Source organism: Ranitomeya variabilis, chromosome 7, assembly GCF_051348905.1.
Source record: "Ranitomeya variabilis isolate aRanVar5 chromosome 7, aRanVar5.hap1, whole genome shotgun sequence".
Classification (NCBI taxonomy): Eukaryota; Metazoa; Chordata; class Amphibia; order Anura; family Dendrobatidae; genus Ranitomeya; species Ranitomeya variabilis.
The window spans coordinates 186,898,765-186,970,853 of NC_135238.1; the positions used below are offsets into that span (position 1 = coordinate 186,898,765).

Genomic DNA, 72,089 nt, shown 5'->3' on the forward strand with positions numbered 1-72,089 from the left:
TTTCTTGCAGAAAATGTCCGGTTTTGGTCAGGAAATTTCTGCAAGAAATCCTGACGTGTGCACATAGCCTCACAGCCAAAGATGTTGGATACTTGACCAGGATCGATGGTGGTCTCACGGCTGAGCTATATGTGTATTTTGATCTGACGTTTAGATCGGACTCGGACATCACTAAGATGACAGTTCTGTTCGATTTTTACACAGACCCATAGACTTGCATTGACAATTTTGTTCTGACGTTTGGATCAGTATGGAACATATCTCCATGATTTTGTATGGACTACAAACAATCCCGGACATGTGAACTGCCCCATTCACTATTTTAGGCACAAGTGTTATCTGTGAAAAGCACGGATAGCACATCCCACCCTATTTCCTTATAGATTGTAGCTTGCGAGCAGGACCCTCACTCCTCCTGTACCTGCTGATCTGTGTCACTTTGTGATATATTTATTGTCTGTTCATGTCCCTGCTTAATTGTAAAGTGGTCAGAAAATGTTGGCGCTATAGAAATAAAAATATCATCATCACTAGTATAAGAAAATATAACGTGTGAATGAGCCGTTGATAATTATCAATTGTATTAATTAATTTAGTTCCAAGTTTATTAAGCTAATTTATAGATGAATGGGAAAGTGTCTAATATTTCTAGGGAAGACCACAAATGTATTACATAGGGCAAAAATGTGACGGGTTTGGCAGAGGTTTTAGGACAGTTAGGCCGGCGTCACACTAGCGAGTTTTACGGACGTATGAGCGCAAGAAAATACGTCCGTAAAATACGCATTACACACGGCCCAATGATTCTCTATGGCCCAGCTCCTATCAGCCGTATTTTACGGATCTGTATTATACGGCCGTAGAAAATCGCAGCATGCTGCGTTTGTCACCGTATTGCGCAAAAAAATCGCCAATGAAAGTCTATGGGGGCGAGAAAAATATGGATTACTCACGAACCAGCAGTGTGACTTGCAAGAAATACGCAGCGGTGTTATAGAGAAAAGCCGGCAATTCAATTGCCGGCTTTTGCTATCTCCTTCCCAAACCCGACAGGAAATGAGACATGGTTTACATACAGTAAACCATCTCATATCCCTTTTTTTTTTGCATATTCCACACTAATAATGTTAGTAGTGTGTATGTGCAAAATTTGGGCCCTCTAGCTATTAAATTAAAGGGTTAAATCACGGAAAAAATTGGCGTGGGCTCCCGCACAATTTTCTCCACCAGAGTGGTAAAGCCAGTGACTGAGGGCAGATATTAATAGCCTGGAGAGGGTCCAAGGTTATTGGCCCCCCCCCCTGGCTAAAAACATCTGCCCCCAGCCACCCCAGAAAAGGCACATCTGGAAGATGCGCCTATTCTGGCACTTGGCCACTCTCTTCCCACTCCCGTGTAGCGGTGGGATATGGGGTAATGAAGGGTTAATGTCACCTTGCTATTGTAAGGTGACATTAAGCCAGATTAATAACGGAGAGGCGTCAATTATGACACCTATCCATTATTAATCCAATAGTATGAAATGGTTAAGAAAACACACATTATTACAAAGTATTTTAATGAAATAAAGACAGATGTTGTTGTAATATTTTATTAGACTCTTAATCCACCTGAAGACCCTTGTCACCTGAAACAAAGTAAAAAAAAAACAAACAACAATATTCCATACCTTCTGTCGTTCTGTCCCACGTTGCAAATCCATCTGAAAGGGTTAACTAATTTTACAAGCAGAAGCCTGTTAATGCAGCCGCACCTGCCTGTAAAAACCAGGGGAATGAATGGAAAGCAGGGTGACCTGTAGTTACCTTGAGTTGCGGTGATGCGCCCCCTGCTGGATGTCCTCATGAACTGGAGCCTGTGAAAAGTTCCCACGCTCGAGTTCATATGAGGACATCCAGCAGAGGGCTAGGTAGTAGGTAGGGATGTGAACGCTGTGTTCTGGGATGGGTGGGCGCAGAGGAGTCTGCGGGATGTGCCGTGGTGCTGTGCCTGGATTTGCCATTGTGCCGCGTCGGGATGTGCCGTGATGCTTGGATGTGCCGTGATGCTTGGATGTGCTGTGGTGCCGGCATGTGCCGGTGCCTGCGCCGGGATGTGTCGGCGCCGAGATGTGCCGTGGTGCCGGCATCTGCCGGTGCCTGCGCCGGCATGTGTCGGCGCCGGGATGTGCTGTGGGGCTACGCCGGGCGGTGCGGTGGGTCCGCTGGCCGTGCTGGGGTCTGCTGCAGGCGTCATTGCTGTGTGTGTCTCTGTGTGCAGGCGTCGTCCGATGGGACTACAAGTCCTATCGGACGATGCCTGCTACAGTGACAGTGAGTGACACATTAGCCAATGATGGGACAGTAGTAGTCCCATCATCCAGCTAATGTGTTGAATGTAAAAAAAACCAACACACACACACACACACACACGTACATACATACAGACATACAGTACATACAACATGCAGACACAGTACATACAGACATACAACATACACCATGTGACATGCAACATGTGGCGACATGAGAGGGAATGCGACATATGACATGCAAAATGTTACATGCAACATGCGACGACATGCAACATGCCACATGCAACATGCAACAACATGTGACGGCATGTGACATGCAACGACATGTGACATGCGTCAACATGCAACATGTGACAACATGCGACATGTGACATGAGATGACATGCGAAATGCAACATGTGGCAGCATGCGACATATGACAACATGTGACATGCAACATGCGACGACATGCAGCATTCGACGACATGCAGCATTCGACGACATGCAACATGCGACGACATGCGACGACATGCGACATGTGACATGCGGCGACATGCAACATTCGACAACATACGACGACATGCAATGACATGCAACATGTGACATGCGACGACATGCAACATGCGACAACATGCAACATGCGACGGCATGCAACAACATGCAACATGTGACATGCGACGAAATGCGACATACAACATGCGAGGGTATGCGACATGTGACAACATGTGACATGCGACAACATGCAACATGAGACATGTGATATGCGACATGCACCATGCGACAACATGCAACATGCGAGAACATGCAACATGTGACGACATGCAACATGTGACATGAAACATGCAACATGCGACGACATGCAACATACGACATGCAACATGCCACATACAGTACATACATACAGTACATACATACAACATACATACAGACGTACAGTACATAAAACATAGAGTACATACTCACTATCACTTGTCACTTTGTTCCTCGAAGCCAGTGTTACCTGTAAAAAATATTAAAATAATAAACAAACACTATACTCCCTGATCCGCAGAAATCCAATTAAAACGAGTGTCCCTCGCCGATCTTCCGTGGAGAGCAGGAGCATCAGCTGATGCGACCGCTCTCCAGGGGCTCCAGGAGTACAATGATGGAAGGTATCCTTCCACAATGTTTTCCCCACAATGTATTCCTACGCCCCTGTGAGAAAATAGTCCCTAGTCTCACTTTTGGCATTGCTGTGTGAGAAAGTTCCCACGCAGCTTTTTGCCATAAAGTGAGACCAGTGAACTATAGTAACCTCTCAGTGATGCACTGCAGGAGCCATTGTCTCCTGTCAGTGTGTCACATAGGGTCCTATAGAGCAGTGACATCACCCGATGTCACTGTTCTATAGGGGAGATCGTCATGGGACACTCGTTATTAATTGGACTACGGTGGACAGGTAGTATACGGTTTATTATTTTACATTTTTTGCAGGCGCCGAAGTATGGTAAGTATGCTTAAATGAAGAATATTAACCCCTTTCTGCCAGCTGACGGAATAGTACGTTAGCTGGCAGATCCCCTGCTTTAAGGTGGGCTCCGGCGGTGAGCCCACCTTAAAGCCGCAATATGTCAGCTGTTTTGTACAGCTGACATGTGTGCACAATGAGCGCGAGCGGAATCGCGATCCGCCCGCCCCCATTAACTAGTTAAATGCCGCCGTCAAGCGCTGACAGCGGCATTTAACTAGCGCTCCCGGCTGCACGGCCGGAAGTGCTCACACCGCTGACCCCCGTCACATGATCAAGGGTCAGCGGTGCATTGCCATAACAACCAGAGGTCTCCTTGAGACCTCTATGGTTGTTGATGGCCGATTGCTTTGAGCGCCACCCTGTGGTCGGCGCTCAAAGTACACCACCATTTCTACTACATAGAGGTGATCTGTACTTCACCTCTATGTAGCAGAGCCGATCGTGTAGTGCATGCTTTTAGCCTCCTATGGAGGCTATTGAAGCATGCCAAAATAAAAATAAAAAAGTGTTTAAAAATATAAAAAATATATAAAAGTTTAAATCACCCCCCTTTCACCCCAATCAAAATAAAACAATTAAAAAAAAATCAAACCTACACATATTTGGTATCACCGCGTTCAGAATCGCCCGATCTATCAATAAAAACAAAGGATTAACCTGACCACTAAATGGCGTAGCGAGAAAAAAAATCAAAACGCCAAAATTACGGTTTTTTGGTCGCCGCGACATTGCATTAAAGTGCAATAACGGGCGATCAAAGAACGTATCTACACCAAAATGGTATCATTAAAAATGACAGCTTGGCATGCAAAAAAGAAGCGCTCACCTGACCCCAGATCACGAAAATTGGAGACGCTACGGGTATCGGAAAATCGCACACTTTTTTTTTTTTTTTGCAAACTTTGGAATTTTTATCCACCACTTAGATAAAACATAAACTAGACATGTTAGGTGTCTATGAACTCGTAATGACCTGGAGAATCATAATGGCAGGTTAGTTTTAGCATTTAGTGAACCTAGCAAAAAAGCCAAACGAAAAACAAGTCTGAGATTGCACTTTTTTTTTGCAATTTCATCACACTTGGAATTTTTTTCCCATTTTCTGTTACATGGCATGGTAAAACCAATGGTATCGTTCAAAAGTACATCTCGTCCCGCAAAAAATAAGCCCTCATATGGCCATATTGACTGAAAAATAAAAAAGTTATGGTTCTGGGAATTAGGGGAGCGAAAAACAAAAACGAAAAAACGGAAAAAGCTCTGGGGGTGAAGGGGTTAAAATACTTTTTTCCTAATGTGTGTGTGTTTTATTAATCCTTTAATACTATTGGATTAATAACAGATAGGCGTCTTATTGACGCCTCTCCGTTATTAACCCGGCTTAATGTCACCTTACAATAGCAAGGTGACATTAACCCCTTATTACCCCATATCCCACCGCTACACCGGAGTGGGAAGATAGGGGCTAAGTGCCGGAATTGGCGCATCTTACAGATGCGCCATTTCTGGGGCGGCTGCGGACTGGTATTTGTAGCTGGGGGGAGGGCCAATATCCATGGCCCCTCTCTAGGCTATGAATATCAGCCCGCAGCTGTCTGCGTAGCCTTTCTGGCTATGAAATATAGGGGGACCCCACGTCATTTTTTTGGGGGGTCCCCCTATTTTAATAGCCAGTAAAGGCTACGCAGACAGCTGCGGGCTGATATTCATAGCAGGCTACAAATATTGGCCCTCGGCTGTCGGCTTTCCCCCTCTGGCGCAGAAAATTTCGCGGGAGCCCACGCCATATTTTTTTTTCTTCGTTTTTTTTTAACTGAAACATATTGTTCATTAACCCCTTTCTGCCAGCTGACGGAATAGTACATCAGCTGGCATTATCCCCACGCTTTGAGGTGGGCTTCGGCGGTGAGCAACATGTCAGTTGTTTTCATTACAACAAAAAAAATTATGTTTTTTTGGTCGCTGCGACATTGCATCAAAATGCAATAATGGGCAATCAAAAGAACGTATCTGCACAAAAGTGGTATCATTAAAAACGTCAGCTCAGCGAGCAAAAAATTAGCCCTCACCCGACCCAATATCTCAGAAAATATAGACGCTACGGGTATCGGAAAACGGCGCAATTATTTTATTTCTTTTTAGCAAAGTTTTGAATTTTTTTTTACCACTTAGATAAAAAATAATCTACACGTGTTTGGTGTCTATGAACTCGTAATGACCTGGAAAATCATAATGGCAGGTCAATTTTATGCTGTGTGCACACGTTGCAGATTTGGGTGCAGAATTTTCTGCACAAAATCTGCATCTCCTTTCTGAAAACGCAGCTGCGTTTTTTATGCATTTTTTTCACGTTTTTTTCATATTTTTTGCGTGGTTTTCATGCGGGTTTTTTGTGTGGTTTTGATGCAGTTCTTGGTGCGGTTTTTGCGTGGTTTTGATTCAGTTTTTGCTGCAGTATTTGGTGCGGTTTTTTGCGTGGTTTTGATTCAGGTTTTTGATGCTTTTTTATGCAGTTTTTGGTGAAGTTTTGATGCAGTTTTTGATTCAGTTTTGATGCAGTTTTTGGTGCGGTTATGATGCAGTTTTTGGTGCGGTTTTGATGCAGTTTTTGGTGCGGTTTTGATGCTGTTTTTGGTGCGGTTTTGATTCAGTTTTTGGTGCAGTTTTGATGCAGTATTTGGTGTGGTTTTGATGCAGTATTTGGTGCTGTTTTGATGCAGTTTTTGGTGCAGTTATGATGCAGTATTTGGTGCGGTTTTGATGCTGTTGTTTGTTATGACCCCAATGGCGAGGGTCTCAGAGGAACGTGGAAGTCTGCAGAGTACAAAAATCCAGCTCATAGGGCAGTGGAAACTGGGTTGACCATATATCTACTCCTAACGCCAACACTAGAAGTAGCCGGGGATCATTCCTACGTTGATTCTAGATGACACGCGCCAGCCGGAGAATCTAGCTACCCCTAGTAGAGGAAAACAAAGACCTTTCTTGCCTCCAGAGAAGGGGACCCCAAAGCTGGATAGAAGCCCCCCACAAATAATGACGGTGAGGTAAGAGGAAATGACAAACACAGAAATGAATCAGGTTTAGCACAGAGAGGCCCGCTTACTGATAGCAGAATAAAGAAAGGTAACTTATATGGTCAACAAAAACCCTATCAAAATCCACACTGGAAATTCAAGAACCCCCGAACCGTCTAACGGTCCGGGGGGAGAACACCAGCCCCCTAGAGCTTTCAGCAAAGGTCAGGATATAGATATGGAACAAGCTGGACAAAAAATACAAAACCAAAACAAATAGCAAAAAGCAAAAGGCAGACTTAGCTGATATAACTGGAACCAGGATCAGTAGACAAGAGCACAGCAGACTAGCTCTGATAACTACGTTGCCAGGCATTGAACTGAAGGTCCAGGGAGCTTATATAGCAACACCCCTAACTAACGACCCAGGTGCGGATAAAAGGAATGACAGAAAAACCAGAGTCAAAAAACTAGTAACCACTAGAGGGAGCAAAAAGCAAATTCACAACAGTACCCCCCCCTTAGTGAGGGGTCACCGAACCCTCACCACGACCACCAGGGCGATCAGGATGAGCGGCATGAAAGGCACGAACTAAATCGGCCGCATGAACATCAGAGGCGACCACCCAGGAATTATCCTCCTGACCATAGCCCTTCCACTTGACCAGGTACTGAAGCCTCCGCCTGGAGAGGCGAGAATCCAAGATCTTCTCCACCACGTACTCCAACTCGCCCTCAACCAACACCGGAGCAGGAGGCTCAGCAGAAGGAACTACAGGCACAATGTACCGCCGCAACAAGGACCTATGAAATACATTGTGAATAGCAAACGACACAGGAAGATCCAGACGAAAAGATACAGGATTAAGGATTTCCAATATCATGTAAGGCCCAATAAAACGAGGTTTAAATTTGGGAGAGGAGACCTTCATAGGAACAAAGCGGGAAGAAAGCCATACCAAATCCCCAACGCGTAGTCGGGGACCCACACCGCGGCGGCGGTTGGCAAAGCGCTGAGCCTTCTCCTGTGACAACTTCAAGTTGTCCACCACATGATTCCAGATCTGCTGCAACCTATCCACCACAGAATCCACCCCAGGACAGTCAGAAGGCTCCACATGACCCGAAGAAAAGCGAGGATGGAAACCAGAGTTGCAGAAAAAAGGCGAAACCAAGGTGGCGGAACTAGCCCGATTATTAAGGGCAAACTCAGCCAACGGCAAGAATGTCACCCAATCGTCCTGATCAGCAGAGACAAAACACCTCAAATAAGCCTCCAAAGTCTGATTGGTTCGCTCCGTCTGTCCATTAGTCTGAGGATGGAAAGCAGACGAAAACGACAAATCAATGCCCATCCTACTACAAAAGGATCGCCAGAACCTGGAAACGAACTGGGATCCTCTGTCTGACACAATATTCTCAGGGATGCCGTGCAAACGAACCACGTTCTGGAAAAACACAGGAACCAGATCGGAAGAGGAAGGCAGCTTAGGCAAAGGAACCAAATGGACCATCTTGGAGAAGCGATCACATATCACCCAGATAACGGACATGCCCTGAGATAGCGGAAGATCAGAAATGAAATCCATGGAGATATGTGTCCAAGGTCTCTTCGGGACAGGCAAGGGCAAGAGCAAACCGCTGGCACGAGAACAGCAAGGCTTAGCTCGAGCACAAGTCCCACAGGACTGCACAAATGACCGCACATCCCTTGACAAGGAAGGCCACCAAAAGGACCTGGCCACCAGATCTCTGGTGCCAAAAATTTCCGGGTGACCTGCCAACACCGAGGAATGAACCTCGGAAATGACTTTGCTGGTCCACTTATCCGGGACAAACAGTCTGTCAGGTGGACAAGACTCAGGCCTATCAGCCTGAAATCTCTGCAACACACGTCGCAGATCCGGAGAAATAGCTGACAAGATAACTCCATCTTTAAGAATACCAACAGGATCAGCGACTCCAGGAGCATCAGGCACAAAGCTCCTAGAAAGAGCATCGGCCTTCACATTCTTTGAACCTGGTAAATACGAGACAACAAAATCAAAGCGGGAGAAAAACAATGACCAGCGGGCCTGTCTCGGATTAAGGCGTTTAGCAGACTCGAGATACATCAGATTTTTGTGATCAGTCAAGACCACCACACGATGCTTAGCACCCTCGAGCCAATGACGCCACTCCTCAAATGCCCATTTCATGGCCAACAACTCCCGATTGCCCACATCATAATTTCGCTCGGCAGGCGAAAACTTCCTAGAGAAAAAGGCACAAGGTTTCATAACAGAGCAACCAGGGCCTCTCTGCGACAAAACGGCCCCTGCCCCAATCTCCGAAGCATCCACCTCAACCTGAAAGGGAAGTGAGACGTCAGGCTGGCACAAAACAGGCGCCGAAGTAAACCGGCGTTTCAACTCCTGGAAAGCCTCCACGGCAGCAGGAGCCCAGTTAGCTACATCGGAGCCCTTCTTGGTCATATCCGTCAAAGGTTTCACAATGCTAGAAAAATTAGCAATAAAACGACGGTAGAAGTTAGCGAAGCCCAAGAACTTCTGAAGACTCTTAACTGACGAGGGCTGAGTCCAATCAAGAATAGCTCGGACCTTGACTGGGTCCATCTCCACAGCAGAAGGGGAAAAAATGAACCCCAAAAAGGGAACCTTCTGTACACCAAAGAGACACTTTGAGCCCTTGACAAACAAAGAATTTTCACGCAAAATTTTAAAGACCAACCTGACCTGCTCCACATGCGAATCCCAATTATCAGAAAAAACCAAAATATCATCCAGATAAACAATCAAAAATTTATCCAGATACTTCCGGAAAATGTCATGCATAAAGGACTGAAAAACTGAAGGTGCATTGGAGAGCCCAAAAGGCATCACCAAGTACTCAAAATGACCTTCGGGCGTATTGAATGCGGTTTTCCATTCATCACCTTGCTTAATGCGCACAAGGTTGTACGCACCACGAAGGTCTATCTTGGTGAACCACTTGGCACCCTTAATCCGGGCAAACAAGTCAGACAACAGCGGTAAAGGATACTGAAATTTGACAGTGATCTTATTTAAAAGCCGATAATCAATACAAGGTCTCAAAGATCCGTCCTTTTTTGCCACAAAAAAGAATCCCGCACCAAGAGGGGAAGAAGACGGACGAATATGTCCTTTCTCCAGAGACTCCTTGATATATGAACGCATAGCGGTATGTTCAGGTACCGACAGATTAAACAGTCTTCCCTTAGGAAATTTACTGCCTGGGATCAAATCTATAGCACAGTCACAGTCCCTATGAGGAGGCAGTGCACTGGACTCAGACTCACTGAAGACATCCTGATAATCAGACAAATACTCCGGAACTTCCGAAGGCGTAGAAGAAGCAATAGACACAGGCAGGGAATCCCCATGAATACCACGACAGCCCCAACTTGAGACTGACATAGCCTTCCAGTCCAGGACTGGATTATGGGTCTGTAACCATGGCAGCCCTAAAACAACCAAATCATGCATTTTATGTAAAACCAGGAAACGTATCACCTCGCGGTGTTCAGGAGTCATGCACATGGTAACCTGTGTCCAATACTGCGGTTTATTTGCTGCCAATGGCGTAGCATCAATACCCCTAAGAGGAATAGGATTTTCTAATGGTTCAAGAGTAAAACCACAGCGCTTAGCAAATGAGAGATCCATGAGACTCAGGGCAGCACCTGAATCTACAAACGCCATGACAGGATAAGATGACAGTGAGCAAATCAAAGTTACAGACAGAATAAATTTAGGTTGCAAATTACCAACGGTGACAGGACTAACAACCTTAGCTATACGTTTAGAGCATGCTGAGATAACATGTGTAGAATCACCACAGTAGTAGCACAAGCCATTCCGGCGTCTATGAATTTTCCGCTCATTTCTAGTCAGGATTCTATCACATTGCATTAAATCAGGTGTCTGTTCAGACAACACCATGAGGGAATTTGCGGTTTTTCTATCACATTGCACCGAATTAGGTGTCTGTTCAGACAACACCATGAGGGAATTTGCGGTTTTGCGCTCCCGCAACCGCCGGTCAATTTGAATAGCCAGTGCCATAGTATCATTCAGACCTGTGGGAATGGGAAAACCCACCATAACATTCTTAATGGCTTCAGAAAGGCCATTTCTAAAATTAGCGGCCAGTGCACACTCGTTCCAATGTGTCAGCACGGACCATTTCCGAAATTTTTGGCAATACACTTCAGCCTCGTCCTGCCCCTGAGACATAGCCAGCAAGGCCTTTTCTGCCTGAATCTCAAGATTGGGTTCCTCATAAAGTAAACCGAGCGCCAGAAAAAACGCATCAAGATCAGCCAATGCCGGATCTCCTGGCGCCAGCGAAAAAGCCCAATCCTGAGGGTCGCCCCGTAAGAACAAAATAACAATTTTTACTTGCTGAGCAGAATCTCCAGATGAACAGGGTCTCAGGGACAAAAACAATTTACAATTATTCACGAAATTCCTAAACTTAAACCTGTCTCCGGAAAACAGTTCAGGAATCGGTATTTTAGGTTCTGACCTAGGATTTCTGATAACATAGTCTTGTATGCCCTGCACACGAGTAGCCAGCTGGTCCACACTTGTAATCAAGGTCTGGACATTCATGTCTGCAGCAAGCATAGCCACTCTGAGGTAAAGGGGAAGAAGAGAAAAAAAAAAACTCAGAATCTTCTTTCTTATAATCCCTCTTCTGCAATGCATTAAACATTTAATACTGGCCTGGCAAACTGTTATGACCCCAATGGCGAGGGTCTCAGAGGAACGTGGAAGTCTGCAGAGTACAAAAATCCAGCTCATAGGGCAGTGGAAACTGGGTTGACCATATATCTACTCCTAACGCCAACACTAGAAGTAGCCGGGGATCATTCCTACGTTGATTCTAGATGACACGCGCCAGCCGGAGAATCTAGCTACCCCTAGTAGAGGAAAACAAAGACCTTTCTTGCCTCCAGAGAAGGGGACCCCAAAGCTGGATAGAAGCCCCCCACAAATAATGACGGTGAGGTAAGAGGAAATGACAAACACAGAAATGAATCAGGTTTAGCACAGAGAGGCCCGCTTACTGATAGCAGAATAAAGAAAGGTAACTTATATGGTCAACAAAAACCCTATCAAAATCCACACTGGAAATTCAAGAACCCCCGAACCGTCTAACGGTCCGGGGGGAGAACACCAGCCCCCTAGAGCTTTCAGCAAAGGTCAGGATATAGATATGGAACAAGCTGGACAAAAAATACAAAACCAAAACAAATAGCAAAAAGCAAAAGGCAGACTTAGCTGATATAACTGGAACCAGGATCAGTAGACAAGAGCACAGCAGACTAGCTCTGATAACTACGTTGCCAGGCATTGAACTGAAGGTCCAGGGAGCTTATATAGCAACACCCCTAACTAACGACCCAGGTGCGGATAAAAGGAATGACAGAAAAACCAGAGTCAAAAAACTAGTAACCACTAGAGGGAGCAAAAAGCAAATTCACAACAGTTGTTGGTGCGGTTTTGATGCTGTTTTTGGTGCCGTTTTGCTGCAGTTTTTGATACAGTTCTTGGTGAGGGTTTGATGCATTTTTGATGCAATATTTGGAGCAGTTTTGATGCAGTTTTTGGTGCGGTTTTTGCGCGGTTTTGATTCAGTTTTTGCTGCAGTATTTGGTGCTTTTTTGCGTGGTTTTGATTCAGGTTTTTGATGCTTTTTTATGCAGTTTTTGGCGAACTTTTGATGCAGTATTTGGTGCGGTTTTGATGCAGTATTTGGTGTGGTTTTGATGCAGTTTTTGGTGCGGTTTTGAAGCAGTTTTTTGTGCATTTAGGCCATGTGCCCACGCTGCGGATTCCGCTGCAGAATTTTCTGCAGCGGATTTGATAAATCCGCAGTGCAAAACCGCTGTGGTTATTACTGCGGATTTATCGCGGTTTCTATAGCGGTTTCCGCTGCGGATTTACACCTGCAGTTTTCTATTGGAGCAGGTTTAAACCCGCAGCGCAATCCGCACAAAGAAATGACATGCTGCGGAATATAAACCGATGCGTTTCCGCTCGTTTTTTCCGCAGCATGTACACTGCGGAATTCATTTCCCATAGGTTTATATTGTACTGTAAACTCATGGGAAACCGCTGCGGACCCGCAGCTGCGGAAACGCTGCGGTTCCGCAGCAAAATCCGCAGCGTGTGCACATACCCTTATGATGCCGTTTTTGGTGCGGTTTTGATGCAGTTTTTGGTGCGGTTTTGATGCGGTTTTGATGCAGTTTTTGGTGCGGTTTTGATGCTGTTGTTGGTGGGGTTTTGATACAGTTTTTGGTGCAGTTTTGATGCTGTTGTTGGTGCGGTTTTGATGCAGTTTTTGCTGCAGTTTTGATGCAGTTTTTTGTGGAGTTTTTTCGCGCTTTTGATGCATTTTTTAATTTTTTTTGGTGCGGTTTTTGCGTGTTTTTTGTGCGTTTTTGTATGCATTTTTGAAAGCTAAATAAAGATGTATTATTGAACAAAAAAAAGATTTGTGATGTCATTATTGTCCAACCTCCTCTTTTACATTTGTCCAACCCACACTCAATTACACACAGATAGATAGACATATAGATGATAGATGAAATGGATAGACAGAGCTACATATAGATAGATCTATAGATGCATACATCTATCTATTCCTATATCTATCTATAGATATATCTGGATAGATATATCTATTGATAGATGTATGGATAGTGTAGGGTGCGTGTCCACTGTCCAGATTACATCCAAATTAGCTGCAAATTGGATGCTGCGTACTTGTAGTCCCATCAGATGATGCCTGCACACACCCCAAAAGACCCCCCGCACAGCCCCGCACACACCCGAACAGTCCCGCACACACCCGAACAGTCCCGCAGACCCCGTCCGCACACACATACACGCACACCATCACCGCCCACACACTTCCCTCCTCCCGAACTGCAGCGTTTCTCGGACCCACATCCGCATCTAAACTGCAGCTCTTTTTTACATCTGCGGTTTTGCTGCAGATGTGCCCGACTCAATGAAAGTCTATGGGTACAGAAACGCTGCAGTTTGGCAAAAAAAGAAGTGATATGCTGCTGAAAAAAAAAAGCTGCGTTTCGGTGTGTCTTTTTCCGCAGCATTTGCACAACAAGTCTGCTGCTCCCATAGACTTACATTGGTTGAGCACTACACTGCGGATTTGATGCAACTCTGGGCAGCAAAAAACCCTGCGGATCTGCAATCAAATCCGCAACGTGTGCACAGCCTTAGCATTTAGTGAACCTAGCAAAAAAGCCAAGCAAAAAACAAGTGTGGGATTGCACTTTTTTTGCAATTTCATCGCACTTTGACTTTTTTTTCACATTTTCTGTTACACGACATGGTAAAACCAATGGTGTCGTTCAAAAGTAGAACTTGTCCCGCAAAAGATAAGCCCTCACATGGCCATATTGATGGAAACATTATGGCTCTGGAAAGAGAGGGAGAGATAAACGAAAAAAGCTCCAGGGGTGAAGGGGGTTTAGAAACATGGATATAGACATATCTATGGAAATAGACATAGATATATAGATATATCTGTATGTATCTATCTATCCATCCTATATCTCTGTATCTATCTATCTATCTATCTATCTATCTATCTATCTATAATAATAATTTTTATTTATATAGCGCCAACATATTCCGCAGCGCTTTACAACTTATAGAGGGGACTTGTACAGACAATAGACATTACAGCATAACAGAAATCACAGTTCAAAACAGATACCAGGAGGAATGAGGGCCCTGCTCGCAAGCTTACAAACTATGAGGAAAAGGGGAGACACGAGAGGTGGATGGTAACAATTGCTTTAGTTGTTCGGACCAGCCATAGTGTAAGGCTCGGGTGTTCATGTAAAGCTGCATGAACCAGTTAACTGCCTAAGTATGTAGCAGTACAGACACAGAGGGCTATTAACTGCATAAAGTGTATGAGAACATGATGAGAGGAACCTGATAATGTTTATTTGTATTTATTTATTTATTTTTTTATTTTTTTTAGGCCACACAGGGATAGTTAGGTTAATGCGTTGAGGCGGTAGGCCAGTCTGAACAAATGCGTTTTTAGGGCACGCTTAAAACTGTGGGGATTGGGGATTAATCGTATTAACCTGGGTAGTGCATTCCAAAGAATTGGCGCAGCATGTGTAAAGTCTTGGAGACGGGAATGGGAGGTTCTGATTATTGAGGATGCTAACCTGAGGTCATTAGCGGAGCGGAGGGCACGGGTAGGGTGGTAGACTGAGACCAGAGAGGAGATGTAGGGTGGTGCTGAGCCATGGAGTGCTTTGTGGATGAGGGTAGTAGTTTTGTACTGGATTCTGGAGTGGATGGGTAGCCAGTGTAATGACTGGCACAAGGTAGAGGCATCGGTGTAATGGTTGGTGAGGCATATGATCCTGGCAGCAGCATTCAGGACAGATTGGAGCGGGGAGAGTTTGGTAAGAGGGAGGCCGATTAGTAGAGAGTTACAATAGTCCAGACGAGAATGAATAAGTGAGACAGTAAGAGTTTTTGCAGAGTCGAAAGTAAAAAAAGGGCGAATTCTAGAAATGTTTTTGAGATGCAGATAGGAAGAGCGAGCCAGTGATCGGATGTGGGGGATGAATGAAAGCTCGGAATCAAGGATGACCCCAAGGCAGCGGGCATGTTGCTTTGGAGTAATGGTGGAACCGCACACGGAGATGGCAATGTCAGGCAAAGGTAGGTTAGTAGAGGGAGAGAACACGAGGAGTTCAGTTTTTGACAGGTTCAGTTTCAGATAGAGGGATGACATGATGTTAGAGAGAGACATCTGTGTGTAATGGAGTGTGCGTTGGAGAAATGTAAAAGAGGAGGTTGGACAGAAATGACATCACAAATCTTTTTGAAGCTAGAGGAGGTTCCTGCTTAGTGGCAGTGCAATGCATCATGGAACTTGTAGTATTAGAGCACAATAACTCAGGAGAAAGGAAGTTGTCGATTAACCCCATGAGAGCTAGATCCAGCACTGAAGATGTGCTGCTACAGCATGATAAAAGGTAATATTGCTAAAATAAAGACAGTGGATGTTTTCAGTAGCACATAATTGCAAGATTTATGAAAAAAAAAAAATTATTGTAGTGGACAACTTATTTAAGTCTGAAGTTCCAGCCTGGACTCACCGGACTCAAGTTAGTCTGCAGTTAGCTATTAGTTATTAGCTATTCGATTTTCATGTATGGCAGTTAGCTATTAGTTATTAGTTAGCTATTCGATTTTCATATATGGCAGTTAGCTATTTGTTATTAGTTAGCTATTCGATTTTCATGTATGGTTAATTATACATAGAGTGGATATTGTTTGGGTAAAATTTTGATCAGGACTTTGAGATGTTTATTTTGACTACTTGTGGTCCTGGGTTATTCACGTAAATCGCTTATGCCGCACATAATCAAACGCACTCAATCGTACGTAAATTCAATTTGAAAACAGGTACCCTTGACCACTAGTATTAAAAATGAACATATCAATGTCCTGAATAATATTTACCAAAAAAATTATCAACTCTGTGTAGTTCAGAAGTTATTCACGTAAATCGCTTATGTCGCGCATAATCAAACACACTCAATCATACGTAAGTTCAATTTGAAAACAGGTACTCTAGACCACTAGTACTCAAAATGACCAGCTCAATGTCCTGAACAATATTTGCCAAAAAAATTATCAACTCTATGTGTAGTTCAGAAGTTATTCACGTAAATCGCTTATTTTTGTATGTTAACAGAACCTTGGAAGAGTTTCACCAGTAACTTGCTAGAACTATCATCAAAATGTACTTCATGGCCAGAATGTTGTCAACTACATCCAGTAAGACATTAATTATTCACAGAATCAGCTTACCTTGAACCACAAGTAGTCAAATGAAACAAGTTCAAGTTCTGCACATAATCTGAAATAAAATATCAGAACTCTGTATAGTTCAGAAGCGAAAAGGAAAAATCACTTATTTCCATGTGTGAAAATAAACATGGTAAAATGTCGTTAATAATGTATTAGGTGTGTTTTCAAAATGTTTTATACCTTGTCAGTAAACAATGCAATCAGTTTGGGAGTTAGGCCGGAGTCACACACAACATATAAAAATACAGTCCGTTTTTGATGGCCGAGATAAGCAGAAAATTTCCTGAACAGTGATCCGTATTCAATGCGAGGATGCAATTTTTTCTCCTACAATTATCCGTGTGCCATCCGTGTGGCATCCGTATGGCGAAATTTTCTCGACGGCTTGCAAAATGGACATAGAATGGTTCCATGGCCTCAAATATTCCTTATAACATATATACAGTCTATATATACACTGTGTTCCAAATTATTATGCAAATAATATTTCCTCATATTTTCTCTAAATTACCTATCTGAATTGCAGTCATTGTTATTTTCCAGTCATCTACTATTCTAGTATAATTGCAATGTTTTGGAAAAAACTGCCTATGAAAACAGTATCTTTTTTAAAAAAAATAAACACTCAAAATGCATGTTCCAAATTATTATGCACAGCAGAGTTTTCAACCTCTTTTTTTTATTTTGAACAAAAAAAGGTCAATTGTGAAGTTATAAGCATTATCAGCTTATTACAAAATGAAATCAAACAGTTTTCAAGTGAAAACTTTATTCTAGGTGATGATACATTTGCACATAGGACCCCTTGTTCGAAAAAAGCTTCTGAACTCTCTCGTCCATTGAATTTGTCAGTTTTTGGATGGTTTCTGCTTCATTTGTTTTGCATGTGGACAGAATACCCTCCCAGAGCTGTTGCTTAGATGTGAACTGCCTCCCGCCATCATAGACACTCCTTTTGATGATGCTCCAGAGGTTCTCAATGGGGTTGAGGTCAGGGGAAGATGGTGGCCACACCATAAGTTTGTCCTCTTTTATGCCCATAGCAGCCAGAGATGCAGATGTGTTTTTTGCAGCATGAGATGGTGCATTATCATGCATGAAAATGATCTTGCTGCGGTTCTTCCTCTTGAACCATGGCAGGAAGTGTTGTTTTAGAAACTCCACATAGATTATGGAGTTCATCTTTACCCCTTCAGGGATCATAAAGGGGCCGACAATCTCTCTCCCCATGATTCCAGCACAAAACATTACTCCACCTCCTTGTTGGCGCCTTAGCCGTGTTTTCATGGGGTGTCCATCAACCAGCCATCCTCCACTCCATCCATCTGGACCATCGAGCGTTGCGCGGCACTCATCGGTGAACAAAACAGTTTGGAAGTCAGTCTTCGTTTGTTTTAAGTTTCTTTTTATTAGTTTTACACAAATAACAGATAGGTAAATGGTAACATGTGGATTTGAGATACATCAGTATGACATATAACCCAATCTCGGGAAGGCTAGTTCAATAATAACATGTAACATTATTGATGAACATGTAGATAAACATGTGGATAAACATAAGATTACAGTAAGATGCAATCATTAAGAAAGTTCAGATTTGAAGTCTTGTGACTTCCCGAAGGCTAGATCAGAAACCAAAAACAACTCCACATTAATGCGACATTTAACCAATACACACATACTGTAAATAGAAAGAAAGAAGAGGAGAAAGGGGGTAGGTGATAGATTCACTAGAAGGGGAGGGTTCGGCTTATCGTAAAATAGGTGCAAGGGATTTAGAGGGGGGACATCGACACGTTCATTTCTGGATTAGGAAGAGATCCAAACCTCTAAAGAGATTTCTAATTGTTAATGAGAGCCAAATACTCATCACTAGATCTGAAAGATTTCCAGGGGACCTATGTTGTGTGGAATTTCTCTTGTGAGAAAAAAGTGAAAGCAGAAATTTCTTCTATATAGTATAACTGGTCCACTTTGTTGACCCAATCTGAAATGCTCGGGCAGTTTTTAGTCAACCAGTGGACTGGGATAAGAAGCTTAGCTGCTGATAGAAGGAAAGCCAACAGGGATTTATTTTTATATTTCGAGTTGTCCCCCTTCCAGTTTAAAAAAATGAGTGTCAGGGAGGGTGGATGTAGTAATTTGCATATTTTAGTTATATATTTTAATACTTCTTTCCAAAAAGTTTGTAGTATTTCACAAGACCACCACATATGCAGAAAAGTACCAACGTCTTTAGTACATCTCCAACAGGTTGGTGAAGAATTGGGATACCAAAGATGAGATAGAGTTGGGGTAGTGTACCATCTAGTGACTATTTTATACGAATTTTCCTGTACTCTTATACAACTAGATGGGCCATGCGAATTTTTGTAAATTTGATCTACCTCCCAGTCCTGAAATTCAGTATCAAGGTCTTTTTCCCAGTTATGTATGTAAGCTCTGTGATATATGTGATGCAGTAACCCCTGTAACAGGTAGGGGGCGCTGCATGGTCTCCCCGGAATCTGCACGGAGTTGTATTGAGGCCGTGAGAATTGACCTGCAGTGATGTCAGGATCACGTGACCAGTCCATGTGATCCATTACTGTGGGTGTGGTTACAGGTACATAACGTGACCAGAGTGTGGGTCACATGTTCCTGTGTGGTTCCAGTGTTTGGACCTGAAGGGTCCAAGTGCAAAATCCCTGAGGGAGTTCCTGAGGGCTCGGTGTGTTCCTGTGTTGGAAGCCTGGGAGGAGGCTTCCTGGAAAGCACCTGCTGGCGTGGGAGGTCCTAGTAGGAGGACCGGATCCCGGAGCCGTGCACAGTGGAACTGGGGAAGCTGGAGTCCTTCGGTGAGGTCTGGACTGACTAGTGTGTGCCGGCCAGGCAAGTTGGTGATCCCTGTAAGGCAGCTTACCCGGAGGTGTGGACTGGCGAGGAGTCAGCAGGTGGAGCCGGAGCTCCCGTCAGGTATCGTACAGGCCGTAGTGCTTGTGAAGTCTATGAACTATGTGGTCTCCCTTGGGAACTGGTTAAGGGAGGACCAGCGTGTTAGTGTCCGTGAGGCAAAGCCGTACACTGAAGTGTTAGAAGCTGCAAGTAAATATTACCAGTTGGTGCCTGTTGTGTTTCATGTTATGAACTGTGCGTAACCCGGTTTATGAGGCTTAATAAACCGCATGGACTGCTTTGTTTTATAAACCCGTGCCCGTGTGCTTGAATATCGCGGCCAAGTGAGTGTCCCCCAACACTCTCAGTGAGAGAAACCTTACAATTGGTGGAGAATTTTGGCAACAATCCCGCTAGCACACGTGGAGTTAATTGCTGTGGCAGAGCCACGAAGGTGACAAGCATCTAGCGGTAACTCGGCGGGGTTACGAAAGTGACAAGCGTCTGCTGTGACTCGGCGGGGTCACAAAGGTGACAAGCGGCAGCGGTGGAGCCGTGCAGAGCCGTGTGGAGAGTAGCCGTGGTTGCAGCGAGAGGTTCCACAGCAGGCGGAGCTGTAGTGGCTTGTGGTTGGCAGCACCTGGAGGTGCCGGTTGTGTGTGACTGCAGCGGGAGCTGTGGCGGTACCAGCAGGAGCTGGTGAAAGTGACAGAGAAAAAAAAAAAAAAAATTTCTTTTTGTGCAGACTCTTAAAAGGCCAGTACAAGCCCAGAGACATTGGGGTGTACTGTGTGAACTGGGGCCTGAGTGCCGTGGGGGAGTCCACGGGGTGTATCCCAGGGAGGGGAGTATCCCTAATAGTGAGCGGTGGCCCAAACGGGGATGGTTGCCCAAAAGGGGGCGGAGACCCAAAAAGGGGCGGTAACCCGAATAGGGGTAATGGCCCAAAAAGGGGTGGAATCCCGAAGGGGGGCTGAATCTCGAACCGGGGTGGTATCAAAAAGCGGAGCACTTGCCCAGAAAGGGGGCAGAGCCAAAAAAGGGGCGGCAATCAGTGAGGTGTCACGACTGTGTCCTTTTTGGCTGGATGGAAAGTGTGTGCAAGGGTTGATAGACCCGGGGAGAGAAGCGTCTGTGCTGGGAACCCGTCCAGGAGATTCTGTGTCACCTGGCGACACTGAATATCTCCAGGTAGCCACTATCTACATTGTCGCAGCGGAGGTTTCCACATACCATGAGGTGGTTGTAGACCCGATCTTGCCGTATCCTATGGTAATAGGACAAGATTTGGTAGCACTGTGGGAAAAGGCTGAAGTGTTTGTGGATATAATGTGGATGTCAGTTAGTAATGTTGAGAAGGCAGGCCTGACCAGAGGGAAAGGTGCGACTGTCCAACTAACTGACCTGACGTCACCTGAAGTGTGCCACAATACGACTGATAGTGGTCTGCTGGATAAAACACGTGGAGCTGACACCCAGACAGAGAGTGACTTGCAGGGTCATCAGACTGTGGGGTGTGACACAGATTCTGGGGGTGACTGTGACAAATCATGGCCAGTAACAAGCGCATATGCCCTGGTGACAGGTGGAGGACGGGGTCCAGGACCTGTGGTAACGGGTGGAGGACGGGGTCCAGGACCTGTGGTAACAATAATTAATAACAATAATAATAATAATTAGTAACAATAACAATTCAATACAATTAAATGTCATAAGGACTTCAAAAATGGCGTTATTAGACGTAGGCGCCGCGAGCTAAATTTCCAACGCTTTGCCTTTTGCTGATTCGTCAGACCGCTCGCGGTCGGTGGCCAGTAGGAATCGCTGGGAGAATTTAGTTGTGATTTTTAAGAGTTTTAGACGTGTGTGAAAGAAATACTGCAAAGTTAGAATGCTTTAATAAATAGAAGTGTTGATACTTTATTATTATAAATGAACAAAATGCAAAGAGAATGAAAAAGAAGGAAATCAAATCAGGATTCGGCATCCTTCGAAATCGCATCAAAGAACGTATTCTTCTGTGTACACTCGCACAAAGTCATGGATGATGTAGGATTATAGCCGGGTGTATAAACCATTATACAAAACGGGGGGGAATGATCATCATTTACATAGGAAGGTTAAAATACAGTCGTTGACTGAAACAGAAACAGCTGTGTAGGAGGCTTAATACTGGGCGAAGAACAGCCGAACTCTATACAAAGGTGAGGTTGTGGAAGACAGTTTCATGTTATAGATCTTTCACCATTAAAGTAGAGAGGAGTGCAGTGGATCCCGGGCGCTGCTGCTACTAAGGTTAATCCTCAGGTATGCTTAAGGGAGGAGTAGGTTCTACGCAAACATTTTTATTTATCCTCTGTTCCGGGATCCACCTCACTGATCTTTCCTTTCCTTGTTGTGTCCTCTTTCCATTTGGTCTGCATACGGCGGATATTGGATAATATCTAACTCTTTACATAGTTGTGCCGCACACAATCTGTTCAGATGAGCGACCAACCCTCTGACTTGCCCTGACTAGTGATGAGCGAATATACTGGTTACTCGAGATTTCTCGAGCACGCTCAGGGGTCCTCTGAGTATTTTTTAGGGCTCGGAGATTTAGTTTTTCGTGCCGCAGCTGAATGATTTACATCTCTTAACCAGCTTGATTACATGTGGGGATTCCCTAGCAACCAGGCAACCCCCACATGTACTTATGCTGGCTAACAGATGTAAATCATTCAGCTGAGGTGAGGAAAACTAAATCTCCGAGCACTAAAAAATACTCGGAGGACCCCCGAGCATGCTCGGGAAATCTCGAGTAACGAGTATATTCGCTCATCACTAGCCCTGACCTGTTGCCCACAGTGTTACACAGGGAGCACCTCTTGTATTTTCTCTCTTCAGGTCTTTCACCATAGGCAGACCGAGCCATGGTCTTCAGCTGAGGACCATAGTTGGATGTGAGACTAGTCTGACTCTTCTTGGTATTTTGCAGCACTGCATCAGGTGATTCGCAGTCGTGGGACCCGTCAATCACCTGCTGTGGCACTTGGACTTTCTGGACTTGGTTTCTCTATTGCTATGGTCCACGGCCGGATCTTTAAAGTATATTATCTCTGAAAAAAATATCACTGGCTGTAATCAGGCAGCCAGGCTCTGATTAATGCTGCCTATTGTTTGGGCAGCATAAATCAAGCGACAGGTTTCTTTTAATGGTAACCCGAAGAAAGCCAGCAAGGATTACTATAAATAAAATGGCTCAGTGCTTTCCTAGCATTCTGTAGGGGTCCCAGTGACTTCACCTCCAGGCAATCGGCATAGGTGACATATCCTAGTTATATACCACCACTGTATAAGGCGGGCTGATTATGATACTAAAGATCACTCTCCTTCTTACTGGGCAGAAGTGTAAGTTTAAGGCTTTAAACATTCCAAAGATATTGCATTATTCCTTCCCATAGCATGCTGGTCTTTGGGGTTCTAGGATCCCTGGCGATCCTGAGGATGGGGCTCTTGATAAAGGGAACGAGGCTTGGCATAGTCCAATCTCGAAATGAGCGGTAGGTGCACATGCTCAACCTCCGCACCATTCATTGTGTATGGGACTGCTGGAAATAGCTGAGTGCTAAGCTTGGTTTATAAGCTCCAGTGTTCTTTTTTGGAGATTTTTTTGGGGTATGAGAAGTTGGGACTCCAGCAGCCAGTAAGTCAACCCTTATCTTTAGAAGAGGGGACGATTTACTAAACTAGAAATCACCCTTTAAACTCACCATGTAATTACATGGATGAAATGGGTCTGACACGTTCTCCACCCGATCATTCAAAGGGAGGGTAGGGTGCGATCTTCTTTGATGTCCTTATGCCTCAATAGGTTTGTTTTTATCACCAGATGCTAAAAAATGCTCTGGACAAATAACTTTAAGCTTCATATTCTAATATACAGGGGTGCATATGCTGGCATAAATGTCTATTCATATTATTATTTTTATACTATGTGGATAGGTAGATGCTGTCCTGCCGGTTGCATGGCCAGAAGGGTCACCAGACCTTACCCAGATTGACTTGATTTTTATTTGGGAAGTTATAAAAAATGAGGTTTGTTTAAGAAAATCATGCACAATTGATAACATTCAACTATTATTTAAACTGTACACCGACTTCTGCACCCCCTGTATACCAATACCATATAATAAGTATGTTAAAATGCTGATTGTATAATCTGTATGTGGAAAGAACACAGCCTTACATATAAGTTGTGGGTCCACTATTATTATTATTCCTTTTTTATCTCTTCCTTTACAGATGGCTTTAATCAAAGTGTCTTATCATATCTTGAAGTAACAAGATCTTCTCCGGAGAGAGGAATATCCACTTTCTAAGAAGATGTTGGAAGAAAAGACATAGAATATTTTTATTTCTCTAAGGTCCTAAGCCTTTCGTACAGTCCAGACATGTTCTGCTGGAGGAGGGCTTTGCCTCTTTCTCTGCGCTTCTTTCAGATGCGTAGTATCAGTTCGGATCCGCTCCTGGATCAGTTGATGACTAGCACAAACCAATTCCAGATTTTTCAACTCGTTGGCATCCATAAGTCTAAGCTTACAGTACATCATGTGGGTTGCGCCATCAATACATTATGGGAGCTTCAGAAGGGGAAGCCGAGTGCAAACGCAAATCATGAAACCGTCCGAAATCACCCGGAATTTATTGCTCTTCGGATCCTGGCAGAAAATAAAATTGACTTTATGAGCGACACCACCCTGGTGAATACGCTGTATGCCGTTATAAGGTACGAGCCACTTGCTCCATTGCTCGGTCCTTATGTTGCATCTCGTTTACCATTGTTGTATTCTGTATTTCAAGGTTTAATGTGGAAGCGCACGACTCTTTGGTGCAGCAGCTGCTAATGGAAGGCTGGAGAAGACTGGAAAAGTAAGGCTGGTGGAATGTTTGATTACCAATCCCAGCAGCCATTTTGCCATTTAGTTGCCCAGCATTAGCTCTTTGGCTCTTGAGGTTCGTCATGCTGTGTGTTGCCCAAAGGTTTTCCGCATTGTATCCCTCTTCTCCCACTAGTATACACGTCATAGCATTTCATTGTAGCATCGTAAACATGAGACAAGATGCACAGCCAGGACAGTGGAGTCCTGCACTTTTGCAACTGCGGACTGGAAAAACGAAACCTAAAAAGTTAGATCAATAAATAACTTTTTTATAAAGAAATCTTTTGGATTTTATCCTATATAACTGTATGGCGCATTGTTTGTTATTTTGTATTTATATGATTGATTGTATGTTTTTACCTGTTTCAGATTTGAACCGGAGACGTTGTCGAAATTCTCAGTTTGTTTGGAAAAACTAGATCTGGGCAGCAGTCCGTTAATGGGAAAGGTAGCCAATGCCCTGAACACGGGCCTGGAGAACATACAAAATATTAGGTAAGCGGTCACCAGTATCTAAAGGTATCGTCACATTAAGCGACGCTGCAGCGATAGCGACAACGATGCCGATCGCTGCAGCGTCGCTGTTTGATCGCTGGAGAGCTGTCACACAGACCGCTCTCCAGCGACCAACGATGCCGAGGTCCCCGGGTAACCAGGGTAAACATCGGGTTACTAAGCGCGGCCCTGCGCTTGGTAACCCGATGTTTACCCTGGTTACCAGTGTAAAACATCGCTGGGTATCGTTGCTTTTGGTGTCAAACACAACGATACACGGCGATCGGATGACCAAATAAAGTTCTGGACTTTATTCAGCGACCAGCGACATCACAGCAGGATCCTGATCGCTGCTGCGTGTCAAACTAAACGATATCGCTAGCGAGGACGCTGCAACGTCACGGATCGCTAGCGATATCGTTTAGTGTGACGGTACCTTAAGACTACTGGAAGTGATTTAAAGCACTACATAGATGTGCACAGCGTGCGCCGGGTCGTCCAGTTTCTGTGCCTTATGAAGTATGACTACCAGCCCCTCTTGGATAAATGCAATCAGATTTTTGTGCGGGACAAGAATAAAATGAGCACGGACACCATGTGCATCGTCAGCGGCCTCTACCGGCAAATGGCTTTCAAGCAGTACGAGTTTCAGGTGATGGCAAAATTGTCTCTGCTCGAAATATCAAACCTATGGAATAATGCGGATCATTTCGGAAAAATATTTTGTGCCTTATTTCCGATGGCTTCTCAAGAGATAAGAAATAGGTGAGTGGGCCCCTTAAAGGGATGTGATGTATCGGCCCCTTAAAGGGATACTACGTATCAGCCCTGAACCAACAGAAAAAATCCCATAATGCAATGATAATACTCAAATAGAACTCGTATTCCCTAATTAGAGGAAGCTCCTGATTATTTTGTAGTCTAATCTAGGAATTCAGTACTGGAAACAATTGCCAAATGTTGGATTTGTAAAGGTTTGAGCTCCTTTGTTCCCTCCAGGCTTGAAGACGACCTTGTCATACTGGCAGGTAAGATCCATCACATCAGTCTGGTGTACGTGCTGGAGACCATGGCGGAGGCCGAGTGCAAGAACCCAATCCTCATTCAGAAGTAAGTGGATTCTCTAAGCCGTGAATGGTTTGGAGCTGGATCCTTCCTGTCCAATCTGATATTGTCCATATTATCACGGTCCGGGTACGGGCTGCACCCCGGCGAGGGTCTGCTGACCCAACTATACATGTGTGAGGCCAGGAGATCCTCGGCCAATTCGGTCCATACCTGGATCATAATATATGGATGTCTGAATCCTGCCATATTTCCATTTACTGTTCAGATGGATGCAAGCTGTTGTTCCCTGTAATCAGCTATTTCAGACTCTTAGTATTCTCCTCCTAGCAAATAAGTACTGAGAGGTTTTATTTTTTTTTTTGCCTGATCCCTTTGATGTACAGACCGATGAGTCCGATGGTGGATTTCTCCACTCCTCAATGCATGAGCACCCTACTGAGCATTCATGTCCATTGGGGGAATAGAGTGAGAGCGAGCTGATGGCCAGATGAACGCTTGGCCGACCCTCACGGTATATGGGGCCTTTACAAACCTATGAACCATTTTATATGGTGCACATTCTTGAAGCATCTTTACAGTGGAACAAGGAGCGTCCACCACTTATTAGAGACTCTGTCGGCCGTTTCCTAACTTATTGATGACACTGGCGCAGTGTGTTGTGTCGTTTTTGCCATCAAAGTTACAAAAACCCATATGTACGTCAGTGGGGCTTGTGGTCCGGGTGAAATTTGTTCTGCCACACACGGCACACTGTGTGGGAGCGTCCCTTCTGGATGAGGACGTGGCACGGCTGTGGATGGAGTCTCGTTATGTTGCTTGATGATGTGTGATCTTTTTGTTTTTCTCTCTGTTCAGGATCTGCTCCGCCATCCAGGACAATCTGGATCATTACCATCGCCTGTATCTATGTAAGCTCACAGATGCCGTGGTTTGCCTGCCCTGCCAAAACTATCAACTGTTTGCGGATCTACAGAAACGTCTAACTGCGTAAGTGCAATTTCCATGCATGTGTGGCGAGTAATCGGGTTAAAGGGACATGTGGACGGCCCTATTAGAATGGCGCTGGGTTTACCATGTGGGTAAGACAAGGTCACTAATAAGAATACAAACATATGACTGGTATACCGTGAGGGCCAGGAGCGGACACAGACAGCAGAGGCCCCTGTGCAAGAACAATATATGGACCATCTGCAGCTGGAGAGCTCCTTATAATGCACAATGCCACCTGGTTTGGGGAAAGCAGTGGCCCCTGGACCTCTCGGGCCCCTGTGCGGCTGCACTGGTTGCACCAATGGTATGTCCGCTACTGGTCAAGGTGACATTGGGGAGTCCTCCAGCGTGCATGCGCACAGTGTAACTGCAGAGGCCTGTGCGCGCTCACCGACCGCGCTCACTGACCTCTCTCCTCTGCTGTGGCTGCTCGCTCCACGGAAAGATGCAGAAGTGTGGCGAGCAAGAAGCGTTAAAGAAAGAAGAGGGAGGAAAATCGCATGGCCGCAGCAGAGAGGAGAGAGATCTGTGAGCGCGTGCGCTGGCTCCTGCTGCTACATTGTGTGCTTTCCCCAAGCGAGCGCTGTCAATCAACACAGGAGGCAAAAAAATATCTTGGCCGTGCCAACAACGGACACCCGGATTTTAACATAAATATGCTCAACAATAATAGTTTATTACTACAAACATATGGGTTGTATAAGGACTATTTTATAAGGCCTATTTTAACTAGTAATTTTGGAGTGACACTCATCACAAAGTGTTTTTTTTTTTGTTTGTTTTTAATAAATACGTGACATTTTTGTTCTATGGACCTCTTATTTTATCTTTTGCCTGGGGAAACCACAAAAATAAAGCCCGCATTAATGTGTTTTGAGGGTTTTGTTGGCTTCTTTTTGTTCCCTTTGTCACATTTATAATTGATTTGATTCTGAGAAGGTGACTTTTTCTGATGCCTGAAATGTCCCTTCCCGTAGCTTTATGAAGACGTCTCATGTCCCATCTATGGTGGTTATGATGACCAGGTCACTGTCGCTGCTGACCCTTACTAGAGTGGATGAAGCCGTCCTTAGAAAGATTGACGACGTCATTCCCCAGTGTGACCTCAGCGACCTGAATAGCATCGCGAACAGCGTCATCCGGTGGTTACAGCCCGCCCAGCTGTCCAGGCAGAATAAATCCGGGATGTATGAGAAACTCCTCCATAAAGTGAGCCGATACGGACTGGAGAGAGTGAAGAATATGGACGACATTGATCATCTGTTGAATGAGCTGACGTACGTGATGAACGGGCAGTGGCTGCAGAATATGCTGATAGACGACATCCTGCTCACCTGCCAGCGCCTGCTGCACCAGGTCACCTGGAGGAACGCACCGTTTCTGGCGCTGGTTATTAGTTACTGTAATACTCTGTGTCCTCCGGTTCTGGACAAGATCGCAGAAGTCACCATGGAGAATGTCACAAAGGTAGAAGCCCCGTGGGTTCAGATTGGAAGGCCAGTCACTGGCCCAAACTAAACATCTGGTGGCCAAAGGTCTATTCAGTGCGTGCACCTGACAGCTGTCTAGGGGCGGCTTAAAGAGCACCAGTCCTGTGTGTTACACTATAGTACCCCCATGTAATAATTATTCTGGGGCATCTTTTCATTGTTGTTCCTCTGTTATTCCTCCAGGAAATCCTTAAAGGGATTCTCTCATCATGTATCTTTGGTAGCACCCATCTCCCCTGCCTCCCGATTTTTCGCTTGCAATGGGGTAAGGGGACAGTGGTGCGCTCCTAAGGTCCAGATGGCCTGCAGAGGCAGATGTGCATGCTGCTTGTCTGGGAAACTGGACACTTCTGACAAGCTGCAGGAGTGGCTGGTAACCTAAACAATGAGCAGTAAACTATAGAATTAAAACTCCTTCCATTATTGCAAACGGAGAGGATTTTAAAGTAAGAAGTAAATTGTTTTTACAAGCACTTTTAGCCACTATAGATGAGACAATTCCTTTAAATTAAGGATTTGGTGTTGCTGTTCTACCAGTCAATACTTGTACTCTTAGGACACAGTCAGATGACCGAATAAATTGGACTGTGATCGGACCACAATTCACAGACTGGCCGGCGGCTCTCCCGACCTGAGCGTGACCGCTTCATGTTTTCCTGTACAGCCATCATGCTCAGGTCGGTAGAACCGCTGGACAGTCTTTGCATTGTGGTCCAATCACAGTCCAATTTATATGGTCGTCTGACTGCGCCCTTAGGTCTCAGACGTCTGGTTTTTTTCATACATGTTCTCAGTGTTTCTCACAGATCATGTACCTATTATAGTCTATGGGGCTGTTTACATGCAGTGCCTGCAAAAAACCAAACTGAGATATGGTCACTTTTGATCTGAATCATGGATCAAATTCGCTGATGCAAGTCTATTGGTTCGTGAAAAAAACAAAAAAGATACAAGAAAATGAAACTCCTTAATGGAGGAAAAAGCAAAAAAAAACAACGGACTTACAGATTAGAAATGGATGAAAATCTGATCCAGCACATTAATGGCAAACAGACCATTTTTTTCTGGGATCACTTTATCATTAGCTATCACTGATGACCCAGCAGTAGCAGATTGATGGGTGTAGTGCTCCTCTGAGCTGTGATTTGCACTGATGGGGTATCCTTAGGAAAGATCATCAATGCTGTGATTGCAGAAATCCCTCTCATTTACTGGACTATGTCATGTACACACTGTGTTAGTAAAGACTATTTGTCAGATTAATAATGTATTATATTTTTGTTTTGTTTTTTTAAGATCCATCCCACAGACTTGAACAGAGTTTTATTTGCCTTTGTCAATCTGGGCTACGATCCCCCGCGAGAAGAAGAATTCTTTACAATGTGTATTCAGCATATTCTCGCTAATTTAAGTAAGTATTCATTGTATTCTCAGTATAAGTGGAGATCTGGCCACGCTTCACCCCAGGAGTAATCACAGCCCTGGAAGATTAAAGAGACACATTTTTCTACCTGTGATTTCCGCCTCCGCGTTGCAAAAAGTGAAAATATGCAAAAAAATCCACATTATCATTAACAAGCTGCAGATTAGAAAACCTAAACCCCACAACTTTTTTTTATTATTTTTAGTACATTGTGGTTATTGTGCAGATAATCACATCAGAATTTCAGTGATGAATTTCCCATATTATAGACTGTGGTCACACGGGCAAGTGAAGAAAAGAGAAAAAAAAGAATTGTCCCGTTTTCATCTAAAAAATGTAGCCCTAATGTTATAATTTCCTTATCTTTATGGATTGGGACCTTGTCTAAAATAATTGTTAATAAAGTTTCTACATCATCCCTTATTATGATCCTGAGCTGCAGATTATTTCTTTTCCCTGCCGCTGTCCAACCTATCATCAGAATACAGGCCGCCACGTACAGCAGTCATTGCTCTACACCGGTTCCCCTTAAAAAAAAAAAACAAAAAAAAAACATGTTCTGCGCAAGAATTCTACCATTTTCTAATCTATTTCTTCCTTTTTCACAAAGAAAATGAAGGTATTGTAGCTGAGTGACATCGCCGCATTTACGCATTTTAAGCCCTAGGAAACAGACACATTCCATAAGGCTCCGTTCACCTCTGTGTCATCTGATCCCAGCGGCGGCTGTCATTTCCCATTGGTTTCTGACAGCAGTATCTTTTCCATTAAAGACTCCGTAACCAGTAGCCGAGCCGCCGGTGCAGATGTGAACAGATCCGTAAAAATGAATGGAATTTGCCCAGAGGGGTCGGGCTGATTCCTCCTCCTGCTAACATACCTTTATTCTTAAAGAGTGACTGGCGATTTTGTAATATATTCTATGAGAGAAATGTGCTACTTCCCCTCCTTTCAATCTCCATTCTCTATATAGACAGATTTTCCCATTACTGTGAGATAGGTTGGTGCTTATAAAATTCTATGGAGAGGAGGTGGAGACGGACACAGACTTTCCGCTGTAAGTTCTTCTGAATCGTCAGTTACACTTCTCCATGGAACTTTATGAGCACCAGCTGTCTCCTATCTCAGTAATGGAAGATTTTACTCATGAACTGAGCGTGAAAGATCAGTCCAGGAGGAGAGGAAAAAAAAAGCCGATTTGTCTGATAAGACTTATTTTTATGAGTGCTATTGATTTATGAAATAAAAATGAAAACTCTTTAATACTTCAGCTTCGTCTAATATCAGATCAGGAATGAAAAAAAAAAATGTATAAGATAGTGGTTGTGTTATTTTACCTTCCAGACTCCTTCCCTCCTCATCTCTTGGTTCTGGTGGGCTTCACTCTTGCTGTTGCACAGTATTTCCCAGAAGATCTGATTAAAGCCATTTTCAATATTCATTTCCTAACTAAACTGGATTCCGAACTGGACAGTAAGTGTCATGTGAGCGAATGCTCCACCTTTATCCATTTAGGTTCTATATTGCTCATGTTGCCCCTAGGACTTAGGCTGGCCGTACATATGAGAGGCTTTGTCTTCTCTGATCTCCCAGCACCATGTATGCTCGTGTCTTCTGAGCGTGCATCTTTATTTTAATGGGGTAAGGGATCACTTTGCAAATATGCCCCATCCTCATTTCCCCAACATCTGTCATCAGGGTCGGCTAATATAAATCGAATATTTCTTTGCAGCTTTACCTGCATTACCCATCCTGGTGCGAGACCCGGCACAAAAAGCCTAATACCCTATAAAATTTAATAAAGCTTTTATTTAACCCTTACACAACTGGGCAATTTTTTTTGTTTTGTTTTTAATTATTATTTATTTTCTGTTATTTTTTTTATCATTCTACTTTCAATTTTCAATATTAATTTGTTATTTTTGCACAAGACAAATTGTAATGAATTCAGTTAACCGTATAATGCACACACAAAATTCCAAGAGCAGTGAAATGGTGAAAAAAAGACGCAATTCTGCCATTGTTGTTGTTTGGTTTTTTTTAAACAATAACCCAGCAGTGTGACTCTTCAAGTCGGAACGTTTATAGTTGTCTTGTTTGTTTTAGTTCCTTTTTCTTTTTTTTCACCAATGGTGGGGGTTAGGTTCTTTATATTTCAGTGGCAACAAGAAAATCAGAACTTTTTGTGCATGAACATTTTTAAGTTTGTGACTTTTTCTGAGATCTGGAAGTTTTTTGTTTTGTTTTTCCCATTGTTCCATTATTGGAACCAATGTATTAGGCCTTGTTTTTTTTTATCAAATGTTTGGGAAATGAGGATCTTTGATATCAACCAACCTGATCCTTTACTCCATTGAAATAAAGATGCACGATCAGTTGACAAGGTCATACATGGTTCTGGGAGGTCAAACAAGATTGTCACCATTTTGGGGTACTTAAAACCTTTTATATAGAAGGGTTCACATATGTAAGGAAAAAAAATAAAAATAAATATATATATATATATATATATATATATATATATATATATATATATATATATATATATATATATATATATATATATATATATGTAATGTAATTTTTATTTTGGGATTTTTTTGTATTTTAAAACTGGATAGTAGTACAAAGTAAAAATCTCAGTCTCCTATGATGCCTAAAACTTTACAGGAGTACTAATCTGATGACAATGATAGCCTTTAATAGACCCCCACTGCACTAATAACCCATGGCCACCCCATGGTCTCTTGGGGGGTGGGGTACAGTGGGCAATCGAGGCTAGCGCCAGTCATAGTGTTACAGGCGGGTGCTGGCTGTGTAACGCCGCTGGCACCCGCTATGTACGGCGCAGGCTCAGTATCACATGTTGGGAACGCTTTTGATTTCTGTGTGTTGTAGATTTTCTCTTTCTTCACTAAATATATTATTTTTTAGCTTTTCTGCCTGACAAAAGTGCCAAGATACGAATGCGCCTGATGCAATTAAATCGGGCGGTTTGTCTCGAGTGCCCGGAATACCAAGTCCCATGGTTTCATGAAGAATACTGTCGACAGATGAAGCATAGAGGTGCGGGGCTCGTTTTATTCATTTAGTTGTTAGTTTGTTTTTGTAGGCTTAAGAAAAAAAAAAAAAAATGAGTGACACATGATAAAAAAAAAAAAATCAGCGCTCAAATTCCAGTGCCGGCTCCCAGCTGAGGCTCTGGTCTCAGTGTTTTAACAGTGATGTTGCGTTGACAGTGCTCAGCACCACTGCAGCCAATCACTGAGCACAGAGGCTCTGCCGCCTACCTCGTTGAGCTTAGGCTGGTTTCACACTTGCGTTTTGATCTGCAGCGTTTTAGCGCTAAAAAACGCATGCGTTTTTTTTTCTGTACTTAACATTAAAAAAATGCATGCGTTTTTTAGCGTGCGTTTTGACGCGTTTTCGGCAACGCATGCGTTTTTTGACGCGTGCGTTCATTTGCAGAAATGCAACCTGCAGTAATTTCTAGCTGCGTTTTTTTCCCGCAAAAAACGCATGCGTTTATTCGCGGCAAAAAAATGCATTGCTGTCTACGCATGCGTTTTTAAGCACATGCGTTTGCTTGCGTTAAAAACGCATGCGTTTTTATAGAAAAACACAAGAAAACCCTAAACACAAGAAAAAACAAGAAAACCCTAACCCTAGGGTTACTAGGGATCCTAACCCTTAGGTTAGGATCCCTAGTAACCCTAGGGATCCTAACCCTAGGGATCCTAACCCTAACCCTAGGGATCCTAACCCTAACCCTTAGGGTTAGGATTACGATCCTAACCCTTAGGGTTAGGATCCCTAGGGTTAGGGTTAGGATCCCTAGGGTTACTAGGGATCCTAACCCTAACCCTAGCTATTTCTGTTTTTAGTGGGTTTTCTAGTTGATTTTGATGATTGGCAGCTGTCACACACTTCTCAGCCTGCGTTTAAAAAACGCAAACGCAGGAAAAAACGCATGTAAATGCCGCAAAACACCACGTTTTTTTTTCTGCATGCAAAAACGCATGCGTCTAAAAAACGTGGTGTTTTGCCGCATTTACATGCGTTTTTTCACCACACACGTTTTTTTTTTAAAACGCTGCAGATCAAAACGCAAGTGTGAAACCAGCCTTAGTGATTGACTACAGCGGTGATTTGGGCTGTCGGACATAACGTCATCTCTGCAGCCCAAACTGAGACCGGAGCAGCGAGAGGGAACCGGCACTGAAACCGGGGAGGACATGTACCTGCTCTGTTTGTTATTTTAGAGTGTTTGGGGTCCACTTTTCTGAAAGTGAACAATCCCTTTAATATTCTCCACTGCAAAAGTATATTGTGCGATTTATGGATATGCAATAAGGAATAATCCTTAGAATATTAAAAAGTTGTTTTTTGTTTGTTTTCTTTTTTTGCTCAGAAGGTAACAGTAAGAGATCCATATACCATCAAATCCACTTATTTCTCGGAGATCTCTTTGGGGGAGTTAATTATGCCAAGATGTTTGTGACTACTCCATATTATTACACAGTAGGTAAGATTGTGAAATGTAAAAAAATATATATTTTGCTGCACTAAGAAATCACAAACGCCGCTCTGCTCTGGAAAGAAATGTTATAATTTAAAGATATGTCAAAATTCATCAAATATTGTGACTGTTTAATAACTTTTGTGCAAATAAAAGCAACACAGCCACAAGCAAAACACTGACATATGAGGCAATGGGAGATCCTGGGGGGATGTAATTCAGGGTGGGGACAGTTTGAGTTGCATTTTAGTATATGATATCACAGGATGACTTCCACACACATCTACTTCATATTATATCACGTTTCTTAGCGGAGGACCCACTGGTGATCGTTGTCTAAAAGCCCGCAGTTCCTTTATTTGTTTAGTTCTTCATACGGTTGTTGCCATAAAAAATTTTTTAAAACAAAAGTCTATACAGTCAATCAATATTCTGCACAGAATCGTAATTGAGCAGGGGTCGCCCACTCCTTTTATTCTTTACCAGACTGCTTGAAATGGCTGAGTGCGGTCAGACACCCCCAAGAGATCAGTAACTTGCCTCCTGTTTTATAGAAAGGGGATAACTTTTAAAAACCCTTTTAAGCTGTGTGCACACGTTCCAGATTATTCGCAGATTTTTTGCACGTTTTTTCGCAACCAAAACGCTTAAAAAACGCATACATATGCATTCCATCATTTATAATGGTTTCCACAATTTTTGTGCACATGTTGCGTATTTTTCCGCGAAAAACGCATGCGGAAAAATACGCAGCATGTTCATTAATTTTGCGGATTTTAAGCGGATTTCCCACTATATTATTACATTGGGAACCTCCGGAAAAAAAGCGAAAAATCCGCGATAAAAACGCGTGCAGAATTCCTGCGGAAAACCTCAGGATTTTCTCAGGAAATTTCTGCATACTTTCCGGATGTGTGCACATACCCTTAAAGTGTTTTTCCGGCTTTTGAAAACAAGTGTCCAATTGATTGTAGTTTGTTTTAAAAACAAACAAAGTGTGCCTGGCTCACCCTCCCCAGGTCCAGCATTGAGCCTCTGCCGCTGTTGCCATTATGTTGACCATAAGTGAGCTCAGCGGCTCTGGTCAAGTTGATGACACTAATTGGCTGTTGATGTGACCTGAGCACTGCACACACCAGGAGCTCGCTGAGTGGACCCAGGGAGGGTTTTTGGAAGGTGTTGGACTGTGATTCTCCTAACATTTGATGCTTGCTTTCTATAGACTTCGAGTGCATCCTGAGCAAAAATAAAAAGCCTATCGCCTACATAGAGGAGAACAAGCTGTCCGCCAATGTGGCCGAAGTCCAGTGGGGCCAGGACAGTCAGATGTGTGATAACAAGTCTCTACCTCAAGGAGCCCAGAGGTCGGTGATTCTGTGTGTAGACATGTGGTGCTAGATCACGACGCAGCCTCATTCTCTTAAAAAATAGCCTTCATTTTAAGTTTTCTTACATAACTCCATAGAAGACATGCAAATAAGAAACTTTGTAATATGACTGATCATAGAAATCTGCTTCTTTCTCCTCCTGAACTGATCGTTCATTCTCAAAATTCTCAACTTCCAAGTAAAATCTGTTTTCCGTGAATACAGATTTTCCCGTTACTGAGATAGGAGATGACAGTTAGTGCTCACAAAGTTCTATGGAGACTGATATAGCAGAATGTCTGTGTTCCGCTAGCTCCTCTCCCCCCCTCCATAGAATTTTAAAAGCACCAACTGTCATCTCCTATCTTAATCGAGGAGGAGAAAAGGGCGGTTTCTCCATTGAGGAACAGAGGAGCTAGAGAGATGAGCAGTAAAATCAGTATAATTTTTTTTTTTTTACAAATGAATGGCTTTTTCCGGTTCAGAAAAATAGCGGTTTGGGCAAATGGATGTTTTTTTGGAAAAATTTGAGTAGAATTCAATTCCTCTTGATTTTGTTTGTTGGACTCTAACATATTATTTCTTTCATCTTTATAGAGTTGCCATTGACTTTCTTAATCCAGTGGCATTTTGCAGAAACTCTTCCAAGATTAAAGGCTTAAATGCCATGAAGAAGAGACATTTGGAGATCCTGGGGTACTATGTAGTTCAGGTTGGTTACAATTCGAGTTGTGTTTTAGGATATTATATCATGATTAGTGTTGAGCGATACCTTCCGATATCGGAAAGTATCGGTATCGGAAAGTATCGGCCGATACCGTCAAAATATCGGATCCAATCCGATACCGATACCCGATCCCAATGCAAGTCAATGGGACGAAAATATCGGAATTAAAATAAACCCTTTATAAACTTGTAGGTTCATTCTACATGAAGGAAAACAACTAAGAATAATGTAGGATGTATTGGGGGACGTGGCGGAGACATTAAAGGCACAGAGGTTTAGCCCAATGTAATAGAATAGCAGGATTTTTTTTTTTTTTATGACGTTCGGCGTTAGAAAGAATTTGACTATGTTAATTTTTTTTTTTTTTATGTCAGATATTGATGTTTCACTACTTCCACGCCCTTCACCTTCTTTTTTACTTCTCCCACGCTTTCTTCTTCATTATCCTCATCATCAGCTTCTTTGACATCAACTTCTTCACCTTATTCATCTTCTTCTTCATCTTCTACCTATTATTTTTTTGGTTACATTGTTCATATTCTTTTTATTTTACTATTGTCTTCATCATATTCTACTTCTTCATCATATTCTTATTTGTGACAGGCATTCCCGTAGTTGTTATCTATAAAAGTTTGAAGATTACACCTTCCGTTCTGCCTGTCACAAAACAGTTACATTTGTCCGCGTTCAGTTTGGCCTGCAGCATCAGGCTTTATCCAGGGGCACCACGAGGAGGAACGGACTCACCCCCATACACTGCTTAGTCTTCTTCTGCTTATAATTTAGATAATATTTTTTGCTCTGATATTTAGTGTTATGCTTAATGTTCTTCTGCTCTTTGTTCTGCAGCCTCTTGTTCTTCTGCTTGTCGGTCTTCCAGGTCGTCGTCGTCGTCTCCAGGGTCGTCGTCTCCGGGGTCGTCGTCATCGGGGTGGTCTTCAGGGTCGTCGTCTCCGGGGTCGTCGTCATCGGGGTGGTCTTCAGGGTCATCGTCTCCAGGGTCGTCGTCATCACGGTGGTTGTCGTCTCTGGTGTCGTCGTCATCTTAGGGGTGGTCTTCCGGGTCATCGTGTTTAGTCTCTTGAACTTGGAAATGTAGCAGAAGGTACAAGAAGGCTGAGAAAATGCCGAGAACCAGCTGATGGAACTGGAACTCGGATGGCTACCCGAAGGTCCAAGAGCCAATGGAACTACCGAGGACCAGCTGACGTTACTGGAACCCGGTTACTAAGCAGGAGGTACCCGTGCCTGAAAGCACTACCAAGGACCACCTGACGTTGGTGGAACTCGGATACCCAGAGGGAGGCACCTAAGCCAAAGGCTCTGCCCGGAACCAGCTGACGGTACTGGAACCAGGATGGTGAGCAGAAGGTACAAGAGCAAGTGTCTGCGTGGCTTTTGCAGGACAAGATGCCGGCTGCACAGCAGGGGAACAGCTGGCGGTGCTGAACCCCACTGACACATTGGCTGGTGTTTTTCTCTGTGCAGCTAGCATTACCGGGCCCCAACTGGCGGTGTTAGAGCCCGGGGTCAGCAGGAGGAGGAGATGGAGCAGAGTGTAGGCCGAAGCCTGCACTGGCGGCAGCTTTGGGTCTGTTGTGCCTGCGTGGCAGTTGCAGGACACGTTGCCGGCTGCACAGCAGGGGAACAGCTGGCGGTGCTGAACCCCACTGACACATTGGCTGGTGTTTTTCTCTGTGCAGCTAGCAGTACCGGGCCCCAACTGGCGGTGTTGGAGCCCGGGCTCTGCAGGGGGAGCAGAGTGTAGGCCGAAGCCTAATTGAACCAATTTCAAAGGTAACCTTTAACCCCCCCTCAGGTGTTACAAAGTAGAAGAGCCACAGCTTATGCAGCAGTAGTGCTGCACAAGTCAAAGGTTGCTCTTTTAATTTTTCTCCTTGCACACGCTGAATGAAACACGTATAACATTTAGCCCTTTATACAGTCAAACTGTGTTGGAGGCGCGAGTTCCCTTTGTAATGAGACGCAGCACAGATGTCAAGAATCCCACCTTGGTGCTGGGTGCAGCCTCCTGAGCGTTGTTATTTGCTGTACAGGAGTCTGCGCTGTCGTGTTATCCCCTGGCCTAGCGCTGTTAGCGCTGCCCATCTTCTGACATCATTTACTGTCGGCCGGTGCGTTTCGCGATGGCCCTGAATCCCAGCCCCGCAGTGTCTTAACATTGTTAAAACACTGCGGGGCTGGGATTCAGGGCCTGGCGCAGCACATATGTTCGCCTCTCACACTCGGGTCCTTACACCCGCTTCAGACTGTGCGGCGTCATCTGATCCCTTATCGCATGCCACGGCCATGAAGCCGCACAGTCCGAAGAAGGCGGAAGGAGATGAGGGACAGGCGAACTGATGCACCGATCATGCCCATCAATCACACCCTCGCAGTCCCAATAAATAAGACACCGAGGGGCGTTGTGTGGGTCAGGGCGGCCGCAGAGGCGCACCCAGCCAAACAATGATGCCAGAAGATGGGCAGCGCTACCAAGGGGGTTGCAGCGTGTCATTACAAAGGAAAGTCACACCACCGGGACGGTTAAATGGTCACACAGAGGACACATTTCAGACGTGTTTTCAGTTCCACATGTGCGAGGAGAATACGTTTATGAGCCACCTTGCACACATGCAGCATTACCGCTGTACAAGGTGGCTGGATAACGTAAAAACGCCTGGGGGAGGGGGGACAGGTTCCCTTCAATTTCAGTTCTGGTGTCTGCGTGGCTTTTGCAGGACACGATGCCGGCTGCACAGCAGGGGAACAGCTGGCGGTGCTGAACCCCACTGACACATTGGCTGGTGTTTTTCTCTGTGCAGCTAGCAGTACCGAGCCCCAACTGGCGGTGTTAGAGCCCGGGGTCAGCAGGAGGAGGAGATGGAGCAGAGTGTAGGCCGAAGCCTGCACTGGCGGCAGCTTTGGGTCTGTTGTGCCTGCGTGGCAGTTGCAGGACACGTTGCCGGCTGCACAGCAGGGGAACAGCTGGCGGTGCTGAACCCCACTGACACATTGGCTGGTGTTTTTCTCTGTGCAGCTAGCAGTACCGGGCCCCAACTGGCGGTGTTGGAGCCCGGGCTCTGCAGGGGGAGCAGAGTGTAGGCCGAAGCCTAATTGAACCAATTTCAAAGGTAACCTTTAACCCCCCCTCAGGGGTTACAAAGTAGAAGAGCCACAGCTTATGCAGCAGTAGTGCTGCACAAGTCAAAGGTTGCTCTTTTAATTTTGCTCCTTGCACACGCTGAATGAAACACGTATAACATTTAGCCCTTTATACAGTCAAACTGTGTTGGAGGCGTGAGTTCTCTTCGTAAAGAGACGCAGTACAGCTGGCAAAAATGCCACCTTGGTGCTTTGCGCGGCCTCCTGAGCATCGTTATTTGTTGCACAGGAGTCTGCGCTTTTGTGTTATCCCTTGGCCTTCCGCTGTTAGCGCTGACCATCCTCTGACATCATGTTATGTCGGCTGTTGCGGTTTGCGATGACCATGAATCCCAGCCCCCCAGTGTCTTAACATTGTTAAAACACTGCAGGGCTGGGATTCATGGCCTGGCGCAGTACATATGTTCGCCTCTCGCTTGGGTTCTTACACCCGCTTCAGACTATGCGGCGTCAGCTGATCCCTTATCGCATGCCACGGCCATGAAGACGCACAGTCCGAAGAAGGCGGAAGGAGATGAGGGACAGGCGAAGAAATGCACCGTTCATGCCCATCAATCACACCCTCGCAGTACAAATAAATAAGACACCGAGGGGCGTTGTGTGGGGCAAGGCGGCCGCAGAGGCGCAGCCAGCCAAACAATGATGCCAGAAGACGGGCAGCGCTACCAAGGAGCTTGTTGCGTGTGTCAATACAAAGGAAAATCACACCTGAGGGACGTTTTAATGGTCGCAGAGGACTCATTTTTAGACGTGTTCACTTCAACATGGGCAAGGAGAATAAGTTTCTGAGCCACCTTGAACACATGCAGCATTACTGCTGTTCAAGGTAGCTGTAAAACATAGAAACACCTGGGGGAGGGGGGACAGGTTCCCTTCAATTTCAGTTCTTGTGTCTGCGTGGCGGTCGCAGGACACGTTGCCGGCTACACAGCAGGGGAACAGCTGGCGGTGCTGAACCCCACTGACACATTGGCTGGTGTTTTTCTCTGTGCAGCTAGCACATCTGGGCCAAAACTGGCGGTGTTAGAGCCCAGGGTCAGCAGGAGGAGCAGGGGGAGCAGAGTGTAGGCCGAAGCCTGCACTCGAGCAAGTTGAAAGGAAACCTTTAACCCCCCCCCCCCAGGCGTTTGTAGCTGAAAGAGCCATTGTGTACAGCACTAATGCTGGAAAAGGTAAACTTAGCTCTTTTAATTATGGTCCTTGCACATGCGGAACCTAACAGTTATGAAATGTGTCCCCTCACAGCGTTAAACCGTCCGGTAGGTGGAACTTTCCTTTGTCGTGTGACGCAGCACAGCCATCATTTTTACCCCCTTGGCGCCGTGCGCCGCCTCCTCAGCGTTGTTTGAATCTGTCCCGGAGCCTGCGCTGTTAGGTTAGCCCTTGGCCATGCACACATGTTGCGCTGCCCGTCTTCTGACATCATTTGGTGTCAGGCTGGCTGCGCCTGTGCGGGTGCGCTGGCCGAGATCCCGCCTCGCAGTGTCGTCTAATGTAATCCCACCGCGGGCCTGTGATCCGTGCCCATGCGCAGTGCATATCCTCGCCTCTCACTCCCCTCCCTACGGCTTTTTCAGACTGTGCGGTGTCACGGCCGTGGCATGCTATTAGGGATCAGCTGACATCGCACAGTCTGAAGAAGCCGTAGGGAGGGGAGTGAGAGGCGAGGATATGCACTGCGCATGGGCACGGATCACAGGCCCGCGGTGGGATTACATTAGACGACACTGCGAGGCGGGATCTCGGCCAGCGCACCCGCACAGGCGCAGCCAGCCTGACACCAAATGATGTCAGAAGACGGGCAGCGCAACATGTGTGCATGGCCAAGGGCTAACCTAACAGCGCAGGCTCCGGGACAGATTCAAACAACGCTGAGGAGTCGGCGCACGGCGCCAAGGGGGTAAAAATGATGGCTGTGCTGCGTCACACGACAAAGGAAAGTTCCACCTACCGGACGGTTTAACGCTGTGTGAGGACACATTTCATAAGTGTTAGGTTCAGCATGTGCAAGGAGCACCACGAAAAGAGGCACTTTTTCCCTTTGCATCATTACTGCTGCACAAGGTGGCTCCTTCAGTAACAAACGCCTGGGGGGGGGGGCAGGTTCCCTTAAATTTAACTAGTTGTGCCTGCGTGGCGGTCGCAGTACACGTTGCCGTATACACAGCAGGGGAACAGCTGGCGGTGCTGAACCCCACTAACACATTGGCGAGGTGTTTGGCTCTGTGCGTACAGCACTTCTGGACGGCAACTGGCGGTGTTGGAGCCCAGGGACAGGTGGAGGAGGAGGAGGTAGGAGGAGGTAGGAGGGATTGCCACACACACAGCAGGGGAACAGCTGACGTTACTGAACCCCAATAACAGAGGAGGGACTGTTGACTGTGCGTACAGCACTTCTGGACGGCAACTGGCGGTGTTGGAGCCCAGGGACAGGTGGAGGAGGAGGAGGTAGGAGGAGGTAGGAGGGATTGCCACACACACAGCAGGGGAACAGCTGACGTTATTGAACCCCAATAACAGAGGAGGGACTGTTGACTGTGCGTACAGCACTTCTGGACGGCAACTGGCGGTGTTGGAGCCCAGGGACAGGTGGAGGAGGAGGAGGTAGGAGGAGGTAGGAGGGATTGCCACACACACAGCAGGGGAACAGCTGACGTTACTGAACCCCAATAACAGAGGATGGACTGTTGACTGTGCGTACAGCACTTCTGGACGGCAACTGGCGGTGTTGGAGCCCAGGGGCAGGTGGAAGAGGAGGAGGTGGAGGAGGTAGGAGGGATTGCCACACACACAGCAGGGGAAGAGCTGACGTTACTGAACCCCAATAACAGAGGAGGGACTGTTGACTGTGCGTACAGCACTTCTGGACGGCAACTGGCGGTGTTGGAGCCCAGGGGCAGGTAAAGGAGGAGGAGGTAGGAGGAGGTAGGAGGGATTGCCACACACACAGCAGGGGAACAGCTGACGTTACTGAACCCCAATAACAGAGGAGGGACTGTTGACTGTGCGTACAGCACTTCTGGACGGCAACTGGCGGTGTTGGAGCCCAGGGGCAGGTGGAGGAGGTAGGAGGAGGTAGGAGGGATTGCCACACACACAGCAGGGGAACAGCTGACGTTACTGAACCCCAATAACAGAGGAGGGACTGTTGACTGTGCGTACAGCACTTCTGGACGGCAACTGGCGGTGTTGGAGCCCAGGGGCAGGTGGAGGAGGAGGAGGTAGGAGGAGGTAGGAGGGATTGCCACACACACAGCAGGGGAACAGCTGACGTTACTGAACCCCAATAACAGAGGAGGGACTGTTGACTGTGCGTACAGCACTTCTGGACGGCAACTGGCGGTGTTGGAGCCCAGGGACAGGTGGAGGAGGAGGAGGTAGGAGGAGGTAGGAGGGATTGCCACACACACAGCAGGGGAACAGCTGACGTTACTGAACCCCAATAACAGAGGAGGGACTGTTGACTGTGCGTACAGCACTTCTGGACGGCAACTGGCGGTGTTGGAGCCCAGGGACAGGTGGAGGAGGAGGAGGTAGGAGGAGGTAGGAGGGATTGCCACACACACAGCAGGGGAACAGCTGACGTTACTGAACCCCAATAACAGAGGAGGGACTGTTGACTGTGCGTACAGCACTTCTGGACAGCAACTGGCGGTGTTGGAGCCCAGGGGCAGGTGGAGGAGGTGGAGGAGGTAGGAGGGATTGCCACACACACAGCAGGGGAACAGCTGACGTTACTGAACCCCAATAACAGAGGAGGGACTGTTGACTGTGCGTACAGCACTTCTGGACGGCAACTGGCGGTGTTGGAGCCCAGGGACAGGTGGAGGAGGAGGAGGTAGGAGGAGGTAGGAGGGATTGCCACACACACAGCAGGGGAACAGCTGACGTTACTGAACCCCAATAACAGAGGAGGGACTGTTGACTGTGCGTACAGCACTTCTGGACGGCAACTGGCGGGGTTGGAGCCCAGGGACAGGTGGAGGAGGAGGAGGTAGGAGGAGGTAGGAGGGATTGCCACACACACAGCAGGGGAACAGCTGACGTTACTGAACCCCAATAACAGAGGAGGGACTGTTGACTGTGCGTACAGCACTTCTGGACGGCAACTGGCGGGGTTGGAGCCCAGGGACAGGAGGAGGAGGAGGTAGGAGGAGGTAGGAGGGATTGCCACACACACAGCAGGGGAACAGCTGACGTTACTGAACCCCAATAACAGAGGAGGGACTGTTGACTGTGCGTACAGCACTTCTGGACGGCAACTGGCGGTGTTGGAGCCCAGGGACAGGTGGAGGAGGAGGAGGTAGGAGGAGGTAGGAGGGATTGCCACACACACAGCAGGGGAACAGCTGACGTTACTGAACCCCAATAACAGAGGAGGGACTGTTGACTGTGCGTACAGCACTTCTGGACGGCAACTGGCGGTGTTGGAGCCCAGGGACAGGTGGAGGAGGAGGAGGTGGAGGAGGTAGGAGGGATTTCCACACACACAGCAGGGGAACAGCTGACGTTACTGAACCCCAATAACAGAGGAGGGACTGTTGACTGTGCGTACAGCACTTCTGGACGGCAACTGGCGGTGTTGGAGCCCAGGGACAGGTGGAGGAGGAGGAGGAGGTAGGAGGAGGTAGGAGGGATTGCCACACACACAGCAGGGGAACAGCTGACGTTACTGAACCCCAATAACAGAGGAGGGACTGTTGACTGTGCGTACAGCACTTCTGGACGGCAACTGGCGGTGTTGGAGCCCAGGGACAGGTGGAGGAGGAGGAGGTAGGAGGAGGTAGGAGGGATTGCCACACACACAGCAGGGGAACAGCTGACGTTACTGAACCCCAATAACAGAGGAGGGACTGTTGACTGTGCGTACAGCACTTCTGGACGGCAACTGGCGGGGTTGGAGCCCAGGGACAGGAGGAGGAGGAGGTAGGAGGAGGTAGGAGGGATTGCCACACACACAGCAGGGGAACAGCTGACGTTACTGAACCCCAATAACAGAGGAGGGACTGTTGACTGTGCGTACAGCACTTCTGGACGGCAACTGGCGGTGTTGGAGCCCAGGGACAGGTGGAGGAGGAGGAGGTAGGAGGAGGTAGGAGGGATTGCCACACACACAGCAGGGGAACAGCTGACGTTACTGAACCCCAATAACAGAGGAGGGACTGTTGACTGTGCGTACAGCACTTCTGGACGGCAACTGGCGGTGTTGGAGCCCAGGGACAGGTGGAGGAGGAGGAGGTGGAGGAGGTAGGAGGGATTTCCACACACACAGCAGGGGAACAGCTGACGTTACTGAACCCCAATAACAGAGGAGGGACTGTTGACTGTGCGTACAGCACTTCTGGACGGCAACTGGCGGTGTTGGAGCCCAGGGACAGGTGGAGGAGGAGGAGGTAGGAGGAGGTAGGAGGGATTGCCACACACACAGCAGGGGAACAGCTGACGTTACTGAACCCCAATAACAGAGGAGGGACTGTTGACTGTGCGTACAGCACTTCTGGACGGCAACTGGCGGTGTTGGAGCCCAGGGACAGGTGGAGGAGGAGGAGGTAGGAGGAGGTAGGAGGGATTGCCACACACACAGCAGGGGAACATCTGACGTTACTGAACCCCAATAACAGAGGAGGGACTGTTGACTGTGCGTACAGCACTTCTGGACGGCAACTGGCGGTGTTGGAGCCCAGGGACAGGTGGAGGAGGAGGAGGTAGGAGGAGGTAGGAGGGATTGCCACACACACAGCAGGGGAACAGCTGACGTTACTGAACCCCAATAACAGAGGATGGACTGTTGACTGTGCGTACAGCACTTCTGGACGGCAACTGGCGGTGTTGGAGCCCAGGGGCAGGTGGAAAAGCAGAGGAACACAATGTAGGCCGAAGCCTGAGAAAGTCGAAAGGGAACCTTTAACCCCCCCCCAAGGCGTTTGTAGCTGAAAGAGCCAGCTTGTGCAGCACAAAAGATGCAAAAGGAAAAGGTGGCTCTTTTCATCATGCTCCTTGCAAACACAGAACTAAACACTTATAAAATGTGTCCCCTGAAACCGTGAAACCGTCCCGGAGGTGGGACTTTCCTTCGTAATATGACGCAGCACAGCCGTCATTCCTACCCCCCGGCGCCGTGCCCCGGCTCCTCAGCGTTGTTTGATTCCGTCCCGGAGCCTGCGCTGTTATGTTATCCCGTGGCCAGGCACACTTAGCGCTGCCCATCTTCTGACATCATTTGGTGTCAGGCTGCCTGCGCCTGTGCGGCCGCGCTGGCTGAGAGCCCGCCTCGCAGTGTCTTCTGATTTAATCCCACTGGGGGCCTGGGATCCATGGCCATGCGCAGTGCATATCCTCGCCTCTCACTCCCCTCCCTACGGCTTCTTAAGACTGTGCGGTGTCACGGCCGTGGCATGCTATTAGGGACCAGCTGACACCGAACAGTCTGAAGAAGCCATAGGGAGATGAGTGAGAGGTGGAGGTTCAGATATGCACTGCGCATGTCCATGGATCCCAGGCCCCCAGTGGGATTAAATCAGAAGACACTGCGAGGCGGGCTCTCGGCCAGCGCGGCCGCACAGGCGCAGCCAGCCTGACACCAAATGATGCCAGAAGACGGGCAGCGCTAAGTGTGCCTGGCCACGGGATAACATAACAGCGCAGGCTCCGGGACGGAATCAAACAACGCTGATGAGCCGGGGCGCGGCGCCGGGGGGGTAGGAATGACGGCTGTGCTGCGTCATATTACGAAGGAAAGTCCCACCTCCGGGACGGTTTTACGGTATCAGTGAACACATTTAATAAGTGTTAAGTTTTGCGTGTGCAAGGAGCAAAACCAAAATAGCTACCTTTTTCCTTGTGCAGCATTACTGCTGCACAAGGTGGCTCTTTCAGTAACAAACGCCTTGGGGGGGGGGACAGATTCCCTTACATTTCAGTTGTTGTGTCAGCGTGGCGGTCGCATGACACATTGCCGGCTACACAGCTGGGGATCAGCTGACGTTACTGAAACCCAATAACACTGGGTCGTATGTTTTGACTGTGCAGACGGCACTTCTGAGCCTCAACTGGCGGTGTTGGAGCCCAGGAATTTAAGTTCAGGTGGTAGAAAGATGAACACAACAGGAGACCTGGATAACGTATACAGTGACCTAATTATTTAATCAGGAGGAGGAGTGGCAAATTCCTGCGAGATCCAGGCCTTGTTCATTTTCAGGAAAGTAAGCGGGTCAACGTTATCGGAGGATAGTCGCATGCGACGGTCAGTTAGTACACCACCTGCAGCACTAAAGACACGTTCCGATAATACACTGGCCGCAGGGCAAGACAGCACCTCCAATGCATACTGGCTTAGCTCTGGCCATGTATCCAGCTTTGAGACCCAAAACTTGAAAGGGGAAGAGCCGTCTGGGAGTACAGCAAGAGGGCAAGACATGTAGTCTGTCACCATCTGACGGAACCGTTGCCTCCTGCTGACTGGAGCCGTCTGTGATGGTGTAGACTTTTGTGGCGGGCACAGAAAACTGTGCCACAGTTGGGCCATACTGGTCTTGCCTTGGGCAGAGGCACTGCTTCTGCTCCCTCTTTGTGCAGAGCCTCCACCACTGCCTGGACGCACTGAGCTGCTTTGGAATGCACTAGCAGCACTTCTCTCAGTTGGAATGGAGAAGATGATGGAATTGACCAGTGTGTCTTGGTACTCCCGCATTTTTCGCTCCCGGTTCAACGGTGTGATGAGGCTTTCTACGTTGTCCCGGTAGCGAGGATCGAGGAGGGTGAACACCCAATAATCAGACATGTTGAGAATGTGGGCGATGCGGCGGTCGTTTCTCAGGCACTGCAGCATGTAATCCACCATGTGCTGCAGACTGCCAACTGCCCAAGAAACGCTGTCCCCTGCTGGAGGCGTGATCTCTGCCCGCTCGTCATCACCCCACCCTCGCTGTACACACTGAGTACTGGATAATTCGGTAACTCCCTCCTCTGGACGGATGTCTTCCTCCTCCATTGACTCCTCCTCATCCTCCTCACAAACTGTCCCCTGCCTACGCATTTGTGAGGAACCACGTGGCGCTGACTGTCCAGAAGATGATGGAAATGGTGAATCCTCATCCTCCACCTCTTCCACAACATCATCCCTTAGCGCTTGCAGTGATTTTTCAAGCAGGCAGATAAGGGGGACAGTCATGCTGACTAGTGCATCATCTGCACTCGCCATCCGCGTGGAATAATCAAAGGGACGCAAAACCTGGCAGACGTCATTCATAGTGGCCCACTCTGTGGTTGTGAAGTCTGTACGGCGCTGACTGCGACTTCTTTGCGCCTGAAGCAGCTGGTACTCCATTACAGCTTGCTGCTGCTCACACAACCGCTCCAACATATGTAACGTGGAATTCCACCTGGTAGGTAGGTCACATATGATGCGATGTTCCGGCAGGCGGTGTCGGCGCTGCAGAGCCGCAATGCGCGCTTTTGCCGTGCTGGAACGCCGCAAGTGAGCACACTCTAGGCGGACCTTGTGCAGCAGTGCATCAAGATCCGGATAGTCCCTCAAAAAGCTCTGCACGACCAAATTGAGCACATGTGCCAGACATGGGATGTGAGTGAGGTTGCCGAGGCCCAGAGCTGCCACCAGATTTCGGCCATTATCACACACTACCATGCCTGGCTGGATATTCGCTGGCACAAACCACACATCGCTCTCCTGCTTGATGGCATTCCAGAGCTCCTGCGCTGTGTGGCTACGATTCCCCAAAAAAATTAATTTCAAGACGGCCTGTTGACGTTTGGCCACGGCTGTGCTCATGTCGGTCGTAACAGGTACACGTTCATCACGGGTCCATGTGGAGGTGGACTGTGACGGCTCCTGCAGCGATGATTCTGAGGAACTGGTGTAAGAGGAGGAGTCAATGCGTACAGAATGGATTCCTGCAATCCTTGGAGTGGGCAGGACACGTCCTGCGCCACTCGCACGGTCTGTACCCGGCTCAACGACATTAACCCAATGGGCAGTGAGGGAAAGGTATCGCCCCTGTCCATGTTGACTGGTCCACGCATCGGTGGTGAGGTGGACCTTGCTACTGACGGCGTTCAGTAGCGCGTGTTTTATGTGTCCCTCCACATGCTTGTGCAGGGCAGGGACGGCTTGCCTGCTGAAGTAAAAGCGGCTGGGCACATTGTACTGTGGGACTGCCAATGACATCAAGTCACGGAAGCTGTCAGTCTCCACCAGCCTGAATGACAGCATTTCCAGTGACAGAAGTTTGGCAATGCCTGCAGTCAGAGCCTGTGCTCGTGGGTGGTTTGACGAGAAAGGCCGCCTTTTCTCCCATGCCTGTACTACCGATGGCTGTAGACTGGGCTGGGAGTGTGTGGATGACTGGGAAAGTGGTGCTGCGGGTGGAATTACAGCGGGTCTCTGGACAACAGGGCCAGAGGTTCTTCCACGGCGATCCTGGGAGGAAGCCGAACCAGCTGCGTGTGAGCTAGAGGAAGAGGCAACACGAGCTGAAGAGGTGGTAGCTGCCGCTGTTGGTTGGCCTACCTCTTCAGTGTGTTTTTCTAACTCCGCCGGGTGCCTGTTGCGCACATGTTTCCACATGTTGGAGGTATTGAGGTTGCTGACATTTCGACCTCTTTTGACTTTTTGATGACACACCTTGCATCTGACATAGCAAATGTCATCTGCAACTGTGTCAAAAAAGGACCAGGCACTGCAAGTCTTGGGAGCGCCCTTTTTTGCTTTTGGAAGAGACATGCTCCTAACGGGTGCCAAAGCGGAGGCTGCAGGATCCGCAGTCTTCCCCCTCCCTCTCCCTCTTTGGGCCGTACGGGGAATCTCTTCCTCAGAGCTGCTCCCACCACCTTCCTGTCCCTCACGCCAAGATGGGTCAAGGACCTCATCATCTACACTACCCTCTGCCCCCAACTGCTCCTCCTGGGTAGTCTCAGCAGCAGAGCACGCACCAGTAAGTGGCACCTGAGTGTCATCATCAGCTGATGCGGCCTGCGATGTGGTGACCGGAGCCACTGGCCCACCCGCCTCTTCAGAGGAAGACAGAAAAAGCTGTTGGGCATCACTGCACCCTGCCTCTTCTTCCATTTCTCCAATGCTGCTTGGCTGGCCCCCTGTTTCCAAGCCAAGAGATTCAGAGAACAGAAGTAGAGACGGCTCCTGTCCTGGGCTCTCTGTCTGCCTGGGCAATTTGGCAGGTGGTGAAGAGACAGATGGCTGCTCTCCAGTGCTCTCTGTCTGAGAGGATGTGGCACTAATGGAAGTTGATGCATTAGCTGCCATCCATCCGACAACAGCTTCAATTTGTTCTTCACGCAGCAGCGGTGTACGGCGCTCTGACACAAAGCTGCGCATGAATGACTGTTGCCTGGTGAAGGTGGGTGCTGATGAGTCACCGGTGCCCGCAGCAGGCACAGAATCCCCACGTCCCCTCCCTGCTCCGCGCCGGCTCCCACGCCCACGTGCCTTACTCACTGCCTTCTTCATCTTGGTTGACTGATAAAGATAAGCAGAAAAGTACTAACGGATTTGTGTGCTTATTCCTGAGCAACTCCTCCTAACAGGTATAAGAAACACTAATTTTCTAAAGTGTGGACTAGACTTTAATATGAGCTAATGTGGCCTACACAAATGTAAAGTGGTGTAACTGGTGTGTTTGGTGAACTTTATTATTTATTTCTTTTTTGGGGGCTGAACTGACAACAGATAGAGCTGCAGTCACACGGAGACCGTGCAGACAGACGTAAACGGCGCTGCAAGGCCCAAAAACCCTCCTCTACGTTATCCTATGTAGTGTTTTTCCACAAGTTAGCTGGAGACGGGTGGAAAGACACTAATAGGATTTTTTGGAAAAAATGTGCAGCAGCCTGCACTACTTAAAACAAAATGAAAATTGATTTGGCGGTATGACGCAGTGAAGAACCCTGAGCTGGAGACAACCAGGCTATGGCTGCTCACAGACTACAGGGCGAGCTGCAGTCACACGGAGACCGTGCAGACAGCCGTAAACGGCGCTGCAAGGCCCAAAAACCCTCCTCTACGTTATCCTATGTAGTGTTTTTCCACAAATTAGCTGGAGAAGGGTGGAAAGACACTAAAAGGAATTTTTTGAAAAAATGTGCAGCAGCCTGCACTACTTAAAACAAAATGAAAATTGATTTGGCGGTATGACGCAGTGAACAACCCTGAGCTGGAGACAACCAGGCTATGGCTGCTCACAGACTACAGGGCGAGCTGCAATCACACGGAGACAGTGCAGACAGCCGTAAACGGCGCTGCAAGGCCCAAAAACCCTCCTCTACTTTATCCTATGTAGTGTTTTTCCACAAATTAGCTGGAGACGGGTGGAAAGACACTAATAGGATTTTTTTGAATAAATTAGCAGCAGACTACACTACTTGAAAAAAAAAAAAAAAAAAAAAGAACAGTATGAGGCAATGAACCACCCTCCCTGAACTGAATACAACCAGCTATGGATGGCCTATGTGGCTGCACTCAGACTAGAGAGTGGGCTGCACTCACACACACACACACACACACACACACACACACACACACACACAGACCTTGCAGATCGCTGTGAAAACAGCGCTACAAGGCAAAAGCAAGGTGAATAGTAGGTGAACACAGCGGTTGCTAAATTAGCCTTTGGAAAGCACAAAGAAGCAAATCGCTATCTCTAAACTGTCCCTCAGTCAGCAAACAGCGTCCTGTCACTAACTGAATTCACAGCAGAGTGATCGCAAAATGGCGCCAGCGACTTTTAAACTGCATCATGACATCATTTCAGCAGCCAATCACAGCCTTGCCAGTAGTTTCATGCCCTCCATGCTAAACAGGATGTGCCCACACTTGGAATCATTCTCATTGGCTGAATTTCTGCATTTTGAATCTTGGAACTTCCGATTCCGGTATCCGATACGCGGCAAGTATCGGAATCCCGGTATCGGAATGCTCAACACTAATCATGATGGGTTCCTCATGTCTGTATAATAGTATCTTCTCCTATGTCAGTCTGTGTGTTTTATACTGTATATATATATATATATATATATATATATATATATATAGTGCCTTGCGAAAGTATTCAGGCCCCTTTTCAACCTTTTCCCACATATGCTTCAAATCATGTTTGAAGCATGATATGTGGGAAAAGGTTGAAAAGTTCCAGGGGGCCGAATACTTTAGCAAGGCACTATATATATATATATATAATTTTCTCTGAGACAATTTCTATAGATGACTTCCCGCAGTTACATGTTAGTTCTCTATTACAGATCCCTAGTTTTGAATGGAATTCAATGGACCTTGGAACAAAGGAAACGTGGATTAACTACCTCCGGAAGAAGATTTTTGCTAGTGAACTGTGAAATGTTTTGTGCCACCCTGTAAATAAAGTATATTTTTTATTCATTCATATATGTGTGTTCTCTTACAAAGGAGCAGTACTTGCACAACATGATTTTTGGCGAAAGGTCAATAAACATAGCTGTATAACGTAAGAAAAACATGGCTGGCATCTGGCACCAAGATATTATCAGCAGATTGGGTTCGTTCTGCTCCGTTCACTGTCGAATTGAGAAGCAAGCGGAGCAGGTGACGTCACATCTGGAGATCGGGGCACGTGTTCCAGCAGGTGGCTAATCTGATGTCAACTACCCCTACCCTTAAAGTTGTGAGGTTCGGGCTCCATGGATCAGACTCGTTTTTTCCTGCACGTCCCAAACACCCAATCTGATTGACATCCGGGAAGTTTGGAGCCCAAGTCATCACTTTGAACTTTTGTCATGTACCTGTCAAGTCCTCCTGGGAGATTTAGGGTTAGAAGATCACTACGTATTGTGAATCGCAGATCTTCCATTTAGCCTGTGTATTTGTGTCCCATGTTAAATTAATTTGGTGCTGAAGAGGTTAACAACTTTTTCTATGTTGGTCAGAAACTTGCAAGCTCCATTTTCAGCTGCTTCTGATCTGGTCATTGCCTCTCCCTGTTAAACCTGGCCAGACCTTCTCTGCATTGCCAGTGAAATCTTTCCTTCCTAGCTCCTTGTAGACTCTGTGCTGAGTTGTAGATCGTTGTTGCTGCTGGAGATTGTTGCATGCTGTTTTTGGGTGTATGCTTTCCTCATTGTCCTATTCCCATTTGGTTGGTACATTCCTATTCTTTCCTATATGCCTCTTTACTTTTGGTGAGTGTTTGTATTTCTGTTGCTTAGGCTAGGTTCCCATTGCGTTAATGGGAGAGCGCTAACGGACAGCGTTGCACGGCGAAATTAACGCCGTGCACCGCGTCCGTTAGCGCTCCCATTGCCGGCAATGTTAAAGCGCATTGCTAGCGCGTGTCATTTTCGGCACGCGCTAGCGATGTGCCGGTCTTTTGTAGCGCGCCTCGGACGCTGCTTGCAGCGTTCGCGGCGCGCCAGAGGTCCGTTCCCCGCTCTCGCAGATCGGGGATCTGCGAGAGCGGGGACGTTAACGCGACCCCTAAACGCGGCCCCGAAAAAGACATTGCGTTAGCGCAATCCGCTAGCGCTAAACGGATTGCACTAACGCAATCTGAACCTAGCCTGTTATCCCTGTTTGGTCTTTGTGTCCTGTTTACCTTACATTTCTGTCCCAGAGTGGAGGAGGAGACAGAACAGAGTTTAACAGGAGCATAGTAAGGTTGGAGACTTCTACCTTCAAGAGTACCTCCGGGACAGGGAAAGTTAGGGTCCCAGTTACAGGGACAGTTTTAGGCCCCCCCTTCCTTACTGAAGACGTCACAACGTGACATGAAGTTTTTGCAGCGTGGTACGGGCATTATCCTGCTGAAAGAGGCCACTACTATTAGGAAATTCCATCACTGCAAAGGGGGCTACTTACTTTTGCTGTATAATGTTTAGTTTGATGGTACCTGTCACATCCACATCATATCATTGCTGGGATCTGAGGTTTCCCAGCTGAATGTTGCACATCACTCTGCCGGCCTGTCTTCTTACCATAGTGCATCCTGCACCATCCCTAGTAAGTGACGCTTGAGCCCGGCAGTCCACATAAGATATAAGAAAACATGAACCCTCAAACCAGGGCCCCTTCTTCCATTGCCTCATTGTATGGGTCTGATGCTGACATAACATGCCCAGTACTGATGCTTGCAGCAAAGGACGGGTGAGCTCGGGCACCATGACCTGTCTGTAGCCCCATACATACAGCTGTGCTGACTTAATCACAGCCGGAATTTACTTTTTTTTAGCAATTTTATCATTTTTGATCTTCTTGTGCACAACCATACCCCACGCCCCCCAAAAAACAAACCAAAACAAAACACCGACAAGTGTTTTCTTAAAGGTAATCTGTCATCAGAATTTTACTACCAATTTATATCCTCCTGTTTCGGGACGACCATAATGGTAAAATGTTGTGCTAGAGGTGTCACTAGTGAGCCTTTATCAAGTCTGATATTTTTTTTTTTTCCCTGATTTTGGTTAAATTAACCCCTTCACCTCGAAGCCTGTTTTCACCTAAGTGACAGAGACAATTTTTACAATTCTGACCACTGTCACTTTATGAGGTCATAACTCTGAAACGCTTCAACGGATCCTGGTGATTCTGACATTGTTTTCTCGTGACATATTGTATTTTATGATAGTGGTAAAACTTCTTCGATATGACTTGCATTTAATTGTGAAAAAAACAGAAATTTGTCGAAAATTATGAAAATTTAGCAATTTTCAAATTTTTCATTTTTCTGCCCTCAAATTAGAGAGATATATCACATAATATAGTTAATAAACAACATTTCCCACATGTCTGCTTTACATCAGCACAATTTTGGAAACATAATTTTTTTTTGTTAGGGAGTTATAAGGGTTAAAAGTTGACCAGCGATTTTTCATTTTTGCAACAAAATTTGCAAAACCATTTTTTTTAGGGACCACCTCACACTTGAAGTGACTTTGAGGGGTCTATATGACAGAAAATGCCAAAAAGTGACACCATTCTAAAAACTGCACCCCTCAAGGCACTCAAAACCACATTCAAAAAGTTTATTAACCCTTCAGGTGCTTCACAGGAATTTTTGGAATGTTTAAAAAAAATTGAACATTAAACTTTTTTTTTACAAAATTTTTACTTCAGATCCAATTTGTTTTATCTTACCAAGGGTAACAGGAGAAATTGGACCACAAAAGTCGTTGTACAATTTGTCCTGAGTACGCCGATACCCCACATGTTGGGGTAAACCAATGTTTGGGCACATGGCAGAGCTCGGAAGGGAAGCAGCGCCATTTGACTTTTCAATGCAAAATTGGCTGGAATTGAGATCGGAACCCATGTCGCGTTTGGAGAGCCCCTGACGTGCCTAAACAGTAGAAACCCCCCACAAGTGACCCCATTTTGGAAAGAAGACCCCCTAAGGATCTTATCTAGATGTGTGGTGAGCACTTTTAACCCCCAATTGTTTCACTAAAGTTTAGAATGTAGCGCCGTGAAAATTAAAAAATCATTTTTTCTTTCCACAAAATGATGTTTTAGCCCGCAATTTTTTTTTCCCCAAGGGTAACAGGAGAAATTGGACCACAAAAGTTATTGTGCAATTTGTCCTGAGTACGCTGATACCCCATACATGGGGGGAAACCACTGTTTGGGCGCACGGCAGAGCTCGGAAGATAAGGAGCGCCGTTTGAAATGCAGATTTAGATGGATTGGTCTGCAGGCATCATGTTGCATTTGCAGAGTCCCTGATGTACCTAAACAGTAGAACCCCCCCACAAGTGACCTCATATTGGAAACTAGACCCCCCAAGGAACTTATCTAGATGTGTTGTGAGAACTTTGAACCAACAAGTGTTTCACTACAGTTTATAACGCGGAGCCGTGAAAATAAAAAATATTTTTTTTCCACGAAAATGATATTTTAGCCCCCACATTTTTTTTCCCAAGGGAAACAGGAGAAATTGGACCACAAAAGTTGTTGTCCAATTTGAGCTGAGTACGCTGATACCCCATATATGGGGGGGGACCTGTTATGGTCTGGTGATTAAGGAGCGACATGCGACTAGCTCTGAGCAGGTGGTAACTATACCGACCGCAGTTCCTGATCTTAACACAGACACTAGCAGTAGCCGTGGGATGTTCCTGTCACTCCCTGGACACCTCGTCACAGCCGGAGAACTAGCTACCCCTAAAGGTAGAAGCAGGAAAGCTATCTTGCCTCAGAGAAAATCCCCAAAGGATAGGACAGCCCCCCACAAATAATGACTGTGAGAGGAGAAGGAAATGACATACGTAGTATGAAACAAGATTTAGCAAAGGAGGCCACTACTAGCTAGAAAGAATTAGTACAGGACAGAACACTGTGCGGTCAGTAATAAAAACTAGAAAAAGTCCACCGCAGAGAAATGTAAAAATCTCCACACCTGACTAAAGGTGTGGAGGGCAAACTCTGCTGCCCAGAGCTTCCAGCTTAGCTGACTAGATACATACTGATAAGCTGGACAAATGAGCAAAACATAGAAAGTGCAAAACAACAAAGTCCACAACAAGTGAACTGCAAAAAGACAAGCAAGGACTTAGCTTTGCTGAAATGGTCAGAGTGACAGGGAAATCCTCAGAGAGCCATGACTCCAAGCTCAACAATTGACAACTGGCATTGAATTAGGGAAAAGGCCAGACTAATATAGCAGAGCCAGAAAGACGATCAGTGAAAACAGCTGCTGATGCTAAATCCAAGAAGCAGCCATACCACTCAAAACCACAGGAGGGAGCCCAAGAGCAGAACTCACAAAAATGCTACTTATAACCACCGGAGGGAGCCCAAGAGCGGAATTCACAACAGGGACCACTGTTTGGGCGCACGGCAGAGCTCGAAAGGGAAGGAGCGCTGTTTGAAATGTAGACTTAGATGGATTGGTCTGCAGGCGTCATGTTGCATTTGCAGAGTCCCTGATGTACCTAAACAGTAGAAACCCCCCACAAGTGACCCCATATTGGAAACTAGACCCCCCAAGGAACTTATCTAGATGTTTTGTGAGAACTTTGAACCAACAAGTGTTTCACTACAGTTTATAACGCAGAGCCGTGAAAATAAAAAAATTTTTTTTTTTCACGAAAATGATTTTTCACGTTTTTATTTTCCCAAGGGCATCAGGAGAAATTGGACCACAAAAGTTGTTGTCCAACTTGTCCTGAGAACGTTGATACCCCATATGTTCGGGGGGACCACTGTTTGGGCGCACAGGAGAACTCGGAAGGGAAGGAGCACTGTTTTAGTTTTTCAAAGCAGAATTGGCTGGAATTGAGATCGGACACCATGTCGCGTATGGAAAGCCCCCTGATGTGCCTAAACAGTGGAAACCCCCAATCATAACTGAAACCCTAACCACAGCCCTAACCCTAGCCCTAACCCCGACCTTAACCCCAGCCCTAACCCTAGCCCTAACCCCAACCCTAACCCTGGCCCTAACTCTAGCCCTAACCCTAGCCCTAACCCTAATCCTAATGGGAAAATGGAAATACATACATTTTTTAAAATTTTATTATTTTTCCCTAACTAAGGGGGTGATGAAGGGGGGTTTGATTTACTTTTATAGCGTTTTTTTGGCGGATTTTTATGGTTGGCAGCCATCACACACTAAAAGACGCTTTTTATTGCAAAAAATAATTTTTGCATCACCACATTTTGAGAGCTATAATTTTTCCATATTTTGGTCCACAGAGTCATGTGAGGTCTTGTTTTTTGTGGGACGAGTTGACGTTTTTATTGGTACCATTTTCGGGCACATGACATTTTTTGATCGCTTTTAATTACGATTTTTGGGAGGCGGAATGAACAAAAACCAGCAATTCCTGAAATTCTTTTAGGGGGGGCGTTTATACCATTCCACGTGTGGTAAAATTGATAAAGCAGCTTTATTCTTCATGTCAGTACGATTACAGCGATACCTCATTTATGTAATTTTTTTATGTTTTGGCGCTTTTACACAATAAAAACTATTTTATATAAAAAAAATAATTGTTTTTGCATCGCTTTATTCTGAGAGCTATAACTTTTTTATTTTTCTGCTGATGATGCTGTATGGCAGCTTTTTTTTTGCAAGACAAGATGACGTTTTCAGCGGTACCATGGTTATTTATATCCGTCTTTTTGATGGCGTGTTATTTCACTTTTTGTTTGGCGGTATGAGAATAAAGCGTTTTTTGCCTTTTTTTTTTTTTACGGTGTTCACTGAAGGGGTTAACTAGTGATATAGTTTTATAGGTGGGGTCGTTACGGACGCGGCGATACTAAATATGTGTACTTTTATTGTGTGATTTTTTTTAATTTAGATAAAGAAATGTATTTATGGGAATATTTTTTTTTTTTTCTTTATTTAGGAATTTTTTTTAAATTTCTTTTTTACACATGTGGACTTTTTTTTTTTTTTTACTTTTTTACTTTGCCCCAGGGGGGGACATCACAGATCGGTGATCTGACAGTGTGCACAGCACTCTGTCAGATCACCGATCTCACAGACAAGGGCAGAGGCTTGCCGGCGCCTGCTCTCAGCAGCTCTTGCAGGCGCCGGCAAGCCAGGTCAGTAAATGACCCGGAAGGAGTCCCGCAGCCATCTTGGATCCGGGGACTCCTTCCAGGTCACCGGAGCAGCGCGATCTCATCGCGTTGCTCCGGTGGGAGAGCGCAGGGAGCCCCCGTCCCTGCGCGATCCCCCTCTATGCCGCTGTCACTATTGACAGCGGCATCAGAGGGGTTAAATGCCCGTGATCGGCGATAGCGCCGATCGTGGGCATTGCTGCGGGGTGTCAGCTGTCATATACAGCTGACACCCGCACCCGATCACCGCGGCGCTCAGCATGAGACCGCGGTGATCGGTCCGCCGTACTAGTACTGCGGCTGGCACAAATGCAGTGCCGGCAGCGCAGTACTAGTACGGCGGATGTCGCGAAGGGGTTAATATCTGACATTCTTATCCCCCTGCCTTGTTAGCAAATAGTTTCAGACATGCTGTGTATTTACATCACATGGCCAAAGAAATTGGGTGGGAGCCACTGATTTACTATATATCTAATTCCAAGTGACTGTACATTTACTTAAAGTCATAGGAAAGGGTCTAATGCTCAAATGACTTTATACAATTGTTTTCTTTGCATCCACCCAAGAACTGGTTGCAAATTCATGACCACTAGGGGTCTCACTAATCCACTGTCCACAGTCTGCGAGGCGTGGTCCTTCTGGGCAGCAAAAACAGGAACTATGGGAGTGTCCTACACGATCTGATTCTGCAGGGGAAGTGCATGTCTTCAGTGCCATCTCACAGATCTGCGGAGCATCATTTCTCTCTGTACGATATACCTTGATTCAACTTGTCCAAGTGTTTTTGCAGTACCATTATATCTCCATCCATGATTTCTCAAGCACTTTTCCAAAATTGTGTAGTCAAGCTAAGTGAATTCACTATATACCTTTCTGTTATTTCATAAGCAGTTGCGATGATCGGCATCTTCTCTGAAGTACTGATGAAAACAGAATCATTTTACTTCTTTTCAAGAACAGTTTAGTGCTTCTATTGGTTTCTGTTCTAACTTGGCTTGTCCCATGACTTCTATCTCACTAAGGCCAGTCTCACACGTCCAGATAATTCCGGCACTGGAAAAATCGGTACCGGAGTTATCCGTGTCCGTGTGTCCGTGAGCTCACGTGGCACATCAGTGTGGCACACGTGCGGCAGCCGTGTGCCGCTTGTGTGCCAACTGGGTACCACACGAACCGTGCAGGAGACAGCGCTACAGTAAGCGCTGTCCCCTGCTTTGGGTGCTGAAGCCGCTATTCATTTCTTCTCTCCAGCAGCGTTCGCTGGAGAGAAAGAATGAAAAATCATTGTTTTTTTATTTATTTTTTCCGGTTAAAATAAAGTACCCTGTAACCAACCCCCTCCCACATACTGTGCGCCCGCCCGCTGGAAATAAAATACTCACCCAGCTCCCTTGATGCGTCCTCTCAGCGCCGCAGCTTGTCCTGTATGAGCGGTCACATAGTGCTGCTCATTACAGTGATGAATATGCGGCTCCACCTCCCATAGGGACACACAGATGGCATACGGACAGCATCCGTGTGCGGTACGTGTTTTACACGGACCCATTGACTTTAATGATGTGTGATACGTGCGCTCCCACGAACACTGACATGTCTCCGTGTTTTTCAAACGGACACACGGTCCGTGAAAACACACTGACATGTGCAGAGACACATTGATTTTAATGTGTCTACGTGAGTCAGTGTCTCCGGTACGTGAGAAAGCTGTCACCACACGTACCGGAGCCACTGACGTGTGAAACCGGCCTAATGATACAAGGAGTTTTCCATTCTCTACCAATGATGTAGCAGCATGTCTCCCCAGTGTCAGACTGGGGTGTTTAGAGCCCAATAGACGAATGCGAAGGGTCACCCCACAGCTGCAAGAAAAGATTTTCTTTTTGATCTTATGGACCAAGTGTTCTACCATTCAGTACATGTGCAAAACAGGACCCTAATGTACATGCTCCAAGTTAAAAATTAGGTGTCCATCAAGCAATTAAAACCCTTTTTTAACAACTTCCACTGCCAATAATAATAATAATAATAATCTTTATTTATATAGCGCCAACATATTCCGCAGAGCTTTACAGTTTAACAGTTTCAAACACAGCAGTCATAGGTAACAACGTTAACAATACAGTAATAAAGCACAATAAGACGACCCTGCTCGTGAGAGCTTACAATCTACAATGAGGTGGGGAGATACAACGTACAGAAGCTTATTTACAATGATGGTCCAGCCATCTTCAGGGGGTGGGGGGTAGATGGAGATAGTGAATGGGCTACACACACACACAAACATAAAATGAGTTTGATTAGGGAACGTGACAGGCCGCTCTGAACAAATTTGTTTTGAGCGAGCGCTTAAAACTATGCAAGTTGTGGCTGGTCCTAATATCTTGGGGTAGAGCATTCCAGAGGATTGGCGCAGCACGGGAGAAGTCTTGGAGTCGGGAGTGGGAGGTACGGATTAGTGCAGAGGTTAGTCGAAAGTCATTTTGCAGAGCGCAGCGGTCGGTTAGGCCGATAATGGCAGGGAGTGCTGCTGTGTGCTGGAAAAAATCAAGGTAAAGTTTATTGTTACTGTTGTACAAATATGTATAAACCTAGATTTGCTATTTCTTTTAAAATCTTTGCATACCCTTTCCACCTTTTTCATAACTCATCACAGTTTTCTCCTGTTAATTGTAATGTAGGCCAGCCTCTTGTCTCCGTACATTTCATAATACACTGTTGGGGGAACATTTATCAGGACCGTCATGTCATATGACGGTCTTGATATCTCCCTTGCAGGTGCAGGATGTCCCATAGGGTCACATGACTGATATTTTTGGTTCATGTTTTGGCAGTGTAGTGCGCAAGCTTCCTCCCTCCTTATTTTCTTCCTGACTTCTCGATGTATACATCCTGAATGCGCCCAGTGGCATGAGGTACTGCACTATGTGTGTCTTACAACACAATGAGTGTTATAAAGAGTAAAAATACGCGTGGAAAATAAAATTGAGTTGAAAATATTGTTTGCATGCAGTTTCAGATCTATCCAATATATTTTTTTGCTGTGTTACACAAAAGCATTCCACCTCAAGCCACAAATATTAATTACTTTTAATAACATATTGTAAAGTAATATCTTATAAAATTAAAAAATGTATGTCTGTCTATCACCCTACCTGTTCCCTCTGTTCTGCTAATGACCTAAGGCCGACGTCACACTGGCATATTGCATCGGATGCGAGAGCACAGTCCTCTGCACAGTCAAAACACATGACCCAGTGTTATTGGGTTTTAGTAACGTCAGCTGATCCCCAGCTGTGTATGCGGCAATGTGTCCTGCAACCGCCACGCTGACACAACAACTGAAATTTAAGGGAACCTGTCCCCCCCCAAGCGTTTGTTACTGAAAGAGCCACCTTGTGCAGCAGTAATGCTGCACAAGGTACAGGTAGCTCTTTTAGTTTTGCTCCTTGCTCATGCTGAACTTAACACTTATACAATGTGTCCCCTGATGCCGTAAAACTGTCCCGGAGGTGGGACTTTCCTTCGTAACGGGACTTTCCCAGCCGTCATCCCTACCCCCTTGGCGCCGTGCGCCACCTCCTTAGCGTTGTTTGAATCTGTCTAGTAGCCTGTGCTGTTTTGTTCAACCTTGGCCATGCGCAGTCTGCGCTGCCCGTCTTCTGACATCATTTGGTGTCAGGCAGACTGGGCCTGTGAGGCCGCGCTGCCCGAGATCCCTCCTCGCAGTCTCTTCTGATTTAATCATACTGCGGGCCTGGGATCCATGGGCATGTGCAGTGCATATCTTCACCTCAGGCTCTCACTCATCTCCCTCCGCCTTCTTCAGACTGGGCCACTGCCGTGACGCGCGGTGCATATATTCGCCTCTCACTCATCTCCTTCCGCCTTCTTCAGACTGTGCGGCTTCACGGCCGTGGCATGTGATTAGGGATCAGCTACCGCCGCACAGTCTAAAGCAGGCGAAAGGACGTGAGTGAGAGGCGAACATATTTACTGCGCAAGGCCATGAATCCCAGCCCCACAGTGTGAATAAATCACAAGACACTGCGGGGCTGGGATTCATGGGCAGCGCGACCGCACAGGCTGACATCAAATGATGTCAGAAGACAGGCAGCGCTAACAGCGCATGGCCAAGGGATAACAGCGCAGACTCCGGTACACAAAAAAGCAGCGCTCAGGAGGCTGCGCCCAGCGCCAAGGGGGTATTTTTAACAGCTGTGCTGCGTGTCATTAAGAAGGAAAGTCCCGCCTCCATGACGGTTTCACGGTATGAGTGGCACAATTTTAAAAGTGTTTCGTTCAGCGTGTGCAAGGAGCATAATTAAAAGAGCAACCTTTTCCTTGTGCAGCATTACTGTTGCACAAGCTGGCTCTTCTAGTTACTAACGCCTGGGGGTTTAAAGGTTCACTTTCAATTTGCTCCAATTAGGCCTCAGCCTATACTCTGCTCCTCCTGCTGACCCTGGGCTCCAACACCGCTAGTTGCTGCCTGGAAGTGCTGAGAAAAACAATTGCTCCTGTGTTAGTGGGGTTCAGTAACGTCAGCTGCTCCCCTGCTGTGTAACCGACAATGTGTCCTGCGACCGCCACGCTGACACTCCATCAGATATTAAAGTGCCTCCAGTGCAGGCTTCGGCCTGCACTCTGCTCCTCCTGCTGACCCTGGGCTCCAACACCGCTAGGGGCTGTAGGATGACAATCTTGAATAGGCCCCCATCCTGGTTCCAGTACTGTCAGCTGGTTCCAGGCAGAGCCTTTGGCTTAGGTGCCTCCTTCTGGGTATCCGAGTTCCACCAACGTCAGGTGGTCCTTGGTAGTGCTTTCTGGCACGGGTACATCCTGCTTACTAACCGGGTTCCAGTAACGTCAGCTGGTCCTCGTAGTTCCATTGGCTCTTGGACCTTTGGGTAGCCATCCGGGTTCCAGTTCCATCAGCTGGTTCTCGGCATTTTCTCAGCCTTCATGTACCTTCTGCTACATTTCCAAGTTCAAGACCCTAAAGACGACGACCCTGAAGACCACCCCTAAGATGACAACGACACCAGAGACAACAACCCCTGAGATGACGACCTTGGAGACGACGACCCTGAAGACCACCCCGATGACAACGACGACCCCGGAGACGACGACCCTGGAGACGACGACACGGAAGACCGAGAAGCAGAAGAACAAGACGCTGCAGAACAAAGAGCAGAAGAACATTAAGCATAAGACTAAACATCAGAGCAAAAGATATTATCTAAATTATAAGCAGAAGAAGACTAAGCAGTGTATGGGGGTGAGTCCGTTCCTCCTCGTGGTGCCCCTGGATAAAGCCTGATGCTGCAGGCCTAACTGAACGCAGACAAATGTAACTCTTTTGTGACAGGCAGAACGGAAGGTGTGATCTTCAAACTTTTATAGACAACAACTACAGGAATGCCTGTCACAAATAAGAATATGATGAAGAAGTAGAATATGAAGAAGAATAATAGTTTAATAAAAAGAATATGAAGAATGTAACAAAAAAAATAATAGGTAGAAGATGAAGAAGAAGATGAATAAGGTGAAGAAGAAGTTGATGTCAAAGATGCTGCTGAGGATGATGAAGAAGAAAGTGTGGGAGAAGTAAAAAAGAAGGTGAAGGGCATGGAAGTAGTGAAAGATCAATATCTCACAAATTAAAAAAAATCTTAACATGGTCAATATCTTTGTAACTCCGAACGTCTTAAATTTTTTTTAAAATTCCTGCTATTCTATTTGATTGGGCTAAACCTCTGTGCCTTTAATGTCTCCGCCACCTCCCCCAATACATCCTACATTATTCTTAGCTGTTTTCCTTCATGTAGAATGAACCTACAAGGAAAGAAAGGGTTTATTTTAATTCCGATATTTTGGTCCCATTGACTTGCATTGGTATCGGGTATCGGTATCGGCGATATCCGATATTTTTTGATTATCGGCCGATCCAATCCGATACTGATACTTTCCGATATCGGAAGGTATCGCTCAACACTAATTGCGACGTATTGCCACACGTCGCAACCGTCGTGCGACGGTTGCGTCGTGTTTTGGGGACCGCCGCAACAAAAAAATGTTACATGTAACATTTTTTTGTGCATCTAGTCCGCCATTTCCAACCGCGCATGCGCGGCCGAAACGCCGTGCCCTCCTCCCCGGACCTTGCAATGGGGCAGCGGAAGCGTCGTAAGACTGCTTCCGCTGCCACGTCGGGCATTTTTTTCACAGTATGCGTCGGTACGTCGGGCCGACGCAGTGCGACGACCCTGTACCGACGCTAGTGTGAAAGCAGCCTAATGCAAGTGTTGCTGTATTGCAGGGTAGTCTGTAACCATGGAAATGAGAAGTGTATACTGCAATAGAAAGATGAGTCAACCCAACAAAGGAGGCAATGTGGACAATTACAAAATACTAGTAAGTGCCATAGATTTACTTTCTGTACACAGTCAATATCATTTATTAATGTGAAGCAGCCCGTTTAAGAAGCAAAAAAGGGACAAAGGAAGTTTGAGAAAAAAAGGGGAAAATAACAAAAGTTAATATTTTTGGTTTATCGCTTTCCACTCCCGCCATTCTCGCAGCCATAGCTTTATATATTCATATAGTTTTATGACCAGCTTATCTTTTTGCAGGACAATTTGTAAGTTCTAATGGCTGCACTTAATATTAGGTTCAAGTGGAAAGCAGAAAAAAAGCAAAATGGGGTGCAATTTGAAAATTCAATTTTGTCACAATTTTATGGCTTTTATTTTAATGCCGTTCCCCACGTGCTCTGAGGAACCTGTCAGCAGGATTGTGTTCAGCAAACTACACACAGTGTCAGGTCGGCGCCGTTATACTGATTACAGTGAGACCTGGTGCTGAAATCCGTCTTGTGGTTGTTGTTTAATCTTTATTTTCAGTATTGAGTTAATGATATGCTTGTGCTTCGGGGCGGCCTGTGGGGGTCTTCATGTGATGCTCTGATTAGCTATTCATAATGCAAAATGCTGACAGGTCACTGATCCCTCACTGACCCGCCCCCTAGTTTCCATAATGAATACAATCACATAGTGAATAAAAAAAAGAAACGCTTTTGCAGGCAGATGCCAGCCTTGGCCCCTGCACTGCAGCATAATCGCATGGTTACTGTGCACTTAATCCCTTTTGCAGATTTCCTTGAGCAAAAATAAAATATCAATTTTGTCAGTGGCACTTGGGGCACCTGTGCAATAGCAGCTATCGGTTTGTATAGAGATCCGATAGCTGCAACTGCGCATGCGCCAGCGTCACCATCTTACTAGAGAAGATTTTAAAAATCCTCATCAAATATGGCGCCGCTTGCGCAGTAGCAGCTGTCGGGGATCGCCAAGGGATCAGTGACCTGTCAGCAGTCTGCATTATGAATACCTAATCAGAGCACCACATACATGAACCCCGTCTTAGGACTCGAGCATATGAGCACCACAAAACTGAGAATAAAGATTAAGAAACAACAAGATAGATTTCATCACCAGGTATCATTGTAATCAGTATGACGCCGCCGACCTGACACTGTGTGTCGGTTACTGTGCACAATCCTGCCGACAGGTTCCCTTTGACGTCCTTCTCCAGGTCAGTATGACTACAGCAGCACAACAATAAGTAGAGCTTTACTTGTGTTTACTAGAAAAAACTAAACGTGGGAACATTTTTATTCTGCTTGTTTCATTGCCATATTCTAATATATTTTTTTTATATTTCCGGATCTGTGTGAGAGCTCATTTTTTGGTGTCACAGCCTTTACTTTTTAATTATATGATTATATAGTGTGTATCACTTTTTGAATAATTTTGATTCGATATTTTCACAGATGTGACGTCACTAACCAAAAGGAGAATCAGCCATTTACATTTCTTTTCTATTATGCTGTTTGCCGTATGGAATCCAAAAATATATTGTAATAGTGCAGGCAACTTCAGATGGTAGAACACTTGGTCCTTGAGCATAAGAGCAAAAAGAAAATCTTTTCTTGCAGCTGTGAGGTGACCCTTCGCATTCGTCTATTGGGCTCTAAACACCCCGGTCTGACACTGGGGAGACATGCTGCTACATCATTGGGAGAGAATGGAAAACCCCTTGTAGCATTAGTGAGATAGAAGTCATGGGACAAGCCAAGTTAGAACAGAAATCAAGAGAAGCACTAACCTGTTCTTGAAAAGAAGTAAAATGATTGTGTTTTCATCAGTACTTCAGAGAAGATGCCGATCATCGCAACTGCTTATGAAATAACAGAAAGGTAGATAGTGAATTCACTTAGCTTGACTACACAATTTTGGAAAAGTGCTTGAGAAATCATGGATGGAGATATAACGGTACTGCAAAAACACTTGGCCAAGTTGAATCAAGGTATAACTTACAGAGAGAAATGATGCTCCGCAGATCTGTGAGATGGCACTGAAGACATGCACATCCCCGGCGAAAAAAAACGGATCCGGCGGAAAAAAACGGATCCGGCGGGAAAAAAACGGATCCGGCACAAAAAAAAACAGATCAGCAGGAAAAAACGGATCCGTCGGAAAAAACGGATCCGTTGGAAAAAAAACGGATCTGGCTTGTCAAAAAAACAGATCCGGCGCAAAAAAAACCCCGATTGGCGGGAAGAAAACGGATTCGGCAAAAAGAAAAAACGGATCGGCGGAAAAAAACAGATCTGGCGGAAAAAAACGGATCTGGCGTAAAAAAAACGGATTAGGTGGAAAAAAACGGATCGGCGAAAAAAAACGGATTAGGTAAAAAAAAACGGATCGGCAAAAAAAAATTGGATCTGGCTTGTAAAAAAACGGATCCGGCGCAAAAAAACCCCGATCGGCGGGAACAAAACGGATTCGGCAAAAAAAAAAACGAATCGGCGTAAAAAAAACCGGATCCGGCACAAAAAAAAACGGATTGGCGGGATAAAAACAAAGTCGGCAAAAAAAACGGATCAGAAAAATAAAACGGATCCGGCGGAAAAAAAAACGGATCTGGCTTGTAATAAAATGGATCCGGGGCAAAAAAATCCCGATCGGCGGAAAAACACGGATCCGGCGAAAAAAAAACGGATCTGGGGTAAAAAAAAACGGATCCGGCGCAAAAACAAACCGATTGGCGGAAAAAAACAGATTCGGCAAAAAAACACGGATCGGCGGAAAAAAAACGGATCCAGCGGAAAAACAAACAGATTGGAGGGAAAAAAAACGGATTCGGCAAAAAAAACCCGGATCTGCGGAAAAAAAACGAATCCAGCGGAAAAAAACGGATCCGGAGGAAAAACGGATCGGAGGAAAAATACGGATCCGGCGGAAAAACGGATCGGCGGAAAAATACGGATCCGGCGAAAAAAAACGGATCTGGCGTAAAAAAACGGATCCGGCGCAAAAACAAACCGACTGGCGAAAAAACGACGGATTCGGCAAAAAAAAAACGGATCGGCGGAAAAAAACGGACCCGGTGGAAAAAACGGATCCGGCAGAAAGATAAAACCAATCCGGCGGAAAAAAAAAAGGATCCGGCCGACAAAAAATGGATCCTGCGTCTAGAGACTACAGCCGTCGGCCTTACCATTGCACCACAAGGTCAAGTGATCCCAGGTACTAATTTTTGCTAATTTTACTAATTTTACTAATTTCCTGTATCAGAGTCAAGTATCAGACTCCGGTATCAGACAGAGTATTTCTGAGGTTATTTCTGATGTTACTGTGATTTGTGACCATGTTGCAGCGGTATACTGACTTATGTTACTGACTTTATGGCAGGTTCATCCTGCAGACACTAGATGGCGCTGTGGCTCCCGATGACGTCACGGCTCCTTGCAGCCTCTAGTCAGTAATAGCAGCACTAGACAATCGCCGGGCGCGGTGGCGTGCGCCTGTAATCCTAGTTACCAGGGAGGCTGAGTGCTGGAGCGCTTGAGTCCAGGTGTTCTGGGCTGCCCTGTGCTATGCCGATTTGGGGTGTCAACATCAGGTCGGTATTTGTGACCCTGGGGGACCTCAGAACTAACCAGTGGTCCTGAAGTGGGAGGAGGCCGGACGCGGCCTAAGAGACCCCATGCCGATCAGCGGTGCGGATCGCCCCGTCCATAGCCCTCGTTGTAGAGTCTACAATGGGAGAGCAGGCTGGACAACACAGCGTGACAACCACTTTTTATACACACAGAAAATATTCATTTTAGATCGGGAAATCATTATTAATGTAGAAAAAGATCCAATTTCTTAAAATTGTGATGTTTATTAGAAAATTCAATGCAAACATTCAAGACTGTCTATGTAAATACTATGCATTGAACTTTGTACTTAGTTCTCTAATAAACATCGACATTTTAAGACGCTGAATTGTTTCTACATTTGATCCCTTGGCTTCCGTGCTACAATGCCCCTAGAGTCGGAGCTGTTTTTTCTTTTTTCACCAGATCATTATTAACCCTCAGTCACATCTGCAATAATTATTATTCGGTAAAAATAATGAACTATGCAAAATATGAAAATGTAAATATATATATATATATTCCTCCTGTACTTTCTCACTATCTCCCCAGATTCTGATATTACGTCTCCTTATCTCTCTGTGATGCCGTTACACTGAGCGCTACTGACACCTACTGGCGAAACCAATAAAATGCTTCCATCTGTTGTGCAGTACTAGGTGTTACCAGCAGAGGCCACTCCAGCTCTAAACCTTCAGGACGAAACATGAATCACCTGCAAATATCACATTATAATGAGGTTACGCTGAAGGCCTCATGAGAAAATGACCTATTGTTTATATCAGGGTTTTTTTCTTCAATGTATTTTTTTCCATATAACAATCTGTATTAAAAATATAGTAGTAATATAATATATCAAAAATTATTAACACAAATAAATATATTTAAAAAATTACCAATAATAAGTATAAAATAAACAGACCACAAATCAACCCCCTAAAAACACAAGAAGATCCTAAGGGTGCGTGTCCACGTTCAGGATTTGGACGGAGCGGAAAACTCGCTCTGCCCTAAGCCCCGCCCCCTTCTGGAGACACGATGATGCCGGATGTGTTCATTGCACACATCCGGCATCATCGCACCCCACACATAGGGCCCTGTGATTTACCTTGCAGCGGCGCAGCAAGGTAAACGGACATGCTGCGATCTAAAAAGACGCGGCGCATGTCCGGAATCGCAGGGCCGCCGGGTGCGTATTAGCACGCATAGTGGAGACGGGATTTCATAAAATCCCCTCCACTATGCTGTAACATCTGGACGCGGCAGATTGAATGCTGCGGCTCTGCTCAGCGTTCAATCCGCTGCTATTCCGGATGTAAAACGGCCCGTGGACACATACCCTAAGACAAACACACTGACGAGCAAAAGAGTAACAATGTTTTGACCTTTTGACTTTCAGGCTCCATATCTCACCATCCACTACTGCTTCCAACGTGAGACTCCCATCATTTTATAGACAATCATCTTGGCTGTCTTATACACAAATGTATTGTTTATTGTTGATGCGTTTCAGATTCCACCGACTCCTTCCTCAGGATAACCATACAAAAATCAATCAATTGTCCTGCAGACGTTACACAAGTCTGGAAGCTGCAAATAAGGTGAGAGACTTCAACTTCACTATTGTGATGAGAAGCGTTGGCTTGAGTTTGCAAAAACGTATGACAAATGGACAGTATAAGATTGAAGATGGGTGATTTGGAGCGATGAGATGAAAGGCAACAGACTAGTCTCTGATGGGTGCAAATGGGTCTGGAAGAAACAAGGGAAAACGGGGCCAATGGCTGCAATCATTGAAGGAACTGTCAAGTTTTGGTAGAGGAAACCTGATCATATGGGGTTGTTTCAGGGTATGTACACACTTTCCGGATTTTTTGCGTTTTTTCGCTATAAAAACGCATACATATGCATCCCATCATTTAGAATGCATTCCGCAATTTTTGTGCATATGTCACTTTTTTTTCCCGCGAAAAAAATGCATCGCGGTAAAAAACGCAGCATGTTCATTAATTTTGCTGATTTTTTGCGGATTTCCCACCATATTATTGCATTTGGAACCCCCGGAAAAATCTGCAAAAAAATCCACACAAAAAATGCGAGAAAAACATGAAAAAACGCACAGGATTTCTTGCAGAAAATGTCCGGTTTTGGTCAGGAAATTTCTGCAAGAAATCCTGACGTGTGCACATAGCCTCACAGCCAAAGATGTTGGATACTTGACCAGGATCGATGGTGGTCTCACGGCTGAGCTATATGTGTATTTTGATCTGACGTTTAGATCGGACTCGGACATCACTAAGATGACAGTTCTGTTCGATTTTTACACAGACCCATAGACTTGCATTGACAATTTTGTTCTGACGTTTGGATCAGTATGGAACATATCTCCATGATTTTGTATGGACTACAAACAATCCCGGACATGTGAACTGCCCCATTCACTATTTTAGGCACAAGTGTTATCTGTGAAAAGCACGGATAGCACATCCCACCCTATTTCCTTATAGATTGTAGCTTGCGAGCAGGACCCTCACTCCTCCTGTACCTGCTGATCTGTGTCACTTTGTGATATATTTATTGTCTGTTCATGTCCCTGCTTAATTGTAAAGTGGTCAGAAAATGTTGGCGCTATAGAAATAAAAATATCATCATCACTAGTATAAGAAAATATAACGTGTGAATGAGCCGTTGATAATTATCAATTGTATTAATTAATTTAGTTCCAAGTTTATTAAGCTAATTTATAGATGAATGGGAAAGTGTCTAATATTTCTAGGGAAGACCACAAATGTATTACATAGGGCAAAAATGTGACGGGTTTGGCAGAGGTTTTAGGACAGTTAGGCCGGCGTCACACTAGCGAGTTTTACGGACGTATGAGCGCAAGAAAATACGTCCGTAAAATACGCATTACACACGGCCCAATGATTCTCTATGGCCCAGCTCCTATCAGCCGTATTTTACGGATCTGTATTATACGGCCGTAGAAAATCGCAGCATGCTGCGTTTGTCACCGTATTGCGCAAAAAAATCGCCAATGAAAGTCTATGGGGGCGAGAAAAATATGGATTACTCACGAACCAGCAGTGTGACTTGCAAGAAATACGCAGCGGTGTTATAGAGAAAAGCCGGCAATTCAATTGCCGGCTTTTGCTATCTCCTTCCCAAACCCGACAGGATATGAGACATGGTTTACATACAGTAAACCATCTCATATCCCTTTTTTTTTTGCATATTCCACACTAATAATGTTAGTAGTGTGTATGTGCAAAATTTGGGCCCTCTAGCTATTAAATTAAAGGGTTAAATCACGGAAAAAATTGGCGTGGGCTCCCGCACAATTTTCTCCACCAGAGTGGTAAAGCCAGTGACTGAGGGCAGATATTAATAGCCTGGAGAGGGTCCATGGTTATTGGCCCCCCCCCCTGGCTAAAAACATCTGCCCCCAGCCACCCCAGAAAAGGCACATCTGGAAGATGCGCCTATTCTGGCACTTGGCCACTCTCTTCCCACTCCCGTGTAGCGGTGGGATATGGGGTAATGAAGGGTTAATGTCACCTTGCTATTGTAAGGTGACATTAAGCCAGATTAATAACGGAGAGGTGTCAATTATGACACCTATCCATTATTAATCCAATAGTATGAAATGGTTAAGAAAACACACATTATTACAAAGTATTTTAATGAAATAAAGACAGATGTTGTTGTAATATTTTATTAGACTCTTAATCCACCTGAAGACCCTTGTCACCTGAAACAAAGTAAAAAAAAAACAAACAACAATAT

The 72,089-nt window shown here is 45.8% G+C and overlaps 1 protein-coding gene across 1 annotated transcript; it reads left to right on the forward strand.

Annotated features, from left to right (window-relative positions):
• The first annotated feature begins 16,597 nt into the window (after positions 1-16,597).
• Positions 16,598-52,163, forward strand: LOC143786285 (FAST kinase domain-containing protein 1, mitochondrial-like). The gene is made up of 15 exons (XM_077275560.1): positions 16,598-16,677; positions 23,869-24,352; positions 24,427-24,495; positions 24,876-25,001; positions 25,455-25,766; positions 26,001-26,111; positions 26,925-27,056; positions 28,037-28,526; positions 29,846-29,960; positions 31,317-31,445; positions 32,907-33,038; positions 34,384-34,497; positions 35,714-35,855; positions 36,456-36,570; positions 52,024-52,163. Exons 2-15 carry the CDS (start codon positions 24,018-24,020, stop codon positions 52,114-52,116), a joined length of 2,415 nt encoding a protein of 804 aa, XP_077131675.1. The 5' UTR covers positions 16,598-16,677; positions 23,869-24,017; the 3' UTR covers positions 52,117-52,163.
• The last annotated feature ends 19,926 nt before the right edge of the window (positions 52,164-72,089 follow it).

What these genes read in the sequence shown, in the direction of transcription:
- LOC143786285 (XM_077275560.1), top strand. Translation starts at nt 24,018, where the DNA reads ATGTTCTGCTGGAGGAGGGCTTTGCCTCTTTCTCTGCGCTTCTTTCAG. An exon ending in ACGCTGTATGCCGTTATAAG is followed by an intron (nt 24,353 to 24,426) that starts GTACGAGCCACT and finishes CTGTATTTCAAG; the next exon opens with GTTTAATGTGGAAGCGCACG. An exon ending in CTACCTCAAGGAGCCCAGAG is followed by an intron (nt 35,856 to 36,455) that starts GTCGGTGATTCT and finishes TCATCTTTATAG; the next exon opens with AGTTGCCATTGACTTTCTTA.